Genomic DNA, 72,089 nt, shown 5'->3' on the forward strand with positions numbered 1-72,089 from the left:
TTTTTTTCTGACTGCGGTTTCAAAACCATTCACCAGAATCCACTTCTTTCAACTCAGTAATACATTTTGGATGTGTACCTAGAGTTTAAAGCAGAAAAAAACTGAACTTTTAGAATTTTCATTTTTTGACCAAACGACAGCCCCGGGGGTTATTAACATGTTGATATGGTTGTGATTTTTTTCTGACTGCGGTTTCAAAACCATGCACCAGAATCCACTTCTTTCAACTCAGTAATACATTTTGGATGTGTACCTAGAGTTTAAAGCAGAAAAAACGGAACTTTTAGAATTTTCATTTTTTGACCAAAACGACAGCCCCGGGGGTTAATAAACATGTTGATATGGTTGTGATTTTTTTTCTGACTGCGGTTTCAAAACCATGCACCAGAATCCACTTCTTTCAACTCAGTAATACATTTTGGATGTGTACCTAGAGTTTAAAGCAGAAAAAACTGAACTTTTAGAATTTTCATTTTTTGACCAAAACGACAGCCCCGGGGGTTATGAACATGTTGATATGGTTGTGATTTTTTTTCTGACTGCGGTTTCAAAACCATGCACCAGAATCCACTTCTTTCAACTCAGTAATACATTTTGGATGTGTACCTAGAGTTTAAAGCAGAAAAAACGGAACTTTTAGAATTTTCATTTTTTGACCAAAACGACAGCCCCGGGGGTTATAAACATGTTGATATGGTTGTGATTTTTTTTCTGACTGCGGTTTCAAAACCATGCACCAGAATCCACTTCTTTCAACTCAGTAATACATTTTGGATGTGTACCTAGAGTTTAAAGCAGAAAAAAACTGAACTTTTAGAATTTTCATTTTTTGACCAAACGACAGCCCCGGGGGTTATTAACATGTTGATATGGTTGTGATTTTTTTTCTGACTGCGGTTTCAAAACCATGCACCAGAATCCACTTCTTTCAACTCAGTAATACATTTTGGATGTGTACCTAGAGTTTAAAGCAGAAAAAACGGAACTTTTAGAATTTTCATTTTTTGACCAAAACGACAGCCCCGGGGGTTATAAACATGTTGATATGGTTGTGATTTTTTTTCTGACTGCGGTTTCAAAACCATGCACCAGAATCCACTTCTTTCAACTCAGTAATACATTTTGGATGTGTACCTAGAGTTTAAAGCCGAAAAACATGAACTTTTAGAATTTTCATTTTTTGACCAAAACGACAGCCCCGGGGGTTATAAACATGTTGATATGGATTTGATTTTTTTTCTGACTGCGGTTTCAAAACCATGCACCAGAATCCACTTCTTTCAACTCAGTAATACATTTTTGATGTGTACCTAGAGTTTAAAGCAGAAAAAAACGGAACTTTTAGAATTTTCATTTTTTGACCAAAACGACAGCCCCGGGGGTTATAAACATGTTGATATGGTTGTGATTTTTTTTCTGATTGCGGTTTCAAAACCATTCACCAGAATCCACTTCTTTCAACTCAGTAATACATTTTGGATGTGTACCTAGAGTTTAAAGCAGAAAAAAACGGAACTTTTAGAATTTTCATTTTTTGACCAAAACGACAGCCCCGGGGGATATAAACATGTTGATATGGTTGTGATTTTTTTTCTGACTGCGGTTTCAAAACCATTCACCAGAATCCACTTCTTTCAACTCAGTAATACATTTTGGATGTGTACCTAGAGTTTAAAGCAGAAAAAAACTGAACTTTTAGAATTTTCATTTTTTGACCAAACGACAGCCCCGGGGGTTATTAACATGTTGATATGGTTGTGATTTTTTTCTGACTGCGGTTTCAAAACCATGCACCAGAATCCACTTCTTTCAACTCAGTAATACATTTTGGATGTGTACCTAGAGTTTAAAGCAGAAAAAACGGAACTTTTAGAATTTTCATTTTTTGACCAAAACGACAGCCCCGGGGGTTAATAAACATGTTGATATGGTTGTGATTTTTTTTCTGACTGCGGTTTCAAAACCATGCACCAGAATCCACTTCTTTCAACTCAGTAATACATTTTGGATGTGTACCTAGAGTTTAAAGCAGAAAAAACTGAACTTTTAGAATTTTCATTTTTTGACCAAAACGACAGCCCCGGGGGTTATGAACATGTTGATATGGTTGTGATTTTTTTTCTGACTGCGGTTTCAAAACCATGCACCAGAATCCACTTCTTTCAACTCAGTAATACATTTTGGATGTGTACCTAGAGTTTAAAGCAGAAAAAACGGAACTTTTAGAATTTTCATTTTTTGACCAAAACGACAGCCCCGGGGGTTATAAACATGTTGATATGGTTGTGATTTTTTTTCTGACTGCGGTTTCAAAACCATGCACCAGAATCCACTTCTTTCAACTCAGTAATACATTTTGGATGTGTACCTAGAGTTTAAAGCAGAAAAACATGAACTTTTAGAATTTTCATTTTTTGACCAAAACGACAGCCCCGGGGGTTATAAACATGTTGATATGGTTGTGATTTTTTTTCTGACTGCGGTTTCAAAACCATTCACCAGAATCCACTTCTTTCAACTCAGTAATACATTTTGGATGTGTACCTAGAGTTTAAAGCAGAAAAAAACTGAACTTTTAGAATTTTCATTTTTTGACCAAACGACAGCCCCGGGGGTTATTAACATGTTGATATGGTTGTGATTTTTTTTCTGACTGCGGTTTCAAAACCATGCACCAGAATCCACTTCTTTCAACTCAGTAATACATTTTGGATGTGTACCTAGAGTTTAAAGCAGAAAAAACTGAACTTTTAGAATTTTCATTTTTTGACCAAAACGACAGCCCCGGGGGTTATAAACATGTTGATATGGTTGTGATTTTTTTTCTGACTGCGGTTTCAAAACCATGCACCAGAATCCACTTCTTTCAACTCAGTAATACATTTTGGATGTGTACCTAGAGTTTAAAGCAGAAAAACATGAACTTTTAGAATTTTCATTTTTTGACCAAAACGACAGCCCCGGGGGTTATAAACATGTTGATATGGATGTGATTTTTTTTCTGACTGCGGTTTCAAAACCATGCACCAGAATCCACTTCTTTCAACTCAGTAATACATTTTGGATGTGTACCTAGAGTTTAAAGCAGAAAAAAACTGAACTTTTAGAATTTTCATTTTTTGACCAAACGACAGCCCCGGGGGTTATAAACATGTTGATATGGATGTGATTTTTTTTCTGACTGCGGTTTCAAAACCATGCACCAGAATCCACTTCTTTTAACTCAGTAATACATTTTGGATGTGTACCTAGAGTTTAAAGCAGAAAAAAACTGAACTTTTAGAATTTTCATTTTTTGACCAAACGACAGCCCCGGGGGTTATTAACATGTTGATATGGTTGTGATTTTTTTTCTGACTGCGGTTTCAAAACCATGCACCAGAATCCACTTCTTTCAACTCAGTAATACATTTTGGATGTGTACCTAGAGTTTAAAGCAGAAAAAACGGAACTTTTAGAATTTTCATTTTTTGACCAAAACGACAGCCCCGGGGGTTATAAACATGTTGATATGGTTGTGATTTTTTTTCTGACTGCGGTTTCAAAACCATGCACCAGAATCCACTTCTTTCAACTCAGTAATACATTTTGGATGTGTACCTAGAGTTTAAAGCAGAAAAAACGGAACTTTTAGAATTTTCATTTTTTTACCAAAACGACAGCCCCGGGGGTTATAAAAATGTTGATATGGATGTGATTTTTTTTCTGACTGCGGTTTCAAAACCATGCACCAGAATCCACTTCTTTCAACTCAGTAATACATTTTGGATGTGTACCTAGAGTTTAAAGCAGAAAAAACGGAACTTTTAGAATTTTCATTTTTTGACCAAAACGACAGCCCCGGGGGTTATAAACATGTTGATATGATTGTGATTTTTTTTCTGACTGCGGTTTCAAAACCATGCACCAGAATCCACTTCTTTCAACTCAGTAATACATTTTGGATGTGTACCTAAAGTTTAAAGCAGAAAAAACGGAACTTTTAGAATTTTCATTATTTGACCAAAACGACAGCCCCGGGGTTTATAAACATGTTGATATGGTTGTGATTTTTTTTCTGACTGCGGTTTCAAAACCATGCACCAGAATCCACTTCTTTCAACTCAGTAATACATTTTGGATGTGTACCTAGAGTTTAAAGCAGAAAAAACGGAACTTTTAGAATTTTCATTTTTTGACCAAAACGACAGCCCCGGGGTTTATAAAAATGTTGATATGGTTGTGATTTTTTTTCTGACTGCGGTTTCAAAACCATGCACCAGAATCCACTTCTTTCAACTCAGTAATACATTTTGGATGTGTACCTAGAGTTTAAAGCAGAAAAAACGGAACTTTTAGAATTTTAATTTTTTTACCAAAACGACAGCCCCGGGGGTTATAAAAATGTTGATATGGATGTGATTTTTTTTCTGACTGCGGTTTCAAAACCATGCACCAGAATCCACTTCTTTCAACTCAGTAATACATTTTGGATGTGTACCTAGAGTTTAAAGCAGAAAAAACGGTACTTAAAGAATTTTCATTTTTTGACCAAAACGACAGCCCCGGGGGGTTATAAACATGTTGATATGGTTGTGATTTTTTTTCTGACTGCGGTTTCAAAACCATGCACCAGAATCCACTTCTTTCAACTCAGTAATACATTTTGGATGTGTACCTAGAGTTTAAAGCAGAAAAAACGGAACTCTTAGAATTTTCATTTTTTGACCAAAACGACAGCCCCGGGGGTTATAAACATGTTGATATGGTTGTGATTTTTTTTCTAACTGCGGTTTCAAAACCATGCACCAGAATCCACTTCTTTCAACTCAGTAATACATTTTGGATGTGTACCTAGAGTTTAAAGCCGAAAAACATGAACTTTTAGAATTTTCATTTTTTGACCAAAACGACAGCCCCAGGGGTTATAAACATGTTGATATGGATGTGATTTTTTTTCTGACTGCGGTTTCAAAACCATTCACCAGAATCCACTTCTTTCAACTCAGTAATACATTTTGGATGTGTACCTAGAGTTTAAAGCAGAAAAAAACTGAACTTTTGGAATTTTCATTTTTTGACCAAACGACAGCCCCGGGGGTTATTAACATGTTGATATGGTTGTGATTTTTTTTCTGACTGCGGTTTCAAAACCATGCACCAGAATCCACTTCTTTCAACTCAGTAATACATTTTGGATGTGTACCTAGAGTTTAAAGCCGAAAAACATGAACTTTTAGAATTTTCATTTTTTGACCAAAACGACAGCCCCGGGGGTTATAAACATGTTGATATGGTTGTGATTTTTTTTCTGACTGCGGTTTCAAAACCATGCACCAGAATCCACTTCTTTCAACTCAGTAATACATTTTGGATGTGTACCTAGAGTTTAAAGCAGAAAAAACTGAACTTTTAGAATTTTCATTTTTTGACCAAAACGACAGCCCCGGGGGTTATAAACATGTTGATATGGTTGTGATTTTTTTTCTGACTGCGGTTTCAAAACCATGCACCAAAATCCACTTCTTTCAACTCAGTAATACATTTTGGATGTGTACCTAGAGTTTAAAGCCGAAAAACATGAACTTTTAGAATTTTCATTTTTTGACCAAAACGACAGCCCCGGGGGTTATAAACATGTTGATATGGATGTGATTTTTTTTCTGACTGCGGTTTCAAAACCATGCACCAGAATCCACTTCTTTCAACTCAGTAATACATTTTGGATGTGTACCTAGAGTTTAAAGCAGAAAAAACGGAACTTTTAGAATTTTCATTTTTTGACCAAAACGACAGCCCCGGGGGTTATAAACATGTTGATATGGTTGTGATTTTTTTTCTGACTGCGGTTTCAAAACCATTCACCAGAATCCACTTCTTTCAACTCAGTAATACATTTTGGATGTGTATCTAGAGTTTAAAGCAGAAAAAAACTGAACTTTTAGAATTTTCATTTTTTGACCAAACGACAGCCCCGGGGGTTATAAACATGTTGATATGGATGTGATTTTTTTTCTGACTGCGGTTTCAAAACCATGCACCAGAATCCACTTCTTTCAACTCAGTAATACATTTTGGATGTGTACCTAGAGTTTAAAGCAGAAAAAAACGGAACTTTTAGAATTTTCATTTTTTGACCAAAACGACAGCCCCGGGGGTTATAAACATGTTGATATGGTTGTGATTTTTTTTCTGACTGCGGTTTCAAAACCATTCACCAGAATCCACTTCTTTCAACTCAGTAATACATTTTGGATGTGTACCTAGAGTTTAAAGCAGAAAAAAACTGAACTTTTAGAATTTTCATTTTTTGACCAAACGACAGCACCGGGGGTTATTAACATGTTGATATGGTTGTGATTTTTTTTCTGACTGCGGTTTCAAAACCATGCACCAGAATCCACTTCTTTCAACTCAGTAATACATTTTGGATGTGTACCTAGAGTTTAAAGCAGAAAAAACGGAACTTTTAGAATTTTCATTTTTTGACCAAAACGACAGCCCCGGGGGGTTATAAACATGTTGATATGGTTGTGATTTTTTTTCTGACTGCGGTTTCAAAACCATGCACCAGAATCCACTTCTTTCAACTCAGTAATACATTTTGGATGTGTACCTAGAGTTTAAAGCAGAAAAAACTGAACTTTTAGAATTTTCATTTTTTGACCAAAACGACAGCCCCGGGGGTTATGAACATGTTGATATGGTTGTGATTTTTTTTCTGACTGCGGTTTCAAAACCATGCACCAGAATCCACTTCTTTCAACTCAGTAATACATTTTGGATGTGTACCTAGAGTTTAAAGCAGAAAAAACGGAACTTTTAGAATTTTCATTTTTTGACCAAAACGACAGCCCCGCGGGTTATAAACATGTTGATATGGTTGTGATTTTTTTTCTGACTGCGGTTTCAAAACCATGCACCAGAATCCACTTCTTTCAACTCAGTAATACATTTTGGATGTGTACCTAGAGTTTAAAGCAGAAAAAACGGAACTTTTAGAATTTTAATTTTTTGACCAAAACGACAGCCCCGGGGGTTATAAAAATGTTGATATGGTTGTGATTTTTTTTCTGACTGCGGTTTCAAAACCATGCACCAGAATCCACTTCTTTCAACTCAGTAATACATTTTGGATGTGTACCTAGAGTTTAAAGCCGAAAAACATGAACTTTTAGAATTTTCATTTTTTGACCAAAACGACAGCCCCGGGGGTTATAAACATGTTGATATGGTTGTGATTTTTTTTCTGACTGCGGTTTCAAAACCATGCACCAGAATCCACTTCTTTCAACTCAGTAATACATTTTGGATGTGTACCTAGAGTTTAAAGCAGAAAAAACTGAACTTTTAGAATTTTCATTTTATGACCAAAACGACAGCCCCGGGGGTTATAAACATGTTGATATGGTTGTGATTTTTTTTCTGACTGCGGTTTCAAAACCATTCACCAGAATCCACTTCTTTCAACTCAGTAATACATTTTGGATGTGTACCTAGAGTTTAAAGCAGAAAAAAACTGAACTTTTAGAATTTTCATTTTTTGACCAAACGACAGCCCCGGGGGATATTAACATGTTGATATGGTTGTGATTTTTTTTCTGACTGCGGTTTCAAAACCATGCACCAGAATCCACTTCTTTCAACTCAGTAATACATTTTGGATGTGTACCTAGAGTTTAAAGCAGAAAAAACGGAACTTTTAGAATTTTCATTTTTTTACCAAAACGACAGTCCCGGGTGATATAAAAATGTTGATATGGATGTGATTTTTTTTCTGACTGCGGTTTCAAAACCATGCACCAGAATCCACTTCTTTCAACTCAGTAATACATTTTGGATGTGTACCTAGAGTTTAAAGCAGAAAAAACTGAACTTTTAGAATTTTCATTTTTTGACCAAAACGACAGCCCCGGGGGTTATAAACATGTTGATATGGTTGTGATTTTTTTTCTGACTGCGGTTTCAAAACCATTCACCAGAATCCACTTCTTTCAACTCAGTAATACATTTTGGATGTGTATCTAGAGTTTAAAGCAGAAAAAAACTGAACTTTTAGAATTTTCATTTTTTGACCAAACGACAGCCCCGGGGGTTATAAACATGTTGATATGGATGTGATTTTTTTTCTGACTGCGGTTTCAAAACCATGCACCAGAATCCACTTCTTTCAACTCAGTAATGGATGTGTACCTAGAGTTTAAAGCAGAAAAAAACGGAACTTTTAGAATTTTCATTTTTTGACCAAAACGACAGCCCCGGGGGTTATAAACATGTTGATATGGTTGTGATTTTTTTTCTGACTGCGGTTTCAAAACCATTCACCAGAATCCACTTCTTTCAACTCAGTAATACATTTTGGATGTGTACCTAGAGTTTAAAGCAGAAAAAAACTGAACTTTTAGAATTTTCATTTTTTGACCAAACGACAGCCCCGGGGGTTATTAACATGTTGATATGGTTGTGATTTTTTTTCTGACTGCGGTTTCAAAACCATGCACCAGAATCCACTTCTTTCAACTCAGTAATACATTTTGGATGTGTACCTAGAGTTTAAAGCAGAAAAAACGGAACTTTTAGAATTTTCATTTTTTGACCAAAACGACAGCCCCGGGGGGTTATAAACATGTTGATATGGTTGTGATTTTTTTTCTGACTGCGGTTTCAAAACCATGCACCAGAATCCACTTCTTTCAACTCAGTAATACATTTTGGATGTGTACCTAGAGTTTAAAGCAGAAAAAACTGAACTTTTAGAATTTTCATTTTTTGACCAAAACGACAGCCCCGGGGGTTATGAACATGTTGATATGGTTGTGATTTTTTTTCTGACTGCGGTTTCAAAACCATGCACCAGAATCCACTTCTTTCAACTCAGTAATACATTTTGGATGTGTACCTAGAGTTTAAAGCAGAAAAAACGGAACTTTTAGAATTTTCATTTTTTGACCAAAACGACAGCCCCGCGGGTTATAAACATGTTGATATGGTTGTGATTTTTTTTCTGACTGCGGTTTCAAAACCATGCACCAGAATCCACTTCTTTCAACTCAGTAATACATTTTGGATGTGTACCTAGAGTTTAAAGCAGAAAAAACAGAAATTTTAGAATTTTCATTTTTTGACCAAAACGACAGCCCCGGGGGTTATAAACATGTTGAGATGGTTGTGATTTTTTTTCTGACTGCGGTTTCAAAACCATGCACCAGAATCCACTTCTTTCAACTCAGTAATACATTTTGGATGTGTACCTAGAGTTTAAAGCAGAAAAAAACTGAACTTTTAGAATTTTCATTTTTTGACCAAACGACAGCCCCGGGGGTTATAAACATGTTGATATGGATGTGATTTTTTTTCTGACTGCGGTTTCAAAACCATGCACCAGAATCCACTTCTTTCAACTCAGTAATACATTTTGGATGTGTACCTAGAGTTTAAAGCAGAAAAAAACTGAACTTTTAGAATTTTCATTTTTTGACCAAACGACAGCCCCGGGGGTTATTAACATGTTGATATGGTTGTGATTTTTTTTCTGACTGCGGTTTCAAAACCATGCACCAGAATCCACTTCTTTCAACTCAGTAATACATTTTGGATGTGTACCTAGAGTTTAAAGCAGAAAAAACGGAACTTTTAGAATTTTCATTTTTTGACCAAAACGACAGCCCCGGGGGTTATAAACATGTTGATATGGTTGTGATTTTTTTTCTGACTGCGGTTTCAAAACCATGCACCAGAATCCACTTCTTTCAACTCAGTAATACATTTTGGATGTGTACCTAGAGTTTAAAGCCGAAAAACATGAACTTTTAGAATTTTCATTTTTTGACCAAAACGACAGCCCCGGGGGTTATAAACATGTTGATATGGATTTGATTTTTTTTCTGACTGCGGTTTCAAAACCATGCACCAGAATCCACTTCTTTCAACTCAGTAATACATTTTTGATGTGTACCTAGAGTTTAAAGCAGAAAAAAACGGAACTTTTAGAATTTTCATTTTTTGACCAAAACGACAGCCCCGGGGGTTATAAACATGTTGATATGGTTGTGATTTTTTTTCTGATTGCGGTTTCAAAACCATTCACCAGAATCCACTTCTTTCAACTCAGTAATACATTTTGGATGTGTACCTAGAGTTTAAAGCAGAAAAAAACGGAACTTTTAGAATTTTCATTTTTTGACCAAAACGACAGCCCCGGGGGATATAAACATGTTGATATGGTTGTGATTTTTTTTCTGACTGCGGTTTCAAAACCATTCACCAGAATCCACTTCTTTCAACTCAGTAATACATTTTGGATGTGTACCTAGAGTTTAAAGCAGAAAAAAACTGAACTTTTAGAATTTTCATTTTTTGACCAAACGACAGCCCCGGGGGTTATTAACATGTTGATATGGTTGTGATTTTTTTCTGACTGCGGTTTCAAAACCATGCACCAGAATCCACTTCTTTCAACTCAGTAATACATTTTGGATGTGTACCTAGAGTTTAAAGCAGAAAAAACGGAACTTTTAGAATTTTCATTTTTTGACCAAAACGACAGCCCCGGGGGTTAATAAACATGTTGATATGGTTGTGATTTTTTTTCTGACTGCGGTTTCAAAACCATGCACCAGAATCCACTTCTTTCAACTCAGTAATACATTTTGGATGTGTACCTAGAGTTTAAAGCAGAAAAAACTGAACTTTTAGAATTTTCATTTTTTGACCAAAACGACAGCCCCGGGGGTTATGAACATGTTGATATGGTTGTGATTTTTTTTCTGACTGCGGTTTCAAAACCATGCACCAGAATCCACTTCTTTCAACTCAGTAATACATTTTGGATGTGTACCTAGAGTTTAAAGCAGAAAAAACGGAACTTTTAGAATTTTCATTTTTTGACCAAAACGACAGCCCCGGGGGTTATAAACATGTTGATATGGTTGTGATTTTTTTTCTGACTGCGGTTTCAAAACCATGCACCAGAATCCACTTCTTTCAACTCAGTAATACATTTTGGATGTGTACCTAGAGTTTAAAGCAGAAAAACATGAACTTTTAGAATTTTCATTTTTTGACCAAAACGACAGCCCCGAGGGTTATAAACATGTTGATATGGATGTGATTTTTTTTCTGACTGCGGTTTCAAAACCATGCACCAGAATCCACTTCTTTCAACTCAGTAATACATTTTGGATGTGTACCTAGAGTTTAAAGCAGAAAAAACGGAACTTTTAGAATTTTCATTTTTTGACCAAAACGACAGCCCCGGGGGTTATAAACATGTTGATATAGTTGTGATTTTTTTTCTGATTGCGGTTTCAAAACCATGCACCAGAATCCACTTCTTTCAACTCAGTAATACATTTTGGATGTGTACCTAGAGTTTAAAGCAGAAAAAACGGAACTTTTAGAATTTTAATTTTTTTACCAAAACGACAGCCCCGGGGGTTATAAAAATGTTGATATGGATGTGATTTTTTTTCTGACTGCGGTTTCAAAACCATGCACCAGAATCCACTTCTTTCAACTCAGTAATACATTTTGGATGTGTACCTAGAGTTTAAAGCAGAAAAAACGGTACTTTTAGAATTTTCATTTTTTGACCAAAACGACAGCCCCGGGGGGTTATAAACATGTTGATATGGTTGTGATTTTTTTTTTGACTGCGGTTTCAAAACCATGCACCAGAATCCACTTCTTTCAACTCAGTCATACATTTTGGATGTGTACCTAGAGTTTAAAGCAGAAAAAACGGAACTCTTAGAATTTTCATTTTTTGACCAAAACGACAGCCCCGGGGGTTATAAACATGTTGATATGGTTGTGATTTTTTTTCTGACTGCGGTTTCAAAACCATGCACCAGAATCCACTTCTTTCAACTCAGTAATACATTTTGGATGTGTACCTAGAGTTTAAAGCCGAAAAACATGAACTTTTAGAATTTTCATTTTTTGACCAAAACGACAGCCCCGGGGGTTATAAACATGTTGATATGGATGTGATTTTTTTTCTGACTGCGGTTTCAAAACCATGCACCAGAATCCACTTCTTTCAACTCAGTAATACATTTTGGATGTGTACCTAGAGTTTAAAGCAGAAAAAACGGAACTTTTAGAATTTTCATTTTTTGACCAAAACGACAGCCCCGGGGGTTATAAACATGTTGATATGGTTGTGATTTTTTTTCTGACTGCGGTATCAAAACCATTCACCAGAATCCACTTCTTTCAACTCAGTAATACATTTTGGATGTGTACCTAGAGTTTAAAGCAGAAAAAAACTGAACTTTTAGAATTTTCATTTTTTGACCAAACGACAGCCCCGGGGGTTATTAACATGTTGATATGGTTGTGATTTTTTTTCTGACTGCAGTTTCAAAACCATGCACCAGAATCCACTTCTTTCAACTCAGTAATACATTTTGGATGTGTACCTAGAGTTTAAAGCAGAAAAAACGGAACTTTTAGAATTTTCATTTTTTGACCAAAACGACAGCCCCGGGGGTTCTAAACATGTTGATATGGTTGTGATTTTTTTTCTGACTGCGGTTTCAAAACCATGCACCAGAATCCACTTCTTTCAACTCAGTAATACATTTTGGATGTGTACCTAGAGTTTAAAGCAGAAAAAACTGAACTTTTAGAATTTTCATTTTTTGACCAAAACGACAGCCCCGGGGGTTATAAAAATGTTGATATGGATGTGATTTTTTTTCTGACTGCGGTTTCAAAACCATGCACCAGAATCCACTTCTTTCAACTCAGTAATACATTTTGGATGTGTACCTAGAGTTTAAAGCAGAAAAAACGGTACTTTTAGAATTTTCATTTTTTGACCAAAACGACAGCCCCGGGGGTTCTAAACATGTTGATATGGTTGTGATTTTTTTTCTGACTGCGGTTTCAAAACCATGCACCAGAATCCACTTCTTTCAACTCAGTAATACATTTTGGATGTGTACCTAGAGTTTAAAGCAGAAAAAACGGAACTCTTAGAATTTTCATTTTTTGACCAAAACGACAGCCCCGGGGGTTATAAACATGTTGATATGGTTGTGATTTTTTTTCTGACTGCGGTTTCAAAACCATGCACCAGAATCCACTTCTTTCAACTCAGTAATACATTTTGGATGTGTACCTAGAGTTTAAAGCCGAAAAACATGAACTTTTAGAATTTTCATTTTTTGACCAAAACGACAGCCCCGGGGGTTATAAACATGTTGATATGGATGTGATTTTTTTTCTGACTGCGGTTTCAAAACCATGCACCAGAATCCACTTCTTTCAACTCAGTAATACATTTTGGATGTGTACCTAGAGTTTAAAGCAGAAAAAACGGAACTTTTAGAATTTTCATTTTTTGACCAAAACGACAGCCTCGGGGGTTCTAAACATGTTGATATGGTTGTGATTTTTTTTCTGACTGCGGTTTCAAAACCATGCACCAGAATCCACTTCTTTCAACTCAGTAATACATTTTGGATGTGTACCTAGAGTTTAAAGCAGAAAAAACGGAACTTTTAGAATTTTCATTTTTTGACCAAAACGACAGCCCCGGGGGTTATAAACATGTTGATATGGTTGTGATTTTTTTTTCTGACTGCGGTTTCAAAACCATGCACCAGAATCCACTTCTTTCAACTCAGTAATACATTTTGGATGTGTACCTAGAGTTTAAAGCAGAAAAAACAGAACTTTTAGAATTTTCATTTTTTGACCAAAACGACAGCCCCGGGGGTTATGAACAAGTTGATATGGTTGTGATTTTTTTTCTGACTGCGGTTTCAAAACCATGCACCAGAATCCACTTCTTTCAACTCGGTAATACATTTTGGATGTGTACCTAGAGTTTAAAGCAGAAAAAACGGAACTTTTAGAATTTTCATTTTTTTACCAAAACGACAGCCCCGGGGGTTATAAAAATGTTGATATGGATGTGATTTTTTTTCTGACTGCGGTTTCAAAACCATGCACCAGAATCCACTTCTTTCAACTCAGTAATACATTTTGGATGTGTACCTAGAGTTTAAAGCAGAAAAAACGGAACTTTTAGAATTTTCATTTTTTGACCAAAACGACAGCCCCGGGGGTTATAAAAAATGTTGATATGGATGTGATTTTTTTCTGACTGCGGTTTCAAAACCATGCACCAGAATCCACTACTTTCAACTCAGTAATACATTTTGGATGTGTACCGAGAGTTTAAAGCAGAAAAAACGAAACTTTTAGAATTTTTATTTTTTGACCAAAACGACAGCCCCGGGGGTTATTAACATGTTGATATGTTTGTGATTTTTTTTCTGACTGCGGTTTCAAAACCATGCACCAGAATCCACTTCTTTCAACTCAGTAATACATTTTGTATGTGTACCTAGAGTTTAAAGCAGAAAAACATGAACTTTTAGAATTTTCATTTTTTGACCAAAACGACAGCCCCGGGGGTCATAAACATGTTGATATGGATGTGATTTTTTTTCTTACTGCGGTTTCAAAACCATGCACCAGAATCCACTTCTTTCAACTCAGTAATACATTTTGGATGTGTACCTAGAGTTTAAAGCAGAAAAAACGGAACTTTTATAATTTTCATTTTATGACCAAAACGACAGCCCCGGGGGGTTATAAACATGTTGATATGGTTGTGATTTTTTTTCTGACTGCGGTTTCAAAACCATGCACCAGAATCCACTTCTTTCAACTCAGTAATACATTTTGGATGTGTACCTAGAGTTTAAAGCAGAAAAACATGAACTTTTAGAATTTTCATTTTTTGACCAAAACGACAGCCCCGGGGGTTATAAACATGTTGATATGGATGTGATTTTTTTTCTGACTGCGGATTTAAAACCATGCACCAGAATCCACTTCTTTCAACTCAGTAATACATTTTGGATGTGTACGTAGAGTTTAAAGCAGAAAAAACGGAACTTTTAGAAATTTCATTTTTTGACCAAAACGACAGCCCCGGGGGTTATAAACATGTTGATATGGTTGTGATTTTTTTTCTGACTGCGGTTTCAAAACCATGCACCAGAATCCACTTCTTTCAACTCAGTAATACATTTTGGATGTGTACCTAGAGTTTAAAGCAGACAAAACGGAACTTTTAGAATTTTCATTTTTTGACCAAAACGACAGCCCCGGGGGTTATAAACATGTTGATATGGTTGTGATTTTTTTTCTGACTGCGGTTTCAAAACCATGCACCAGAATCCACTTCTTTCAACTCAGTAATACATTTTGGATGTGTACCTAGAGTTTAAAGCAGAAAAAACGGAACTTTTAGAATTTTCATTTTTTGACCAAAACGACAGCCCCGGGGGTTATAAACATGTTGATATGGTTGTGATTTTTTTTCTGACTGCGGTTTCAAAACCATGCACCAGAATCCACTTCTTTCAACTCAGTAATACATTTTGGATGTGTACCTAGAGTTTAAAGCAGACAAAACGGAACTTTTAGAATTTTCATTTTTTGACCAAAACGACAGCCCCGGGGGTTATAAACATGTTGATATGGTTGTGATTTTTTTTCTGACTGCGGTTTCAAAACCATGCACCAGAATCCACTTCTTTCAACTCAGTAATACATTTTGGATGTGTACCTAGAGTTTAAAGCAGAAAAAACGGAACTTTTAGAATTTTCATTTTTTGACCAAAATGACAGCCCCGGGGGTTATAAACATGTTGATATGGATGTGATTTTTTTTCTGACTGCGGTTTCAAAACCATGCACCAGAATCCACTTCTTTCAACTCAGTAATACATTTTGGATGTGTACCTAGAGTTTAAAGCAGAAAAAAACGGAACTTTTAGAATTTTCATTTTTTGACCAAAACGACAGCCCCGGGGGTTATAAACATGTTGATATGGTTGTGATTTTTTTTCTGATTGCGGTTTCAAAACCATTCACCAGAATTCACTTCTTTCAACTCAGTAATACATTTTGGATGTGTACCTAGAGTTTAAAGCAGAAAAAAACGGAACTTTTAGAATTTTCATTTTTTGACCAAAACGACAGCCCCGGGGCCTATAAACATGTTGATATGGTTGTGATTTTTTTTCTGACTGCGGTTTCAAAACCATTCACCAGAATCCACTTCTTTCAACTCAGTAATACATTTTGGATGTGTACCTAGAGTTTAAAGCAGAAAAAAACTGAACTTTTAGAATTTTCATTTTTTGACCAAACGACAGCCCCGGGGGTTATTAACATGTTGATATGGTTGTGATTTTTTTTCTGACTGCGGTTTCAAAACCATGCACCAGAATCCACTTCTTTCAACTCAGTAATACATTTTGGATGTGTACCTAGAGTTTAAAGCAGAAAAAACGGAACTTTTAGAATTTTCATTTTTTGACCAAAACGACAGCCCCGGGGGTTATAAACATGTTGATATGGTTGTGATTTTTTTTCTGACTGCGGTTTCAAAACCATGCACCAGAATCCACTTCTTTCAACTCAGTAATACATTTTGGATGTGTACCTAGAGTTTAAAGCAGAAAAAACAGAACTTTTAGAATTTTCATTTTTTGACCAAAACGACAGCCCCGGGGGTTATAAACATGTTGATATGGATGTGATTTTTTTTCTGACTGCGGTTTCAAAACCATGCACCAGAATCCACTTCTTTCAACTCAGTAATACATTTTGGATGTGTACCTAGAGTTTAAAGCAGAAAAAACTGAACTTTTAGAATTTTCATTTTTTGACCAAAACGACAGCCCCGGGGGTTATAAACATGTTGATATGGATGTGATTTTTTTTCTGACTGCGGATTTAAAACCATGCACCAGAATCCACTTCTTTCAACTCAGTAATACTTTTTGGATGTGTACCTAGAGTTTAAAGCAGAAAAAACGGAACTTTTAGAAATTTCATTTTTTGACCAAAACGACAGCCCCGGGGGTTATAAACATGTTGATATGGTTGTGATTTTTTTTCTGACTGCGGTTTCAAAACCATGCACCAGAATCCACTTCTTTCAACTCAGTAATACATTTTGGATGTGTACCTAGAGTTTAAAGCAGACAAAACGGAACTTTTAGAATTTTCATTTTTTGACCAAAACGACAGCCCCGGGAGTTATAAACATGTTGATATGGTTGTGATTTTTTTTCTGACTGCGGTTTCAAAACCATGCACCAGAATCCACTTCTTTCAACTCAGTAATACATTTTGGATGTGTACCTAGAGTTTAAAGCAGAAAAAACGGAACTTTTAGAATTTTCATTTTTTGACCAAAACGACACCCCCGGGGGTTATAAACATGTTGATATGTTTGTGATTTTTTTTCTGACTGCGGTTTCAAAACCATGCACCAGAATCCACTTCTTTCAACTCAGTAATACATTTTGGATGTGTACCTAGAGTTTAAAGCAGAAAAACATGAACTTTTAGAATTTTCATTTTTTGACCAAAACGACAGCCCCGGGGGTCATAAACATGTTGATATGGATGTGATTTTTTTTCTGACTGCGGTTTCAAAACCATGCACCAGAATCCACTTCTTTCAACTCAGTAATACATTTTGGATGTGTACCTAGAGTTTAAAGCAGAAAAAACGGAACTTTTATAATTTTCATTTTATGACCAAAACGACAGCCCCGGGGGGTTATAAACATGTTGATATGGTTGTGATTTTTTTTCTGACTGCGGTTTCAAAACCATGCACCAGAATCCACTTCTTTTAACTCAGTAATACATTTTGGATGTGTACCTAGAGTTTAAAGCAGAAAAACATGAACTTTTAGAATTTTCATTTTTTGACCAAAACGACAGCCCCGGGGGTTATAAAAATGTTGATATGGATGTGATTTTTTTTCTGACTGCCGTTTCAAAACCATGCACCAGAATCCACTTCTTTCAACTCAGTAATACATTTTGGATGTGTACCTAGAGTTTAAAGCAGAAAAAACGGAACTTTTAGAATTTTCATTTTTTGACCAAAACGACAGCCCCGGGGGTTATAAACATGTTGATATGGATGTGATTTTTTTTCTGACTGCGGTTTCAAAACCATGCACCAGAATCCACTTCTTTCAACTCAGTAATACATTTTGGATGTGTACCTAGAGTTTAAAGCAGAAAAAACGGAACTTTTAGAAATTTCATTTTTTGACCAAAACGACAGCCCCGGGGGTTATAAACATGTTGATATGGTTGTGATTTTTTTCCTGACTGCGGTTTCAAAACCATGCACCAGAATCCACTTCTTTCAACTCAGTAATACATTTTGGATGTGTACCTAGAGTTTAAAGCAGAAAAAACGGAACTTTTAGAATTTTCATTTTTTGACCAAAACGACAGCCCCGGGGGTTATAAACATGTTGATATGGTTGTGATTTTTTTTCTGACTGCGGTTTCAAAACCATGAACCAGAATCCACTTCTTTCAACTCAGTAATACATTTTGGATGTGTACCTAGAGTTTAAAGCAGAAAAAACGGAACTTTTAGAATTTTCATTTTTTGACCAAAACGACAGCCTCGGGGGTTCTAAACATGTTGATATGGTTGTGATTTTTTTTCTGACTGCGGTTTCAAAACCATGCACCAGAATCCACTTCTTTCAACTCAGTAATACATTTTGGATGTGTACCTAGAGTTTAAAGCAGAAAAAACGGAACTTTTAGAATTTTCATTTTTTGACCAAAACGACAGCCCCGGGGGTTATAAACATGTTGATATGGTTGTGATTTTTTTTTCTGACTGCGGTTTCAAAACCATGCACCAGAATCCACTTCTTTCAACTCAGTAATACATTTTGGATGTGTACCTAGAGTTTAAAGCAGAAAAAACAGAACTTTTAGAATTTTCATTTTTTGACCAAAACGACAGCCCCGGGGGTTATGAACAAGTTGATATGGTTGTGATTTTTTTTCTGACTGCGGTTTCAAAACCATGCACCAGAATCCACTTCTTTCAACTCGGTAATACATTTTGGATGTGTACCTAGAGTTTAAAGCAGAAAAAACGGAACTTTTAGAATTTTCATTTTTTTACCAAAACGACAGCCCCGGGGGTTATAAAAATGTTGATATGGATGTGATTTTTTTTCTGACTGCGGTTTCAAAACCATGCACCAGAATCCACTTCTTTCAACTCAGTAATACATTTTGGATGTGTACCTAGAGTTTAAAGCAGAAAAACATGAACTTTTAGAATTTTCATTTTTTGACCAAAACGACAGCCCCGGGGGTCATAAACATGTTGATATGGATGTGATTTTTTTTCTTACTGCGGTTTCAAAACCATGCACCAGAATCCACTTCTTTCAACTCAGTAATACATTTTGGATGTGTACCTAGAGTTTAAAGCAGAAAAAACGGAACTTTTATAATTTTCATTTTATGACCAAAACGACAGCCCCGGGGGGTTATAAACATGTTGATATGGTTGTGATTTTTTTTCTGACTGCGGTTTCAAAACCATGCACCAGAATCCACTTCTTTCAACTCAGTAATACATTTTGGATGTGTACCTAGAGTTTAAAGCAGAAAAACATGAACTTTTAGAATTTTCATTTTTTGACCAAAACGACAGCCCCGGGGGTTATAAACATGTTGATATGGATGTGATTTTTTTTCTGACTGCGGATTTAAAACCATGCACCAGAATCCACTTCTTTCAACTCAGTAATACATTTTGGATGTGTACGTAGAGTTTAAAGCAGAAAAAACGGAACTTTTAGAAATTTCATTTTTTGACCAAAACGACAGCCCCGGGGGTTATAAACATGTTGATATGGTTGTGATTTTTTTTCTGACTGCGGTTTCAAAACCATGCACCAGAATCCACTTCTTTCAACTCAGTAATACATTTTGGATGTGTACCTAGAGTTTAAAGCAGACAAAACGGAACTTTTAGAATTTTCATTTTTTGACCAAAACGACAGCCCCGGGGGTTATAAACATGTTGATATGGTTGTGATTTTTTTTCTGACTGCGGTTTCAAAACCATGCACCAGAATCCACTTCTTTCAACTCAGTAATACATTTTGGATGTGTACCTAGAGTTTAAAGCAGAAAAAATGGAACTTTTAGAATTTTCATTTTTTGACCAAAACGACAGCCCCGGGGGGTTATAAACATGTTGATATGGTTGTGATTTTTTTTCTGACTGCGGTTTCAAAACCATGCACCAGAATCCACTTCTTTCAACTCAGTAATACATTTTGGATGTGTACCTAGAGTTTAAAGCAGACAAAACGGAACTTTTAGAATTTTCATTTTTTGACCAAAACGACAGCCCCGGGGGTTATAAACATGTTGATATGGTTGTGATTTTTTTTCTGACTGCGGTTTCAAAACCATGCACCAGAATCCACTTCTTTCAACTCAGTAATACATTTTGGATGTGTACCTAGAGTTTAAAGCAGAAAAAACGGAACTTTTAGAATTTTCATTTTTTGACCAAAATGACAGCCCCGGGGGTTATAAACATGTTGATATGGATGTGATTTTTTTTCTGACTGCGGTTTCAAAACCATGCACCAGAATCCACTTCTTTCAACTCAGTAATACATTTTGGATGTGTACCTAGAGTTTAAAGCAGAAAAAAACGGAACTTTTAGAATTTTCATTTTTTGACCAAAACGACAGCCCCGGGGGTTATAAACATGTTGATATGGTTGTGATTTTTTTTCTGATTGCGGTTTCAAAACCATTCACCAGAATCCACTTCTTTCAACTCAGTAATACATTTTGGATGTGTACCTAGAGTTTAAAGCAGAAAAAAACGGAACTTTTAGAATTTTCATTTTTTGACCAAAACGACAGCCCCGGGGCCTATAAACATGTTGATATGGTTGTGATTTTTTTTCTGACTGCGGTTTCAAAACCATTCACCAGAATCCACTTCTTTCAACTCAGTAATACATTTTGGATGTGTACCTAGAGTTTAAAGCAGAAAAAAACTGAACTTTTAGAATTTTCATTTTTTGACCAAACGACAGCCCCGGGGGTTATTAACATGTTGATATGGTTGTGATTTTTTTTCTGACTGCGGTTTCAAAACCATGCACCAGAATCCACTTCTTTCAACTCAGTAATACATTTTGGATGTGTACCTAGAGTTTAAAGCAGAAAAAACGGAACTTTTAGAATTTTCATTTTTTGACCAAAACGACAGCCCCGGGGGTTATAAACATGTTGATATGGTTGTGATTTTTTTTCTGACTGCGGTTTCAAAACCATGCACCAGAATCCACTTCTTTCAACTCAGTAATACATTTTGGATGTGTACCTAGAGTTTAAAGCAGAAAAAACAGAACTTTTAGAATTTTCATTTTTTGACCAAAACGACAGCCCCGGGGGTTATAAACATGTTGATATGGATGTGATTTTTTTTCTGACTGCGGTTTCAAAACCATGCACCAGAATCCACTTCTTTCAACTCAGTAATACATTTTGGATGTGTACCTAGAGTTTAAAGCAGAAAAAACTGAACTTTTAGAATTTTCATTTTTTGACCAAAACGACAGCCCCGGGGGTTATAAACATGTTGATATGGATGTGATTTTTTTTCTGACTGCGGATTTAAAACCATGCACCAGAATCCACTTCTTTCAACTCAGTAATACTTTTTGGATGTGTACCTAGAGTTTAAAGCAGAAAAAACGGAACTTTTAGAAATTTCATTTTTTGACCAAAACGACAGCCCCGGGGGTTATAAACATGTTGATATGGTTGTGATTTTTTTTCTGACTGCGGTTTCAAAACCATGCACCAGAATCCACTTCTTTCAACTCAGTAATACATTTTGGATGTGTACCTAGAGTTTAAAGCAGACAAAACGGAACTTTTAGAATTTTCATTTTTTGACCAAAACGACAGCCCCGGGAGTTATAAACATGTTGATATGGTTGTGATTTTTTTTCTGATTGCGGTTTCAAAACCATTCACCAGAATTCACTTCTTTCAACTCAGTAATACATTTTGGATGTGTACCTAGAGTTTAAAGCAGAAAAAAACGGAACTTTTAGAATTTTCATTTTTTGACCAAAACGACAGCCCCGGGGCCTATAAACATGTTGATATGGTTGTGATTTTTTTTCTGACTGCGGTTTCAAAACCATTCACCAGAATCCACTTCTTTCAACTCAGTAATACATTTTGGATGTGTACCTAGAGTTTAAAGCAGAAAAAAACTGAACTTTTAGAATTTTCATTTTTTGACCAAACGACAGCCCCGGGGGTTATTAACATGTTGATATGGTTGTGATTTTTTTTCTGACTGCGGTTTCAAAACCATGCACCAGAATCCACTTCTTTCAACTCAGTAATACATTTTGGATGTGTACCTAGAGTTTAAAGCAGAAAAAACGGAACTTTTAGAATTTTCATTTTTTGACCAAAACGACAGCCCCGGGGGTTATAAACATGTTGATATGGTTGTGATTTTTTTTCTGACTGCGGTTTCAAAACCATGCACCAGAATCCACTTCTTTCAACTCAGTAATACATTTTGGATGTGTACCTAGAGTTTAAAGCAGAAAAAACAGAACTTTTAGAATTTTCATTTTTTGACCAAAACGACAGCCCCGGGGGTTATAAACATGTTGATATGGATGTGATTTTTTTTCTGACTGCGGTTTCAAAACCATGCACCAGAATCCACTTCTTTCAACTCAGTAATACATTTTGGATGTGTACCTAGAGTTTAAAGCAGAAAAAACTGAACTTTTAGAATTTTCATTTTTTGACCAAAACGACAGCCCCGGGGGTTATAAACATGTTGATATGGATGTGATTTTTTTTCTGACTGCGGATTTAAAACCATGCACCAGAATCCACTTCTTTCAACTCAGTAATACTTTTTGGATGTGTACCTAGAGTTTAAAGCAGAAAAAACGGAACTTTTAGAAATTTCATTTTTTGACCAAAACGACAGCCCCGGGGGTTATAAACATGTTGATATGGTTGTGATTTTTTTTCTGACTGCGGTTTCAAAACCATGCACCAGAATCCACTTCTTTCAACTCAGTAATACATTTTGGATGTGTACCTAGAGTTTAAAGCAGACAAAACGGAACTTTTAGAATTTTCATTTTTTGACCAAAACGACAGCCCCGGGAGTTATAAACATGTTGATATGGTTGTGATTTTTTTTCTGACTGCGGTTTCAAAACCATGCACCAGAATCCACTTCTTTCAACTCAGTAATACATTTTGGATGTGTACCTAGAGTTTAAAGCAGAAAAAACGGAACTTTTAGAATTTTCATTTTTTGACCAAAACGACACCCCCGGGGGTTATAAACATGTTGATATGTTTGTGATTTTTTTTCTGACTGCGGTTTCAAAACCATGCACCAGAATCCACTTCTTTCAACTCAGTAATACATTTTGGATGTGTACCTAGAGTTTAAAGCAGAAAAACATGAACTTTTAGAATTTTCATTTTTTGACCAAAACGACAGCCCCGGGGGTCATAAACATGTTGATATGGATGTGATTTTTTTTCTGACTGCGGTTTCAAAACCATGCACCAGAATCCACTTCTTTCAACTCAGTAATACATTTTGGATGTGTACCTAGAGTTTAAAGCAGAAAAAACGGAACTTTTATAATTTTCATTTTATGACCAAAACGACAGCCCCGGGGGGTTATAAACATGTTGATATGGTTGTGATTTTTTTTCTGACTGCGGTTTCAAAACCATGCACCAGAATCCACTTCTTTTAACTCAGTAATACATTTTGGATGTGTACCTAGAGTTTAAAGCAGAAAAACATGAACTTTTAGAATTTTCATTTTTTGACCAAAACGACAGCCCCGGGGGTTATAAAAATGTTGATATGGATGTGATTTTTTTTCTGACTGCCGTTTCAAAACCATGCACCAGAATCCACTTCTTTCAACTCAGTAATACATTTTGGATGTGTACCTAGAGTTTAAAGCAGAAAAAACGGAACTTTTAGAATTTTCATTTTTTGACCAAAACGACAGCCCCGGGGGTTATAAACATGTTGATATGGATGTGATTTTTTTTCTGACTGCGGTTTCAAAACCATGCACCAGAATCCACTTCTTTCAACTCAGTAATACATTTTGGATGTGTACCTAGAGTTTAAAGCAGAAAAAACGGAACTTTTAGAAATTTCATTTTTTGACCAAAACGACAGCCCCGGGGGTTATAAACATGTTGATATGGTTGTGATTTTTTTCCTGACTGCGGTTTCAAAACCATGCACCAGAATCCACTTCTTTCAACTCAGTAATACATTTTGGATGTGTACCTAGAGTTTAAAGCAGAAAAAACGGAACTTTTAGAATTTTCATTTTTTGACCAAAACGACAGCCCCGGGGGTTATAAACATGTTGATATGGTTGTGATTTTTTTTCTGACTGCGGTTTCAAAACCATGAACCAGAATCCACTTCTTTCAACTCAGTAATACATTTTGGATGTGTACCTAGAGTTTAAAGCAGAAAAAACGGAACTTTTAGAATTTTCATTTTTTGACCAAAACGACAGCCTCGGGGGTTCTAAACATGTTGATATGGTTGTGATTTTTTTTCTGACTGCGGTTTCAAAACCATGCACCAGAATCCACTTCTTTCAACTCAGTAATACATTTTGGATGTGTACCTAGAGTTTAAAGCAGAAAAAACGGAACTTTTAGAATTTTCATTTTTTGACCAAAACGACAGCCCCGGGGGTTATAAACATGTTGATATGGTTGTGATTTTTTTTTCTGACTGCGGTTTCAAAACCATGCACCAGAATCCACTTCTTTCAACTCAGTAATACATTTTGGATGTGTACCTAGAGTTTAAAGCAGAAAAAACAGAACTTTTAGAATTTTCATTTTTTGACCAAAACGACAGCCCCGGGGGTTATGAACAAGTTGATATGGTTGTGATTTTTTTTCTGACTGCGGTTTCAAAACCATGCACCAGAATCCACTTCTTTCAACTCGGTAATACATTTTGGATGTGTACCTAGAGTTTAAAGCAGAAAAAACGGAACTTTTAGAATTTTCATTTTTTTACCAAAACGACAGCCCCGGGGGTTATAAAAATGTTGATATGGATGTGATTTTTTTTCTGACTGCGGTTTCAAAACCATGCACCAGAATCCACTTCTTTCAACTCAGTAATACATTTTGGATGTGTACCTAGAGTTTAAAGCAGAAAAACATGAACTTTTAGAATTTTCATTTTTTGACCAAAACGACAGCCCCGGGGGTCATAAACATGTTGATATGGATGTGATTTTTTTTCTTACTGCGGTTTCAAAACCATGCACCAGAATCCACTTCTTTCAACTCAGTAATACATTTTGGATGTGTACCTAGAGTTTAAAGCAGAAAAAACGGAACTTTTATAATTTTCATTTTATGACCAAAACGACAGCCCCGGGGGGTTATAAACATGTTGATATGGTTGTGATTTTTTTTCTGACTGCGGTTTCAAAACCATGCACCAGAATCCACTTCTTTCAACTCAGTAATACATTTTGGATGTGTACCTAGAGTTTAAAGCAGAAAAACATGAACTTTTAGAATTTTCATTTTTTGACCAAAACGACAGCCCCGGGGGTTATAAACATGTTGATATGGATGTGATTTTTTTTCTGACTGCGGATTTAAAACCATGCACCAGAATCCACTTCTTTCAACTCAGTAATACATTTTGGATGTGTACGTAGAGTTTAAAGCAGAAAAAACGGAACTTTTAGAAATTTCATTTTTTGACCAAAACGACAGCCCCGGGGGTTATAAACATGTTGATATGGTTGTGATTTTTTTTCTGACTGCGGTTTCAAAACCATGCACCAGAATCCACTTCTTTCAACTCAGTAATACATTTTGGATGTGTACCTAGAGTTTAAAGCAGACAAAACGGAACTTTTAGAATTTTCATTTTTTGACCAAAACGACAGCCCCGGGGGTTATAAACATGTTGATATGGTTGTGATTTTTTTTCTGACTGCGGTTTCAAAACCATGCACCAGAATCCACTTCTTTCAACTCAGTAATACATTTTGGATGTGTACCTAGAGTTTAAAGCAGAAAAAATGGAACTTTTAGAATTTTCATTTTTTGACCAAAACGACAGCCCCGGGGGTTATAAACATGTTGATATGGTTGTGATTTTTTTTCTGACTGCGGTTTCAAAACCATGCACCAGAATCCACTTCTTTCAACTCAGTAATACATTTTGGATGTGTACCTAGAGTTTAAAGCAGACAAAACGGAACTTTTAGAATTTTCATTTTTTGACCAAAACGACAGCCCCGGGGGTTATAAACATGTTGATATGGTTGTGATTTTTTTTCTGACTGCGGTTTCAAAACCATGCACCAGAATCCACTTCTTTCAACTCAGTAATACATTTTGGATGTGTACCTAGAGTTTAAAGCAGAAAAAACGGAACTTTTAGAATTTTCATTTTTTGACCAAAATGACAGCCCCGGGGGTTATAAACATGTTGATATGGATGTGATTTTTTTTCTGACTGCGGTTTCAAAACCATGCACCAGAATCCACTTCTTTCAACTCAGTAATACATTTTGGATGTGTACCTAGAGTTTAAAGCAGAAAAAAACGGAACTTTTAGAATTTTCATTTTTTGACCAAAACGACAGCCCCGGGGGTTATAAACATGTTGATATGGTTGTGATTTTTTTTCTGATTGCGGTTTCAAAACCATTCACCAGAATCCACTTCTTTCAACTCAGTAATACATTTTGGATGTGTACCTAGAGTTTAAAGCAGAAAAAAACGGAACTTTTAGAATTTTCATTTTTTGACCAAAACGACAGCCCCGGGGCCTATAAACATGTTGATATGGTTGTGATTTTTTTTCTGACTGCGGTTTCAAAACCATTCACCAGAATCCACTTCTTTCAACTCAGTAATACATTTTGGATGTGTACCTAGAGTTTAAAGCAGAAAAAAACTGAACTTTTAGAATTTTCATTTTTTGACCAAACGACAGCCCCGGGGGTTATTAACATGTTGATATGGTTGTGATTTTTTTTCTGACTGCGGTTTCAAAACCATGCACCAGAATCCACTTCTTTCAACTCAGTAATACATTTTGGATGTGTACCTAGAGTTTAAAGCAGAAAAAACGGAACTTTTAGAATTTTCATTTTTTGACCAAAACGACAGCCCCGGGGGTTATAAACATGTTGATATGGTTGTGATTTTTTTTCTGACTGCGGTTTCAAAACCATGCACCAGAATCCACTTCTTTCAACTCAGTAATACATTTTGGATGTGTACCTAGAGTTTAAAGCAGAAAAAACAGAACTTTTAGAATTTTCATTTTTTGACCAAAACGACAGCCCCGGGGGTTATAAACATGTTGATATGGATGTGATTTTTTTTCTGACTGCGGTTTCAAAACCATGCACCAGAATCCACTTCTTTCAACTCAGTAATACATTTTGGATGTGTACCTAGAGTTTAAAGCAGAAAAAACTGAACTTTTAGAATTTTCATTTTTTGACCAAAACGACAGCCCCGGGGGTTATAAACATGTTGATATGGATGTGATTTTTTTTCTGACTGCGGATTTAAAACCATGCACCAGAATCCACTTCTTTCAACTCAGTAATACTTTTTGGATGTGTACCTAGAGTTTAAAGCAGAAAAAACGGAACTTTTAGAAATTTCATTTTTTGACCAAAACGACAGCCCCGGGGGTTATAAACATGTTGATATGGTTGTGATTTTTTTTCTGACTGCGGTTTCAAAACCATGCACCAGAATCCACTTCTTTCAACTCAGTAATACATTTTGGATGTGTACCTAGAGTTTAAAGCAGACAAAACGGAACTTTTAGAATTTTCATTTTTTGACCAAAACGACAGCCCCGGGAGTTATAAACATGTTGATATGGTTGTGATTTTTTTTCTGACTGCGGTTTCAAAACCATGCACCAGAATCCACTTCTTTCAACTCAGTCATACATTTTGGATGTGTACCTAGAGTTTAAAGCAGAAAAAACGGAACTTTTAGAATTTTCATTTTTTGACCAAAACGACACCCCCGGGGGTTATAAACATGTTGATATGTTTGTGATTTTTTTTCTGACTGCGGTTTCAAAACCATGCACCAGAATCCACTTCTTTCAACTCAGTAATACATTTTGGATGTGTACCTAGAGTTTAAAGCAGAAAAACATGAACTTTTAGAATTTTCATTTTTTGACCAAAACGACAGCCCCGGGGGTCATAAACATGTTGATATGGATGTGATTTTTTTTCTGACTGCGGTTTCAAAACCATGCACCAGAATCCACTTCTTTCAACTCAGTAATACATTTTGGATGTGTACCTAGAGTTTAAAGCAGAAAAAACGGAACTTTTATAATTTTCATTTTATGACCAAAACGACAGCCCCGGGGGGTTATAAACATGTTGATATGGTTGTGATTTTTTTTCTGACTGCGGTTTCAAAACCATGCACCAGAATCCACTTCTTTTAACTCAGTAATACATTTTGGATGTGTACCTAGAGTTTAAAGCAGAAAAACATGAACTTTTAGAATTTTCATTTTTTGACCAAAACGACAGCCCCGGGGGTTATAAAAATGTTGATATGGATGTGATTTTTTTTCTGACTGCCGTTTCAAAACCATGCACCAGAATCCACTTCTTTCAACTCAGTAATACATTTTGGATGTGTACCTAGAGTTTAAAGCAGAAAAAACGGAACTTTTAGAAATTTCATTTTTTGACCAAAACGACAGCCCCGGGGGTTATAAACATGTTGATATGGTTGTGATTTTTTTTCTGACTGCAGTTTCAAAACCATGCACCAGAATTCACTTCTTTCAACTCAGTAATACATTTTGGATGTGTACCTAGAGTTTAAAGCAGAAAAAACGGAACTTTTAGAATTTTCATTTTTTGACCAAAACGACAGCCCCGGGGGTTATAAACATGTTGATATGGATGTGATTTTTTTTCTGACTGCGGATTTAAAACCATGCACCAGAATCCACTTCTTTCAACTCAGTAATACATTTTGGATGTGTACCTAGAGTTTAAAGCAGAAAAAACTGAACTTTTAGAATTTTCATTTTTTGACCAAAACGACAGCCCCGGGGGTTATAAACATGTTGATATGGTTGTGATTTTTTTTCTGACTGCGGTTTCAAAACCATGCACCAGAATCAACTCCTTTCAACTCAGTAATACATTTTGGATGTGTACCTAGAGTTTAAAGCAGACAAAACGGAACTTTTAGAATTTTCATTTTTTGACCAAAACGACAGCCCCGGGGGTTATAAACATGTTGATATGGTTGTGATTTTTTTTCTGACTGCGGTTTCAAAACCATGCACCAGAATCCACTTCTTTCAACTCAGTAATACATTTTGGATGTGTACCTAGAGTTTAAAGCAGAAAAAACTGAACTTTTAGAATTTTCATTTTTTGACCAAAACGACAGCCCCGGGGGTTATAAACATGTTGATATGGTTGTGATTTTTTTTCTGACTGCGGTTTCAAAGCCATTCACCAGAATCCACTTCTTTCAACTCAGTAATACATTTTGGATGTGTACCTAGAGTTTAAAGCAGACAAAACGGAACTTTTAGAATTTTAATTTTTTGACCAAAACGACAGCCCCGGGGGTTATAAACATGTTGATATGGATGTGATTTTTTTTCTGACTGCGGTTTCAAAACCATGCACCAGAATCCACTTCTTTCAACTCAGTAATACATTTTGGATGTGTACCTAGAGTTTAAAGCAGAAAAAACTGAACTTTTAGAATTTTCATTTTTTGACCAAAACGACAGCCCCGGGGCCTATAAACATGTTGATATGGTTGTGATTTTTTTTCTGACTGCGGTTTCAAAACCATTCACCAGAATCCACTTCTTTCAACTCAGTAATACATTTTGGATGTGTACCTAGAGTTTAAAGCAGAAAAAAACTGAACTTTTAGAATTTTCATTTTTTGACCAAACGACAGCCCCGGGGGTTATTAACATGTTGATATGGTTGTGATTTTTTTTCTGACTGCGGTTTCAAAACCATGCACCAGAATCCACTTCTTTCAACTCAGTAATACATTTTGGATGTGTACCTAGAGTTTAAAGCAGAAAAAACGGAACTTTTAGAATTTTCATTTTTTGACCAAAACGACAGCCCCGGGGGTTATAAACATGTTGATATGGTTGTGATTTTTTTTCTGACTGCGGTTTCAAAACCATGCACCAGAATCCACTTCTTTCAACTCAGTAATACATTTTGGATGTGTACCTAGAGTTTAAAGCAGAAAAAACAGAACTTTTAGAATTTTCATTTTTTGACCAAAACGACAGCCCCGGGGGTTATAAACATGTTGATATGGATGTGATTTTTTTTCTGACTGCGGTTTCAAAACCATGCACCAGAATCCACTTCTTTCAACTCAGTAATACATTTTGGATGTGTACCTAGAGTTTAAAGCAGAAAAAACTGAACTTTTAGAATTTTCATTTTTTGACCAAAACGACAGCCCCGGGGGTTATAAACATGTTGATATGGATGTGATTTTTTTTCTGACTGCGGATTTAAAACCATGCACCAGAATCCACTTCTTTCAACTCAGTAATACTTTTTGGATGTGTACCTAGAGTTTAAAGCAGAAAAAACGGAACTTTTAGAAATTTCATTTTTTGACCAAAACGACAGCCCCGGGGGTTATAAACATGTTGATATGGTTGTGATTTTTTTTCTGACTGCGGTTTCAAAACCATGCACCAGAATCCACTTCTTTCAACTCAGTAATACATTTTGGATGTGTACCTAGAGTTTAAAGCAGACAAAACGGAACTTTTAGAATTTTCATTTTTTGACCAAAACGACAGCCCCGGGAGTTATAAACATGTTGATATGGTTGTGATTTTTTTTCTGACTGCGGTTTCAAAACCATGCACCAGAATCCACTTCTTTCAACTCAGTCATACATTTTGGATGTGTACCTAGAGTTTAAAGCAGAAAAAACGGAACTTTTAGAATTTTCATTTTTTGACCAAAACGACACCCCCGGGGGTTATAAACATGTTGATATGTTTGTGATTTTTTTTCTGACTGCGGTTTCAAAACCATGCACCAGAATCCACTTCTTTCAACTCAGTAATACATTTTGGATGTGTACCTAGAGTTTAAAGCAGAAAAACATGAACTTTTAGAATTTTCATTTTTTGACCAAAACGACAGCCCCGGGGGTCATAAACATGTTGATATGGATGTGATTTTTTTTCTGACTGCGGTTTCAAAACCATGCACCAGAATCCACTTCTTTCAACTCAGTAATACATTTTGGATGTGTACCTAGAGTTTAAAGCAGAAAAAACGGAACTTTTATAATTTTCATTTTATGACCAAAACGACAGCCCCGGGGGGTTATAAACATGTTGATATGGTTGTGATTTTTTTTCTGACTGCGGTTTCAAAACCATGCACCAGAATCCACTTCTTTTAACTCAGTAATACATTTTGGATGTGTACCTAGAGTTTAAAGCAGAAAAACATGAACTTTTAGAATTTTCATTTTTTGACCAAAACGACAGCCCCGGGGGTTATAAAAATGTTGATATGGATGTGATTTTTTTTCTGACTGCCGTTTCAAAACCATGCACCAGAATCCACTTCTTTCAACTCAGTAATACATTTTGGATGTGTACCTAGAGTTTAAAGCAGAAAAAACGGAACTTTTAGAAATTTCATTTTTTGACCAAAACGACAGCCCCGGGGGTTATAAACATGTTGATATGGTTGTGATTTTTTTTCTGACTGCAGTTTCAAAACCATGCACCAGAATTCACTTCTTTCAACTCAGTAATACATTTTGGATGTGTACCTAGAGTTTAAAGCAGAAAAAACGGAACTTTTAGAATTTTCATTTTTTGACCAAAACGACAGCCCCGGGGGTTATAAACATGTTGATATGGATGTGATTTTTTTTCTGACTGCGGATTTAAAACCATGCACCAGAATCCACTTCTTTCAACTCAGTAATACATTTTGGATGTGTACCTAGAGTTTAAAGCAGAAAAAACTGAACTTTTAGAATTTTCATTTTTTGACCAAAACGACAGCCCCGGGGGTTATAAACATGTTGATATGGTTGTGATTTTTTTTCTGACTGCGGTTTCAAAACCATGCACCAGAATCAACTCCTTTCAACTCAGTAATACATTTTGGATGTGTACCTAGAGTTTAAAGCAGACAAAACGGAACTTTTAGAATTTTCATTTTTTGACCAAAACGACAGCCCCGGGGGTTATAAACATGTTGATATGGTTGTGATTTTTTTTCTGACTGCGGTTTCAAAACCATGCACCAGAATCCACTTCTTTCAACTCAGTAATACATTTTGGATGTGTACCTAGAGTTTAAAGCAGAAAAAACTGAACTTTTAGAATTTTCATTTTTTGACCAAAACGACAGCCCCGGGGGTTATAAACATGTTGATATGGTTGTGATTTTTTTTCTGACTGCGGTTTCAAAGCCATTCACCAGAATCCACTTCTTTCAACTCAGTAATACATTTTGGATGTGTACCTAGAGTTTAAAGCAGACAAAACGGAACTTTTAGAATTTTAATTTTTTGACCAAAACGACAGCCCCGGGGGTTATAAACATGTTGATATGGATGTGATTTTTTTTCTGACTGCGGTTTCAAAACCATGCACCAGAATCCACTTCTTTCAACTCAGTAATACATTTTGGATGTGTACCTAGAGTTTAAAGCAGAAAAAACTGAACTTTTAGAATTTTCATTTTTTGACCAAAACGACAGCACCGGGGGTTATAAACATGTTGATATGGTTGTGATTTTTTTTCTGACTGCGGTTTCAAAACCATTCACCAGAATCCACTTCTTTCAACTCAGTAATACATATTGGATGTGTACCTAGAGTTTAAAGCAGAAAAAAACTGAACTTTTAGAATTTTCATTTTTTGACCTAACGACAGCCCCGGGGGTTATTAACATGTTGATATGGTTGTGATTTTTTTTCTGACTGCGGTTTCAAAACCATGCACCAGAATCCACTTCTTTCAACTCAGTAATACATTTTGGATGTGTACCTAGAGTTTAAAGCAGAAAAACATGAACTTTTAGAATTTTCATTTTTTGACCAAAACGACAGCCCCGGGGGTCATAAACATGTTGATATGGATGTGATTTTTTTTCTGACTGCGGTTTCAAAACCATGCACCAGAATCCACTTCTTTCAACTCAGTAATACATTTTGGATGTGTACCTAGAGTTTAAAGCAGAAAAAACGGAACTTTTATAATTTTCATTTTATGACCAAAACGACAGCCCCGGGGGGTTATAAACATGTTGATATGGTTGTGATTTTTTTTCTGACCGGTTTCAAAACCATGCACCAGAATCCACTTCTTTCAACTCAGTAATACATTTTGGATGTGTACCTAGAATTTAAAGCAGAAAAACATGAACTTTTAGAATTTTCATTTTTTGACCAAAACGACAGCCCCGGGGGTTATAAACATGTTGATATGGATGTGATTTTTTTTCTGACTGCGGTTTCAAAACCATGCACCAGAATCCACTTCTTTCAACTCAGTAATACATTTTGGATGTGTACCTAGAGTTTAAAGCAGAAAAAACTGAACTTTTAGAATTTTCATTTTTTGACCAAAACGACAGCCCCGGGGGTCATAAACATGTTGATATGGATGTGATTTTTTTTCTGACTGCGGTTTCAAAACCATGCACCAGAATCCACTTCTTTCAACTCAGTAATACATTTTGGATGTGTACCTAGAGTTTAAAGCAGAAAAAAACGGAACTTTTATAATTTTCATTTTATGACCAAAACGACAGCCCCGGGGGGTTATAAACATGTTGATATGGTTGTGATTTTTTTTCTGACTGCGGTTTCAAAACCATGCACCAGAATCCACTTCTTTCAACTCAGTAATACATTTTGGATGTGTACCTAGAGTTTAAAGCAGAAAAAACGGAACTTTTAGAATTTTCATTTTTTGACCAAAACGACAGCCCCGGGGGTTATAAACATGTTGATATGGTTGTGATTTTTTTTCTGACTGCGGTTTCAAAACCATGCACCAGAATCCACTTCTTTCAACTCAGTAATACATTTTGGATGTGTACATAGAGTTTAAAGCAGAAAAAACGGAACTTTTAGAATTTTCATTTTTTGACCAAAACGACAGCCCCGGGGATTATAAACATGTTGATATGGTTGTGATTTTTTTTCTGACTGCGGTTTCAAAACCATGCACCAGAATCCACTTCTTTCAACTCAGTAATACATTTTGGATGTGTACCTAGAGTTTAAAGCCGAAAAACATGAACTTTTAGAATTTTCATTTTTTGACCAAAACGACAGCCCCGGGGGTTATAAACATGTTGATATGGATGTGATTTTTTTTCTGACTGCGGTTTCAAAACCATGCACCAGAATCCACTTCTTTCAACTCAGTAATACATTTTGGATGTGTACCTAGAGTTTAAAGCAGAAAAAACGGAACTTTTAGAATTTTCATTTTTTGACCAAAACGACAGCCCCGGGGGTTATAAACATGTTGATATGGTTGTGATTTTTTTTCTGACTGCGGTTTCAAAACCATTCACCAGAATCCACTTCTTTCAACTCAGTAATACATATTGGATGTGTACCTAGAGTTTAAAGCAGAAAAAAACTGAACTTTTAGAATTTTCATTTTTTGACCAAACGACAGCCCCGGGGGTTATTAACATGTTGATATGGTTGTGATTTTTTTTCTGACTGCGGTTTCAAAACCATGCACCAGAATCCACTTCTTTCAACTCAGTAATACATTTTGGATGTGTACCTAGAGTTTAAAGCAGAAAAAACGGAACTTTTAGAATTTTAATTTTTTGACCAAAACGACAGCCCCGGGGGTTATAAACATGTTGATATGTTTGTGATTTTTTTTCTGACTGCGGTTTCAAAACCATGCACCAGAATCCACTTCTTTCAACTCAGTAATACATTTTGGATGTGTACCTAGAGTTTAAAGCAGAAAAACATGAACTTTTAGAATTTTCATTTTTTGACCAAAACGACAGCCCCGGGGGTCATAAACATGTTGATATGGATGTGATTTTTTTTCTGACTGCGGTTTCAAAACCATGCACCAGAATCCACTTCTTTCAACTCAGTAATACATTTTGGATGTGTACCTAGAGTTTAAAGCAGAAAAAACGGAACTTTTATAATTTTCATTTTATGACCAAAACGACAGCCCCGGGGGTTATAAACATGTTGATATGGTTGTGATTTTTTTTCTGACTGCGGTTTCAAAACCATGCACCAGAATCCACTTCTTTCAACTCAGTAATACATTTTGGATGTGTACCTAGAGTTTAAAGCAGAAAAAACAGAACTTTTAGAATTTTCATTTTTTGACCAAAACGACAGCCCCGGGGGTTATGAACATGTTGATATGGTTGTGATTTTTTTTCTGACTGCGGTTTCAAAACCATGCACCAGAATCCACTTCTTTCAACTCAGTAATACATTTTGGATGTGTACCTAGAGTTTAAAGCAGAAAAAACTGAACTTTTAGAATTTTCATTTTTTGACCAAAACGACAGCCCCGCGGGTTATAAACATGTTGATATGGTTGTGATTTTTTTTCTGACTGCGGTTTCAAAACCATGCACCAGAATCCACTTCTTTCAACTCAGTAATACATTTTGGATGTGTACCTAGAGTTTAAAGCAGAAAAAACGGAACTTTTAGAATTTTCATTTTTTGACCAAAACGACAGCCCCGGGGGTTATTAACATGTTGATATGGTTGTGATTTTTTTTCTGACTGCGGTTTCAAAACCATGCACCAGAATCCACTTCTTTCAACTCAGTAATACATTTTGGATGTGTACCTAGAGTTTAAAGCAGACAAAACGGAACTTTTAGAATTTTCATTTTTTGACCAAAACGACAGCCCCGGGGGTTATAAACATGTTGATATGGTTGTGATTTTTTTTCTGACTGCGGTTTCAAAACCATGCACCAGAATCCACTTCTTTCAACTCAGTAATACATTTTGGATGTGTACCTAGAGTTTAAAGCAGAAAAAACGGAACTTTTCGAATTTTCATTTTTTGACCAAAACGACAGCCCCGGGGGTTATAAACATGTTGATATGGTTGTGATTTTTTTTCTGACTGCGGTTTCAAAACCATGAACCAGAATCCACTTCTTTCAACTCAGTAATACATTTTGGATGTGTACCTAGAGTTTAAAGCAGAAAAAACGGAACTTTTAGAATTTTCATTTTTTGACCAAAACGACAGCCCCGGGGGTTATAAACATGTTGATATGGTTGTGATTTTTTTTCTGACTGCGGTTTCAAAACCATGCACCAGAATCCACTTCTTTCAACTCAGTAATACATTTTGGATGTGTACCTAGAGTTTAAAGCAGAAAAAACGGAACTTTTAGAATTTTCATTTTTTGACCAAAACGACAGCCCCGGGGTTATAAACATGTTGATATGGTTGTGATTTTTTTTTCTGACTGCGGTTTCAAAACCATGCACCAGAATCCACTTCTTTCAACTCAGTAATATATTTTGGATGTGTACCTAGAGTTTAAAGCAGAAAAACAGGAACTTTTAGAATTTTCATTTTTTGACCAAAACGACAGCCCCGGGGGTTATAAACATGTTGATATGGATGTGATTTTTTTTCTGACTGCGGTTTCAAAACCATGCACCAGAATCCACTTCTTTCAACTCAGCAATACATTTTGGATGTGTACCTAGAGTTTAAAGCAGAAAAAACTGAACTTTTAGAATTTTCATTTTTTGACCAAAACGACAGCCCCGGGGGTTATAAACATGTTGATATGGTTGTGATTTTTTTTCTGACTGCGGTTTCAAAACCATGCACCAGAATCCACTTCTTTCAACTCAGTAATACATTTTGGATGTGTACCTAGAGTTTAAAGCAGAAAAAACGGAACTTTTAGAATTTTCATTTTTTGACTAAAACGACAGCCCCAGGGGGTTATTAACATGTTGATATGGTTGTGATTTTTTTTCTGACTGCGGTTTCAAAACCATGCACCAGAATCCACTTCTTTCAACTCAGTAATACATTTTGGATGTGTACCTAGAGTTTAAAGCAGAAAAAACGGAACTTTTAGAATTTTCATTTTTTTACCAAAACGACAGCCCCGGGAGTTATAAACATGTTGATATGGATGTGATTTTTTTTCTGACTGCGGTTTCAAAACCATGCACCAGAATCCACTTCTTTCAACTCAGTAATACATTTTGGATGTGTACCTAGAGTTTAAAGCAGAAAAAACGGAACTTTTAGAATTTTCATTTTTTGACCAAAACGACAGCCCCGGGGGTAATAAACATGTTGATATGGTTGTGATTTTTTTTCTGACTGCGGTTTCAAAACCATGCACCAGAATCCACTTCTTTCAACTCAGTAATACATTTTGGATGTGTACCTAGAGTTTAAAGCCGAAAAACATGAACTTTTAGAATTTTCATTTTTTGACCAAAACGACAGCCCCGGGGGTTATAAACATGTTGATATGGATGTGATTTTTTTTCTGACTGCGGTTTCAAAACCATTCACCAGAATCCACTTCTTTCAACTCAGTAATACATTTTGGATGTGTACCTAGAGTTTAAAGCAGAAAAAAACTGAACTTTTAGAATTTTCATTTTTTGACCAAACGACAGCCCCGGGGGTTATTAACATGTTGATATCGTTGTGATTTTTTTTCTGACTGCGGTTTCAAAACCATGCACCAGAATCCACTTCTTTCAACTCAGTAATACATTTTGGATGTGTACCTAGAGTTTAAAGCCGAAAAACATGAACTTTTAGAATTTTCATTTTTTGACCAAAACGACAGCCCCGGGGGTTATAAACATGTTGATATGGTTGTGATTTTTTTTCTGACTGCGGTTTCAAAACCATGCACCAGAATCCACTTCTTTCAACTCAGTAATACATTTTGGATGTGTACCTAGAGTTTAAAGCAGAAAAAACGAAACTTTTAGAATTTTCATTTTTTGACCAAAACGACAGCCCCGGGGGTTATAAACATGTTGATATGGTTGTGATTTTTTTTCTGACTGCGGTTTCAAAACCATTCACCAGAATCCACTTCTTTCAACTCAGTAATACATTTTGGATGTGTACCTAGAGTTTAAAGCAGAAAAAAACTGAACTTTTAGAATTTTCATTTTTTGACCAAACGACAGCCCCGGGGGTTATTAACATGTTGATATGGTTGTGATTTTTTTTCTGACTGCGGTTTCAAAACCATGCACCAGAATCCACTTCTTTCAACTCAGTAATACATTTTGGATGTGTACCTAGAGTTTAAAGCAGAAAAAACTGAACTTTTAGAATTTTCATTTTTTGACCAAAACGACAGCCCCGGGGGTTATAAACATGTTGATATGGTTGTGATTTTTTTTCTGACTGCGGTTTCAAAACCATGCACCAGAATCCACTTCTTTCAACTCAGTAATACATTTTGGATGTGTACCTAGAGTTTAAAGCAGAAAAAACGGAACTTTTAGAATTTTCATTTTTTTACCAAAACGACAGCCCCGGGTGTTATAAAAATGTTGATATGGATGTGATTTTTTTTCTGACTGCGGTTTCAAAACCATGCACCAGGATCCACTTCTTTCAACTCAGTAATACATTTTGGATGTGTACCTAGAGTTTAAAGCAGAAAAACATGAACTTTTAGAATTTTCATTTTTTGACCAAAACGACAGCCCCGGGGGTTATAAACATGTTGATATGGTTGTGATTTTTTTTCTGACTGCGGTTTCAAAACCATGCACCAGAATCCACTTCTTTCAACTCAGTAATACATTTTGGATGTGTACCTAGAGTTTAAAGCAGAAAAAACGGAACTTTTAGAATTTTCATTTTTTGACCAAAACGACAGCCCCGGGGGTTATAAAAAATGTTGATATGGATGTGATTTTTTTCTGACTGCGGTTTCAAAACCATGCACCAGAATCCACTACTTTCAACTCAGTAATACATTTTGGATGTGTACCTAGAGTTTAAAGCAGAAAAAACGAAACTTTTAGAATTTTCATTTTTTGACCAAAACGACAGCCCCGGGGGTTATAAACATGTTGATATGGTTGTGATTTTTTTACTGACTGCGGTTTCAAAACCATGCACCAGAATCCACTTCTTTCAACTCAGTAATACATTTTGGATGTGTACCTAGAGTTTAAAGCAGAAAAAACTGAACTTTTAGAATTTTCATTTTTTGACCAAAACGACAGCCCCGGGGGTTATAAACATGTTGATATGGTTGTGATTTTTTTTCTGACTGCGGTTTCAAAACCATGCACCAGAATCCACTTCTTTCAACTCAGTAATACATTTTGGATGTGTACCTAGAGTTTAAAGCCGAAAAACATGAACTTTTAGAATTTTCATTTTTTGACCAAAACGACAGCCCCGGGGTTATAAACATGTTGATATGGTTGTGATTTTTTTTTCTGACTGCGGTTTCAAAACCATGCACCAGAATCCACTTCTTTCAACTCAGTAATATATTTTGGATGTGTACCTAGAGTTTAAAGCAGAAAAACAGGAACTTTTAGAATTTTCATTTTTTGACCAAAACGACAGCCCCGGGGGTTATAAACATGTTGATATGGATGTGATTTTTTTTCTGACTGCGGTTTCAAAACCATGCACCAGAATCCACTTCTTTCAACTCAGCAATACATTTTGGATGTGTACCTAGAGTTTAAAGCAGAAAAAACTGAACTTTTAGAATTTTCATTTTTTGACCAAAACGACAGCCCCGGGGGTTATAAACATGTTGATATGGTTGTGATTTTTTTTCTGACTGCGGTTTCAAAACCATGCACCAGAATCCACTTCTTTCAACTCAGTAATACATTTTGGATGTGTACCTAGAGTTTAAAGCAGAAAAAACGGAACTTTTAGAATTTTCATTTTTTGACTAAAACGACAGCCCCAGGGGGTTATTAACATGTTGATATGGTTGTGATTTTTTTTCTGACTGCGGTTTCAAAACCATGCACCAGAATCCACTTCTTTCAACTCAGTAATACATTTTGGATGTGTACCTAGAGTTTAAAGCAGAAAAAACGGAACTTTTAGAATTTTCATTTTTTTACCAAAACGACAGCCCCGGGAGTTATAAACATGTTGATATGGATGTGATTTTTTTTCTGACTGCGGTTTCAAAACCATGCACCAGAATCCACTTCTTTCAACTCAGTAATACATTTTGGATGTGTACCTAGAGTTTAAAGCAGAAAAAACGGAACTTTTAGAATTTTCATTTTTTGACCAAAACGACAGCCCCGGGGGTAATAAACATGTTGATATGGTTGTGATTTTTTTTCTGACTGCGGTTTCAAAACCATGCACCAGAATCCACTTCTTTCAACTCAGTAATACATTTTGGATGTGTACCTAGAGTTTAAAGCCGAAAAACATGAACTTTTAGAATTTTCATTTTTTGACCAAAACGACAGCCCCGGGGGTTATAAACATGTTGATATGGATGTGATTTTTTTTCTGACTGCGGTTTCAAAACCATTCACCAGAATCCACTTCTTTCAACTCAGTAATACATTTTGGATGTGTACCTAGAGTTTAAAGCAGAAAAAAACTGAACTTTTAGAATTTTCATTTTTTGACCAAACGACAGCCCCGGGGGTTATTAACATGTTGATATGGTTGTGATTTTTTTTCTGACTGCGGTTTCAAAACCATGCACCAGAATCCACTTCTTTCAACTCAGTAATACATTTTGGATGTGTACCTAGAGTTTAAAGCAGAAAAAACGGAACTTTTAGAATTTTAATTTTTTGACCAAAACGACAGCCCCGGGGGTTATAAACATGTTGATATGTTTGTGATTTTTTTTCTGACTGCGGTTTCAAAACCATGCACCAGAATCCACTTCTTTCAACTCAGTAATACATTTTGGATGTGTACCTAGAGTTTAAAGCAGAAAAACATGAACTTTTAGAATTTTCATTTTTTGACCAAAACGACAGCCCCGGGGGTCATAAACATGTTGATATGGATGTGATTTTTTTTCTGACTGCGGTTTCAAAACCATGCACCAGAATCCACTTCTTTCAACTCAGTAATACATTTTGGATGTGTACCTAGAGTTTAAAGCAGAAAAAACGGAACTTTTATAATTTTCATTTTATGACCAAAACGACAGCCCCGGGGGTTATAAACATGTTGATATGGTTGTGATTTTTTTTCTGACTGCGGTTTCAAAACCATGCACCAGAATCCACTTCTTTCAACTCAGTAATACATTTTGGATGTGTACCTAGAGTTTAAAGCAGAAAAACATGAACTTTTAGAATTTTCATTTTTTGACCAAAACGACAGCCCCGGGGGTTATAAACATGTTGATATGGATGTGATTTTTTTTCTGACTGCGGTTTCAAAACCATGCACCAGAATCCACTTCTTTCAACTCAGTAATACATTTTGGATGTGTACCTAGAGTTTAAAGCAGAAAAAACTGAACTTTTAGAATTTTCATTTTTTGACCAAAACGACAGCCCCGGGGGTTATAAACATGTTGATATGGATGTGATTTTTTTTCTGACTGCGGATTTAAAACCATGCACCAGAATCCACTTCTTTCAACTCAGTAATACATTTTGGATGTGTACCTAGAGTTTAAAGCAGAAAAAACTGAACTTTTAGAAATTTCATTTTTTGACCAAAACGACAGCCCCGGGGGTTATAAACATGTTGATATGGTTGTGATTTTTTTTCTGACTGCGGTTTCAAAACCATGCACCAGAATCCACTTCTTTCAACTCAGTAATACATTTTGGATGTGTACCTAGAGTTTAAAGCAGACAAAACGGAACTTTTAGAATTTTCATTTTTTGACCAAAACGACAGCCCCGGGGGTTATAAACATGTTGATATGGTTGTGATTTTTTTTCTGACTGCGGTTTCAAAACCATGCACCAGAATCCACTTCTTTCAACTCAGTAATACATTTTGGATGTGTACCTAGAGTTTAAAGCAGAAAAAACAGAACTTTTAGAATTTTCATTTTTTGACCAAAACGACAGCCCCGGGGGTTATGAACATGTTGATATGGTTGTGATTTTTTTTCTGACTGCGGTTTCAAAACCATGCACCAGAATCCACTTCTTTCAACTCAGTAATACATTTTGGATGTGTACCTAGAGTTTAAAGCAGAAAAAACGGAACTTTTAGAATTTTCATTTTTTGACCAAAACGACAGCCCCGCGGGTTATAAACATGTTGATATGGTTGTGATTTTTTTTCTGACTGCGGTTTCAAAACCATGCACCAGAATCCACTTCTTTCAACTCAGTAATACATTTTGGATGTGTACCTAGAGTTTAAAGCAGAAAAAACGGAACTTTTAGAATTTTCATTTTTTGACCAAAACGACAGCCCCGGGGGTTATTAACATGTTGATATGGTTGTGATTTTTTTTCTGACTGCGGTTTCAAAACCATGCACCAGAATCCACTTCTTTCAACTCAGTAATACATTTTGGAGGTGTACCTAGAGTTTAAAGCAGAAAAACATGAACTTTTAGAATTTTCATTTTTTGACCAAAACGACAGCCCCGGGGGTCATAAACATGTTGATATGGATGTGATTTTTTTTCTGACTGCGGTTTCAAAACCATGCACCAGAATCCACTTCTTTCAACTCAGTAATACATTTTGGATGTGTACCTAGAGTTTAAAGCAGAAAAAACGGAACTTTTATAATTTTCATTTTATGACCAAAACGACAGCCCCGGGGGTTATAAACATGTTGATATGGTTGTGATTTTTTTTCTGACTGCGGTTTCAAAACCATGCACCAGAATCCACTTCTTTCAACTCAGTAATACATTTTGGATGTGTACCTAGAGTTTAAAGCAGAAAAACATGAACTTTTAGAATTTTCATTTTTTGACCAAAACGACAGCCCCGGGGGTTATAAACATGTTGATATGGATGTGATTTTTTTTCTGACTGCGGATTTAAAACCATGCACCAGAATCCACTTCTTTCAACTCAGTAATACATTTTGGATGTGTACCGAGAGTTTAAAGCAGAAAAAACGGAACTTTTAGAAATTTCATTTTTTGACCAAAACGACAGCCCCGGGGGTTATAAACATGTTGATATGGTTGTGATTTTTTTTCTGACTGCGGTTTCAAAACCATGCACCAGAATCCACTTCTTTCAACTCAGTAATACATTTTGGATGTGTACCTAGAGTTTAAAGCAGACAAAACGGAACTTTTAGAATTTTCATTTTTTGACCAAAACGACAGCCCCGGGGGTTATAAACATGTTGATATGGTTGTGATTTTTTTTCTGACTGCGGTTTCAAAACCATGCACCAGAATCCACTTCTTTCAACTCAGTAATACATTTTGGATGTGTACCTAGAGTTTAAAGCAGAAAAAACGGAACTTTTAGCATTTTCATTTTTTGACCAAAACGACAGCCCCGGGGGTTATAAACATGTTGATATGGTTGTGATTTTTTTACTGACTGCGGTTTCAAAACCATGCACCAGAATCCACTTCTTTCAACTCAGTAATACATTTTGGATGTGTACCTAGAGTTTAAAGCAGAAAAAACTGAACTTTTAGAATTTTCATTTTTTGACCAAAACGACAGCCCCGGGGGTTATAAACATGTTGATATGGTTGTGATTTTTTTTCTGACTGCGGTTTCAAAACCATGCACCAGAATCCACTTCTTTCAACTCAGTAATACATTTTGGATGTGTACCTAGAGTTTAAAGCTGAAAAACATGAACTTTTAGAATTTTCATTTTTTGACCAAAACGACAGCCCCGGGGGTTATAAACATGTTGATATGGATGTGATTTTTTTTCTGACTGCGGTTTCAAAACCATGCACCAGAATCCACTTCTTTCAACTCAGTAATACATTTTGGATGTGTACCTAGAGTTTAAAGCAGAAAAAACGGAACTTTTAGAATTTTCATTTTTTGACCAAAACGACAGCCCCGGGGGTTATAAACATATTGATATGGTTGTGATTTTTTTTCTGACTGCGGTTTCAAAACCATTCACCAGAATCCACTTCTTTCAACTCAGTAATACATTTTGGATGTGTACCTAGAGTTTAAAGCAGAAAAAACGGAACTTTTAGAATTTTCATTTTTTGACCAAAACGACAGCCCCGGGGGTTATAAACATGTTGAAATGGTTGTGATTTTTTTTCTGACTGCGGTTTCAAAACCATGCACCAGAATCCACTTCTTTCAACTCAGTAATACATTTTGGATGTGTACCTAGAGTTTAAAGCAGAAAAAACTGAACTTTTAGAATTTTCATTTTTTGACCAAAACGTCAGCCCCGGGGGTTATAAACATGTTGATATGGTTGTGATTTTTTTTTCTGACTGCGGTTTCAAAACCATGCACCAGAATCCACTTCTTTCAACTCAGTAATACATTTTGGATGTGTACCTAGAGTTTAAAGCAGAAAAAACGGAACTTTTAGAATTTTCATTTTTTGACCAAAACGACAGCCCCGGGGGTTATAAACATGTTGATATGGATGTGATTTTTTTTCTGACTGCGGATTTAAAACCATGCACCAGAATCCACTTCTTTCAACTCAGTAATACATTTTGGATGTGTACCTAGAGTTTAAAGCAGAAAAAACTGAACTTTTAGAATTTTCATTTTTTGACCAAAACGACAGCCCCGGGGGTTATTAACATGTTGATATGGTTGTGATTTTTTTTCTGACTGCGGTTTCAAAACCATGCACCAGAATCCACTTCTTTCAACTCAGTAATACATTTTGGATGTGTACCTAGAGTTTAAAGCAGACAAAACTGAACTTTTAGAATTTTCATTTTTTGACCAAAACGACAGCCCCGGGGGTCATAAACATGTTGATATGGATGTGATTTTTTTTCTGACTGCGGTTTCAAAACCATGCACCAGAATCCACTTCTTTCAACTCAGTAATACATTTTGGATGTGTACCTAGAGTTTAAAGCAGAAAAAACGGAACTTTTATAATTTTCATTTTATGACCAAAACGACAGCCCCGGGGGGTTATAAACATGTTGATATGTTTGTGATTTTTTTTCTGACTGCGGTTTCAAAACCATGCACCAGAATCCACTTCTTTCAACTCAGTAATACATTTTGGATGTGTACCTAGAGTTTAAAGCAGAAAAACATGAACTTTTAGAATTTTCATTTTTTGACCAAAACGACAGCCCCGGGGGTCATAAACATGTTGATATGGATGTGATTTTTTTTCTGACTGCGGTTTCAAAACCATGCACCAGAATCCACTTCTTTCAACTCAGTAATACATTTTGGATGTGTACCTAGAGTTTAAAGCAGAAAAAACGGAACTTTTAGAATTTTCATTTTTTGACCAAAACGACAGCCCCGGGGGTTATAAAAATGTTGATATGGATGTGATTTTTTTTCAGACTGCTGTTTCAAAACAATGCACCAGAATCCACTTCTTTCATCTCAGTAATACATTTTGGATGTGTACCTAGAGTTTAAAGCAGAAAAACAGGAACTTTTAGAATTTTCATTTTTTGACCAAAACGACAGCCCCGGGGGTTATAAACATGTTGATATGGATGTGATTTTTTTTCTGACTGCGGTTTCAAAACCATGCACCAGAATCCACTTCTTTCAACTCAGTAATACATTTTGGATGTGTACCTAGAGTTTAAAGCCGAAAAAACGGAACTTTTATAATTTTCATTTTATGACCAAAACGACAGCCCCGGGGGGTTATAAACATGTTGATATGGTTGTGATTTTTTTTCTGACTGCGGTTTCAAAACCATGCACCAGAATCCACTTCTTTCAACTCAGTAATACATTTTGGATGTGTACCTAGAGTTTAAAGCAGAAAAACATGAACTTTCAGAATTTTCATTTTTTGACCAAAACGACAGCCCCGGGGGTTATAAAAATGTTGATATGGATGTGATTTTTTTTCTGACTGCCATTTCAAAACCATGCACCAGAATCCACTTCTTTCAACTCAGTAATACATTTTGGATGTGTACCTAGAGTTTAAAGCAGAAAAAACGGAACTTTTAGAAATTTCATTTTTTGACCAAAACGACAGCCCCGGGGGTTATAAACATGTTGATATGGTTGTGATTTTTTTTCTGACTGCGGTTTCAAAACCATGCACCAGAATCCACTTCTTTCAACTCAGTAATACATTTTGGATGTGTACCTAGAGTTTAAAGCAGACAAAACGGAACTTTTAGAATTTTCATTTTTTGACCAAAACGACAGCCCCGGGAGTTATAAACATGTTGATATGGTTGTGATTTTTTTTCTGACTGCGGTTTCAAAACCATGCACCAGAATCCACTTCTTTCAACTCAGTAATACATTTTGGATGTGTACCTAGAGTTTAAAGCAGAAAAAACGCAACTTTTAGAATTTTCATTTTTTGACCAAAACGACAGCCCCGGGGGTTATAAACATGTTGATATGTTTGTGATTTTTTTTCTGACTGCGGTTTCAAAACCATGCACCAGAATCCACTTCTTTCAACTCAGTAATACATTTTGGATGTGTACCTAGAGTTTAAAGCAGAAAAACATGAACTTTTAGAATTTTCATTTTTTGACCAAAACGACAGCCCCGGGGGTCATAAACATGTTGATATGGATGTGATTTTTTTTCTGACTGCGGTTTCAAAACCATGCACCAGAATCCACTTCTTTCAACTCAGTAATACATTTTGGATGTGTACCTAGAGTTTAAAGCAGAAAAAACGGAACTTTTATAATTTTCATTTTATGACCAAAACGACAGCCCCGGGGGGTTATAAACATGTTGATATGGTTGTGATTTTTTTTCTGACTGCGGTTTCAAAACCATGCACCAGAATCCACTTCTTTCAACTCAGTAATACATTTTGGATGTGTACCTAGAGTTTAAAGCAGAAAAACATGAACTTTTAGAATTTTCATTTTTTGACCAAAACGACAGCCCCGGGGGTTATAAAAATGTTGATATGGATGTGATTTTTTTTCTGACTGCCGTTTCAAAACCATGCACCAGAATCCACTTCTTTCAACTCAGTAATACATTTTGGATGTGTACCTAGAGTTTAAAGCAGAAAAAACGGAACTTTTAGAATTTTCATTTTTTGACCAAAACGACAGCCCCGGGGGTTATAAACATGTTGATATGGATGTGATTTTTTTTCTGACTGCGGTTTCAAAACCATGCACCAGAATCCACTTCTTTCAACTCAGTAATATATTTTGGATGTGTACCTAGAGTTTAAAGCAGAAAAAACGGAACTTTTAGAAATTTCATTTTTTGACCAAAACGACAGCCCCGGGGGTTATAAACATGTTGATATGGTTGTGATTTTTTTTCTGACTGCGGTTTCAAAACCATGCACCAGAATCCACTTCTTTCAACTCAGTAATACATTTTGGATGTGTACCTAGAGTTTAAAGCAGACAAAACGGAACTTTTAGAATTTTCATTTTTTGACCAAAACGACAGCCCCGGGGGTTATAAACATGTTGATATGGTTGTGATTTTTTTTCTGACTGCGGTTTCAAAACCATGCACCAGAATCCACTTCTTTCAACTCAGTAATACATTTTGGATGTGTACCTAGAGTTTAAAGCAGAAAAAACGGAACTTTTCGAATTTTCATTTTTTGACCAAAACGACAGCCCCGGGGGTTATAAACATGTTGATATGGTTGTGATTTTTTTTCTGACTGCGGTTTCAAAACCATGAACCAGAATCCACTTCTTTCAACTCAGTAATACATTTTGGATGTGTACCTAGAGTTTAAAGCAGAAAAAACGGAACTTTTAGAATTTTCATTTTTTGACCAAAACGACAGCCCCGGGGGTTATAAACATGTTGATATGGTTGTGATTTTTTTTCTGACTGCGGTTTCAAAACCATGCACCAGAATCCACTTCTTTCAACTCAGTAATACATTTTGGATGTGTACCTAGAGTTTAAAGCAGAAAAAACGGAACTTTTAGAATTTTCATTTTTTGACCAAAACGACAGCCCCGGGGTTATAAACATGTTGATATGGTTGTGATTTTTTTTTCTGACTGCGGTTTCAAAACCATGCACCAGAATCCACTTCTTTCAACTCAGTAATATATTTTGGATGTGTACCTAGAGTTTAAAGCAGAAAAACAGGAACTTTTAGAATTTTCATTTTTTGACCAAAACGACAGCCCCGGGGGTTATAAACATGTTGATATGGATGTGATTTTTTTTCTGACTGCGGTTTCAAAACCATGCACCAGAATCCACTTCTTTCAACTCAGTAATACATTTTGGATGTGTACCTAGAGTTTAAAGCAGAAAAAACGGAACTTTTAGAAATTTCATTTTTTGACCAAAACGACAGCCCCGGGGGTTATAAACATGTTGATATGGTTGTGATTTTTTTTCTGACTGCGGTTTCAAAACCATGCACCAGAATCCACTTCTTTCAACTCAGTAATACATTTTGGATGTGTACCTAGAGTTTAAAGCAGACAAAACGGAACTTTTAGAATTTTCATTTTTTGACCAAAACGACAGCCCCGGGGGTTATAAACATGTTGATATGGTTGTGATTTTTTTTCTGACTGCGGTTTCAAAACCATGCACCAGAATCCACTTCTTTCAACTCAGTAATACATTTTGGATGTGTACCTAGAGTTTAAAGCAGAAAAAACGGAACTTTTCGAATTTTCATTTTTTGACCAAAACGACAGCCCCGGGGGTTATAAACATGTTGATATGGTTGTGATTTTTTTTCTGACTGCGGTTTCAAAACCATGAACCAGAATCCACTTCTTTCAACTCAGTAATACATTTTGGATGTGTACCTAGAGTTTAAAGCAGAAAAAACGGAACTTTTAGAATTTTCATTTTTTGACCAAAACGACAGCCCCGGGGGTTATAAACATGTTGATATGGTTGTGATTTTTTTTCTGACTGCGGTTTCAAAACCATGCACCAGAATCCACTTCTTTCAACTCAGTAATACATTTTGGATGTGTACCTAGAGTTTAAAGCAGAAAAAACGGAACTTTTAGAATTTTCATTTTTTGACCAAAACGACAGCCCCGGGGTTATAAACATGTTGATATGGTTGTGATTTTTTTTTCTGACTGCGGTTTCAAAACCATGCACCAGAATCCACTTCTTTCAACTCAGTAATATATTTTGGATGTGTACCTAGAGTTTAAAGCAGAAAAACAGGAACTTTTAGAATTTTCATTTTTTGACCAAAACGACAGCCCCGGGGGTTATAAACATGTTGATATGGATGTGATTTTTTTTCTGACTGCGGTTTCAAAACCATGCACCAGAATCCACTTCTTTCAACTCAGTAATACATTTTGGATGTGTACCTAGAGTTTAAAGCAGAAAAAACTGAACTTTTAGAATTTTCATTTTTTGACCAAAACGACAGCCCCGGGGGTTATAAACATGTTGATATGGTTGTGATTTTTTTTCTGACTGCGGTTTCAAAACCATGCACCAGAATCCACTTCTTTCAACTCAGTAATACATTTTGGATGTGTACCTAGAGTTTAAAGCAGAAAAAACGGAACTTTTAGAATTTTCATTTTTTGACCAAAACGACAGCCCCAGGGGGTTATTAACATGTTGATATGGTTGTGATTTTTTTTCTGACTGCGGTTTCAAAACCATGCACCAGAATCCACTTCTTTCAACTCAGTAATACATTTTGGATGTGTACCTAGAGTTTAAAGCAGAAAAAACGGAACTTTTAGAATTTTCATTTTTTTACCAAAACGACAGCCCCGGGGGTTATAAAAATGTTGATATGGATGTGATTTTTTTTCTGACTGCGGTTTCAAAACCATGCACCAGAATCCACTTCTTTCAACTCAGTAATACATTTTGGATGTGTACCTAGAGTTTAAAGCAGAAAAAACGGAACTTTTAGAATTTTCATTTTTTGACCAAAACGACAGCCCCGGGGGTTATAAACATGTTGATATGGTTGTGATTTTTTTTCTGACTGCGGTTTCAAAACCATGCACCAGAATCCACTTCTTTAAACTCAGTAATACATTTTGGATGTGTACCTAGAGTTTAAAGCAGAAAAAACGGAACTTTTAGAATTTTCATTTTTTGACCAAAACGACAGCCCCGGGGTTATAAACATGTTGATATGGTTGTGATTTTTTTTTCTGACTGCGGTTTCAAAACCATGCACCAGAATCCACTTCTTTCAACTCAGTAATATATTTTGGATGTGTACCTAGAGTTTAAAGCAGAAAAACAGGAACTTTTAGAATTTTCATTTTTTGACCAAAACGACAGCCCCGGGGGTTATAAACATGTTGATATGGATGTGATTTTTTTTCTGACTGCGGTTTCAAAACCATGCACCAGAATCCACTTCTTTCAACTCAGTAATACATTTTGGATGTGTACCTAGAGTTTAAAGCAGAAAAAAACTGAACTTTTAGAATTTTCATTTTTTGACCAAAACGACAGCCCCGGGGGTTATAAACATGTTGATATGGTTGTGATTTTTTTTCTGACTGCGGTTTCAAAACCATGCACCAGAATCCACTTCTTTCAACTCAGTAATACATTTTGGATGTGTACCTAGAGTTTAAAGCAGAAAAAACGGAACTTTTAGAATTTTCATTTTTTGACCAAAACGACAGCCCCAGGGGGTTATTAACATGTTGATATGGTTGTGATTTTTTTTCTGACTGCGGTTTCAAAACCATGCACCAGAATCCACTTCTTTCAACTCAGTAATACATTTTGGATGTGTACCTAGAGTTTAAAGCAGAAAAAACGGAACTTTTAGAATTTTCATTTTTTTACCAAAACGACAGCCCCGGGGGTTATAAAAATGTTGATATGGATGTGATTTTTTTTCTGACTGCGGTTTCAAAACCATGCACCAGAATCCACTTCTTTCAACTCAGTAATACATTTTGGATGTGTACCTAGAGTTTAAAGCAGAAAAAACGGAACTTTTAGAATTTTCATTTTTTGACCAAAACGACAGCCCCGGGGGTAATAAACATGTTGATATGGTTGTGATTTTTTTTCTGACTGCGGTTTCAAAACCATGCACCAGAATCCACTTCTTTCAACTCAGTAATACATTTTGGATGTGTACCTAGAGTTTAAAGCCGAAAAACATGAACTTTTAGAATTTTCATTTTTTGACCAAAACGACAGCCCCGGGGGTTATAAACATGTTGATATGGATGTGATTTTTTTTCTGACTGCGGTTTCAAAACCATTCACCAGAATCCACTTCTTTCAACTCAGTAATACATTTTGGATGTGTACCTAGAGTTTAAAGCAGAAAAAAACTGAACTTTTAGAATTTTCATTTTTTGACCAAACGACAGCCCCGGGGGTTATTAACATGTTGATATCGTTGTGATTTTTTTTCTGACTGCGGTTTCAAAACCATGCACCAGAATCCACTTCTTTCAACTCAGTAATACATTTTGGATGTGTACCTAGAGTTTAAAGCCGAAAAACATGAACTTTTAGAATTTTCATTTTTTGACCAAAACGACAGCCCCGGGGGTTATAAACATGTTGATATGGTTGTGATTTTTTTTCTGACTGCGGTTTCAAAACCATGCACCAGAATCCACTTCTTTCAACTCAGTAATACATTTTGGATGTGTACCTAGAGTTTAAAGCAGAAAAAACGAAACTTTTAGAATTTTCATTTTTTGACCAAAACGACAGCCCCGGGGGTTATAAACATGTTGATATGGTTGTGATTTTTTTTCTGACTGCGGTTTCAAAACCATTCACCAGAATCCACTTCTTTCAACTCAGTAATACATTTTGGATGTGTACCTAGAGTTTAAAGCAGAAAAAAACTGAACTTTTAGAATTTTCATTTTTTGACCAAACGACAGCCCCGGGGGTTATTAACATGTTGATATGGTTGTGATTTTTTTTCTGACTGCGGTTTCAAAACCATGCACCAGAATCCACTTCTTTCAACTCAGTAATACATTTTGGATGTGTACCTAGAGTTTAAAGCAGAAAAAACTGAACTTTTAGAATTTTCATTTTTTGACCAAAACGACAGCCCCGGGGGTTATAAACATGTTGATATGGTTGTGATTTTTTTTCTGACTGCGGTTTCAAAACCATGCACCAGAATCCACTTCTTTCAACTCAGTAATACATTTTGGATGTGTACCTAGAGTTTAAAGCAGAAAAAACGGAACTTTTAGAATTTTCATTTTTTTACCAAAACGACAGCCCCGGGTGTTATAAAAATGTTGATATGGATGTGATTTTTTTTCTGACTGCGGTTTCAAAACCATGCACCAGGATCCACTTCTTTCAACTCAGTAATACATTTTGGATGTGTACCTAGAGTTTAAAGCAGAAAAACATGAACTTTTAGAATTTTCATTTTTTGACCAAAACGACAGCCCCGGGGGTTATAAACATGTTGATACGGTTGTGATTTTTTTTCTGACTGCGGTTTCAAAACCATGCACCAGAATCCACTTCTTTCAACTCAGTAATACATTTTGGATGTGTACCTAGAGTTTAAAGCAGAAAAAACTGAACTTTTAGAATTTTCATTTTTTGACCAAAACGACAGCCCCGGGGGTTATAAACATGTTGATATGGTTGTGATTTTTTTTCTGACTGCGGTTTCAAAACCATGCACCAGAATCCACTTCTTTCAACTCAGTAATACATTTTGGATGTGTACCTAGAGTTTAAAGCAGAAAAAACGGAACTTTTAGAATTTTCATTTTTTTACCAAAACGACAGCCCCGGGTGTTATAAAAATGTTGATATGGATGTGATTTTTTTTCTGACTGCGGTTTCAAAACCATGCACCAGGATCCACTTCTTTCAACTCAGTAATACATTTTGGATGTGTACCTAGAGTTTAAAGCAGAAAAACATGAACTTTTAGAATTTTCATTTTTTGACCAAAACGACAGCCCCGGGGGTTATAAACATGTTGATACGGTTGTGATTTTTTTTCTGACTGCGGTTTCAAAACCATGCACCAGAATCCACTTCTTTCAACTCAGTAATACATTTTGGATGTGTACCTAGAGTTTAAAGCAGAAAAAACGGAACTTTTAGAATTTTCATTTTTTGACCAAAACGACAGCCCCGGGGGTTATAAAAAATGTTGATATGGATGTGATTTTTTTCTGACTGCGGTTTCAAAACCATGCACCAGAATCCACTACTTTCAACTCAGTAATACATTTTGGATGTGTACCTAGAGTTTAAAGCAGAAAAAACGAAACTTTTAGAATTTTCATTTTTTGACCAAAACGACAGCCCCGGGGGTTATAAACATGTTGATATGGTTGTGATTTTTTTACTGACTGCGGTTTCAAAACCATGCACCAGAATCCACTTCTTTCAACTCAGTAATACATTTTGGATGTGTACCTAGAGTTTAAAGCAGAAAAAACTGAACTTTTAGAATTTTCATTTTTTGACCAAAACGACAGCCCCGGGGGTTATAAACATGTTGATATGGTTGTGATTTTTTTTCTGACTGCGGTTTCAAAACCATGCACCAGAATCCACTTCTTTCAACTCAGTAATACATTTTGGATGTGTACCTAGAGTTTAAAGCCGAAAAACATGAACTTTTAGAATTTTCATTTTTTGACCAAAACGACAGCCCCGGGGGTTATAAACATGTTGATATGGATGTGATTTTTTTTCTGACTGCGGTTTCAAAACCATGCACCAGAATCCACTTCTTTCAACTCAGTAATACATTTTGGATGTGTACCTAGAGTTTAAAGCAGAAAAAACGGAACTTTTAGAATTTTCATTTTTTGACCAAAACGACAGCCCCAGGGGGTTATTAACATGTTGATATGGTTGTGATTTTTTTTCTGACTGCGGTTTCAAAACCATGCACCAGAATCCACTTCTTTCAACTCAGTAATACATTTTGGATGTGTACCTAGAGTTTAAAGCAGAAAAAACGGAACTTTTAGAATTTTCATTTTTTTACCAAAACGACAGCCCCGGGGGTTATAAACATGTTGATATGGTTGTGATTTTTTTTCTGACTGCGGTTTCAAAACCATGCACCAGAATCCACTTCTTTCAACTCAGTAATACATTTTGGATGTGTACCTAGAGTTTAAAGCAGAAAAAACGGAACTTTTAGAATTTTCATTTTTTGACCAAAACGACAGCCCCAGGGGGTTATTAACATGTTGATATGGTTGTGATTTTTTTTCTGACTGCGGTTTCAAAACCATGCACCAGAATCCACTTCTTTCAACTCAGTAATACATTTTGGATGTGTACCTAGAGTTTAAAGCAGAAAAAACGGAACTTTTAGAATTTTCATTTTTTTACCAAAACGACAGCCCCGGGGGTTATAAAAATGTTGATATGGATGTGATTTTTTTTCTGACTGCGGTTTCAAAACCATGCACCAGAATCCACTTCTTTCAACTCAGTAATACATTTTGGATGTGTACCTAGAGTTTAAAGCAGAAAAAACGGAACTTTTAGAATTTTCATTTTTTGACCAAAACGACAGCCCCGGGGGTAATAAACATGTTGATATGGTTGTGATTTTTTTTCTGACTGCGGTTTCAAAACCATGCACCAGAATCCACTTCTTTCAACTCAGTAATACATTTTGGATGTGTACCTAGAGTTTAAAGCCGAAAAACATGAACTTTTAGAATTTTCATTTTTTGACCAAAACGACAGCCCCGGGGGTTATAAACATGTTGATATGGATGTGATTTTTTTTCTGACTGCGGTTTCAAAACCATTCACCAGAATCCACTTCTTTCAACTCAGTAATACATTTTGGATGTGTACCTAGAGTTTAAAGCAGAAAAAAACTGAACTTTTAGAATTTTCATTTTTTGACCAAACGACAGCCCCGGGGGTTATTAACATGTTGATATCGTTGTGATTTTTTTTCTGACTGCGGTTTCAAAACCATGCACCAGAATCCACTTCTTTCAACTCAGTAATACATTTTGGATGTGTACCTAGAGTTTAAAGCCGAAAAACATGAACTTTTAGAATTTTCATTTTTTGACCAAAACGACAGCCCCGGGGGTTATAAACATGTTGATATGGTTGTGATTTTTTTTCTGACTGCGGTTTCAAAACCATGCACCAGAATCCACTTCTTTCAACTCAGTAATACATTTTGGATGTGTACCTAGAGTTTAAAGCAGAAAAAACGAAACTTTTAGAATTTTCATTTTTTGACCAAAACGACAGCCCCGGGGGTTATAAACATGTTGATATGGTTGTGATTTTTTTTCTGACTGCGGTTTCAAAACCATTCACCAGAATCCACTTCTTTCAACTCAGTAATACATTTTGGATGTGTACCTAGAGTTTAAAGCAGAAAAAAACTGAACTTTTAGAATTTTCATTTTTTGACCAAACGACAGCCCCGGGGGTTATTAACATGTTGATATGGTTGTGATTTTTTTTCTGACTGCGGTTTCAAAACCATGCACCAGAATCCACTTCTTTCAACTCAGTAATACATTTTGGATGTGTACCTAGAGTTTAAAGCAGAAAAAACTGAACTTTTAGAATTTTCATTTTTTGACCAAAACGACAGCCCCGGGGGTTATAAACATGTTGATATGGTTGTGATTTTTTTTCTGACTGCGGTTTCAAAACCATGCACCAGAATCCACTTCTTTCAACTCAGTAATACATTTTGGATGTGTACCTAGAGTTTAAAGCAGAAAAAACGGAACTTTTAGAATTTTCATTTTTTTACCAAAACGACAGCCCCGGGTGTTATAAAAATGTTGATATGGATGTGATTTTTTTTCTGACTGCGGTTTCAAAACCATGCACCAGGATCCACTTCTTTCAACTCAGTAATACATTTTGGATGTGTACCTAGAGTTTAAAGCAGAAAAACATGAACTTTTAGAATTTTCATTTTTTGACCAAAACGACAGCCCCGGGGGTTATAAACATGTTGATACGGTTGTGATTTTTTTTCTGACTGCGGTTTCAAAACCATGCACCAGAATCCACTTCTTTCAACTCAGTAATACATTTTGGATGTGTACCTAGAGTTTAAAGCAGAAAAAACGGAACTTTTAGAATTTTCATTTTTTGACCAAAACGACAGCCCCGGGGGTTATAAAAAATGTTGATATGGATGTGATTTTTTTCTGACTGCGGTTTCAAAACCATGCACCAGAATCCACTACTTTCAACTCAGTAATACATTTTGGATGTGTACCTAGAGTTTAAAGCAGAAAAAACGAAACTTTTAGAATTTTCATTTTTTGACCAAAACGACAGCCCCGGGGGTTATAAACATGTTGATATGGTTGTGATTTTTTTACTGACTGCGGTTTCAAAACCATGCACCAGAATCCACTTCTTTCAACTCAGTAATACATTTTGGATGTGTACCTAGAGTTTAAAGCAGAAAAAACTGAACTTTTAGAATTTTCATTTTTTGACCAAAACGACAGCCCCGGGGGTTATAAACATGTTGATATGGTTGTGATTTTTTTTCTGACTGCGGTTTCAAAACCATGCACCAGAATCCACTTCTTTCAACTCAGTAATACATTTTGGATGTGTACCTAGAGTTTAAAGCCGAAAAACATGAACTTTTAGAATTTTCATTTTTTGACCAAAACGACAGCCCCGGGGGTTATAAACATGTTGATATGGATGTGATTTTTTTTCTGACTGCGGTTTCAAAACCATGCACCAGAATCCACTTCTTTCAACTCAGTAATACATTTTGGATGTGTACCTAGAGTTTAAAGCAGAAAAAACGGAACTTTTAGAATTTTCATTTTTTGACCAAAACGACAGCCCCGGGGGTTATAAACATGTTGATATGGTTGTGATTTTTTTTCTGACTGCGGTTTCAAAACCATTCACCAGAATCCACTTCTTTCAACTCAGTAATACATTTTGGATGTGTACCTAGAGTTTAAAGCAGAAAAAACGGAACTTTTAGAATTTTCATTTTTTGACCAAAACGACAGCCCCGGGGGTTATAAACATGTTGATATGGTTGTGATTTTTTTTCTGACTGCGGTTTCAAAACCATGCACCAGAATCCACTTCTTTCAACTCAGTAATACATTTTGGATGTGTACCTAGAGTTTAAAGCAGAAAAAACTGAACTTTTAGAATTTTCATTTTTTGACCAAAACGACAGCCCCGGGGGTAATAAACATGTTGATATGGTTGTGATTTTTTTTTCTGACTGCAGTTTCAAAACCATGCACCAGAATTCACTTCTTTCAACTCAGTAATACATTTTGGATGTGTACCTAGAGTTTAAAGCAGAAAAAACGGAACTTTTAGAATTTTCATTTTTTGACCAAAACGACAGCCCCGGGGGTTATAAACATGTTGATATGGATGTGATTTTTTTTCTGACTGCGGATTTAAAACCATGCACCAGAATCCACTTCTTTCAACTCAGTAATACATTTTGGATGTGTACCTAGAGTTTAAAGCCGAAAAACATGAACTTTTAGAATTTTCATTTTTTGACCAAAACGACAGCCCCGGGGGTTATAAACATGTTGATATGGATGTGATTTTTTTTCTGACTGCGGTTTCAAAACCATGCACCAGAATCCACTTCTTTCAACTCAGTAATACATTTTGGATGTGTACCTAGAGTTTAAAGCAGAAAAAACGGAACTTTTAGAATTTTCATTTTTTGACCAAAACGACAGCCCCGGGGGTTATAAACATGTTGATATGGTTGTGATTTTTTTTCTGACTGCGGTTTCAAAACCATTCACCAGAATCCACTTCTTTCAACTCAGTAATACATTTTGGATGTGTACCTAGAGTTTAAAGCAGAAAAAACGGAACTTTTAGAATTTTCATTTTTTGACCAAAACGACAGCCCCGGGGGTTATAAACATGTTGATATGGTTGTGATTTTTTTTCTGACTGCGGTTTCAAAACCATGCACCAGAATCCACTTCTTTCAACTCAGTAATACATTTTGGATGTGTACCTAGAGTTTAAAGCAGAAAAAACTGAACTTTTAGAATTTTCATTTTTTGACCAAAACGACAGCCCCGGGGGTAATAAACATGTTGATATGGTTGTGATTTTTTTTTCTGACTGCAGTTTCAAAACCATGCACCAGAATTCACTTCTTTCAACTCAGTAATACATTTTGGATGTGTACCTAGAGTTTAAAGCAGAAAAAACGGAACTTTTAGAATTTTCATTTTTTGACCAAAACGACAGCCCCGGGGGTTATAAACATGTTGATATGGATGTGATTTTTTTTCTGACTGCGGATTTAAAACCATGCACCAGAATCCACTTCTTTCAACTCAGTAATACATTTTGGATGTGTACCTAGAGTTTAAAGCAGAAAAAACTGAACTTTTAGAATTTTCATTTTTTGACCAAAACGACAGCCCCGGGGGTTATAAACATGTTGATATGGTTGTGATTTTTTTTCTGACTGCGGTTTCAAAACCATGCACCAGAATCCACTTCTTTCAACTCAGTAATACATTTTGGATGTGTACCTAGAGTTTAAAGCAGACAAAACGGAACTTTTAGAATTTTCATTTTTTGACCAAAACGACAGCCCCGGGGGTTATAAACATGTTGATATGGTTGTGATTTTTTTTCTGACTGCGGTTTCAAAACCATGCACCAGAATCCACTTCTTTCAACTCAGTAATACATTTTGGATGTGTACCTAGAGTTTAAAGCAGAAAAAACTGAACTTTTAGAATTTTCATTTTTTGACCAAAACGACAGCCCCGGGGGTTATAAACATGTTGATATGGTTGTGATTTTTTTTCTGACTGCGGTTTCAAAGCCATTCACCAGAATCCACTTCTTTCAACTCAGTAATACATTTTGGATGTGTACCTAGAGTTTAAAGCAGACAAAACGGAACTTTTAGAATTTTAATTTTTTGACCAAAACGACAGCCCCGGGGGTTATAAACATGTTGATATGGATGTGATTTTTTTTCTGACTGCGGTTTCAAAACCATGCACCAGAATCCACTTCTTTCAACTCAGTAATACATTTTGGATGTGTACCTAGAGTTTAAAGCAGAAAAAACTGAACTTTTAGAATTTTCATTTTTTGACCAAAACGACAGCCCCGGGGGTTATAAACATGTTGATATGGTTGTGATTTTTTTTCTGACTGCGGTTTCAAAACCATTCACCAGAATCCACTTCTTTCAACTCAGTAATACATATTGGATGTGTACCTAGAGTTTAAAGCAGAAAAAAACTGAACTTTTAGAATTTTCATTTTTTGACCTAACGACAGCCCCGGGGGTTATTAACATGTTGATATGGTTGTGATTTTTTTTCTGACTGCGGTTTCAAAACCATGCACCAGAATCCACTTCTTTCAACTCAGTAATACATTTTGGATGTGTACCTAGAGTTTAAAGCAGAAAAACATGAACTTTTAGAATTTTCATTTTTTGACCAAAACGACAGCCCCGGGGGTCATAAACATGTTGATATGGATGTGATTTTTTTTCTGACTGCGGTTTCAAAACCATGCACCAGAATCCACTTCTTTCAACTCAGTAATACATTTTGGATGTGTACCTAGAGTTTAAAGCAGAAAAAACGGAACTTTTATAATTTTCATTTTATGACCAAAACGACAGCCCCGGGGGGTTATAAACATGTTGATATGGTTGTGATTTTTTTTCTGACTGCGGTTTCAAAACCATGCACCAGAATCCACTTCTTTCAACTCAGTAATACATTTTGGATGTGTACCTAGAATTTAAAGCAGAAAAACATGAACTTTTAGAATTTTCATTTTTTGACCAAAACGACAGCCCCGGGGGTTATAAACATGTTGATATGGATGTGATTTTTTTTCTGACTGCGGTTTCAAAACCATGCACCAGAATCCACTTCTTTCAACTCAGTAATACATTTTGGATGTGTACCTAGAGTTTAAAGCAGAAAAAACTGAACTTTTAGAATTTTCATTTTTTGACCAAAACGACAGCCCCGGGGGTCATAAACATGTTGATATGGATGTGATTTTTTTTCTGACTGCGGTTTCAAAACCATGCACCAGAATCCACTTCTTTCAACTCAGTAATACATTTTGGATGTGTACCTAGAGTTTAAAGCAGAAAAAAACGGAACTTTTATAATTTTCATTTTATGACCAAAACGACAGCCCCGGGGGGTTATAAACATGTTGATATGGTTGTGATTTTTTTTCTGACTGCGGTTTCAAAACCATGCACCAGAATCCACTTCTTTCAACTCAGTAATACATTTTGGATGTGTACCTAGAGTTTAAAGCAGAAAAACATGAACTTTTAGAATTTTCATTTTTTGACCAAAACGACAGCCCCGGGGGTTATAAACATGTTGATATGGTTGTGATTTTTTTTCTGACTGCGGTTTCAAAACCATGCACCAGAATCCACTTCTTTCAACTCAGTAATACATTTTGGATGTGTACCTAGAGTTTAAAGCAGAAAAAACGGAACTTTTAGAATTTTCATTTTTTGACCAAAACGACAGCCCCGGGGGTTATAAACATGTTGATATGGTTGTGATTTTTTTTCTGACTGCGGTTTCAAAACCATGCACCAGAATCCACTTCTTTCAACTCAGTAATACATTTTGGATGTGTACATAGAGTTTAAAGCAGAAAAAACAGAACTTTTAGAATTTTCATTTTTTGACCAAAACGACAGCCCCGGGGGTTATAAACATGTTGATATGGTTGTGATTTTTTTTCTGACTGCGGTTTCAAAACCATGCACCAGAATCCACTTCTTTCAACTCAGTAATACATTTTGGATGTGTACCTAGAGTTTAAAGCCGAAAAACATGAACTTTTAGAATTTTCATTTTTTGACCAAAACGACAGCCCCGGGGGTTATAAACATGTTGATATGGATGTGATTTTTTTTCTGACTGCGGTTTCAAAACCATGCACCAGAATCCACTTCTTTCAACTCAGTAATACATTTTGGATGTGTACCTAGAGTTTAAAGCAGAAAAAACGGAACTTTTAGAATTTTCATTTTTTGACCAAAACGACAGCCCCGGGGGTTATAAACATGTTGATATGGTTGTGATTTTTTTTCTGACTGCGGTTTCAAAACCATTCACCAGAATCCACTTCTTTCAACTCAGTAATACATATTGGATGTGTACCTAGAGTTTAAAGCAGAAAAAAACTGAACTTTTAGAATTTTCATTTTTTGACCAAACGACAGCCCCGGGGGTTATTAACATGTTGATATGGTTGTGATTTTTTTTCTGACTGCGGTTTCAAAACCATGCACCAGAATCCACTTCTTTCAACTCAGTAATACATTTTGGATGTGTACCTAGAGTTTAAAGCAGAAAAAACGGAACTTTTAGAATTTTAATTTTTTGACCAAAACGACAGCCCCGGGGGTTATAAACATGTTGATATGTTTGTGATTTTTTTTCTGACTGCGGTTTCAAAACCATGCACCAGAATCCACTTCTTTCAACTCAGTAATACATTTTGGATGTGTACCTAGAGTTTAAAGCAGAAAAACATGAACTTTTAGAATTTTCATTTTTTGACCAAAACGACAGCCCCGGGGGTCATAAACATGTTGATATGGATGTGATTTTTTTTCTGACTGCGGTTTCAAAACCATGCACCAGAATCCACTTCTTTCAACTCAGTAATACATTTTGGATGTGTACCTAGAGTTTAAAGCAGAAAAAACGGAACTTTTATAATTTTCATTTTATGACCAAAACGACAGCCCCGGGGGTTATAAACATGTTGATATGGTTGTGATTTTTTTTCTGACTGCGGTTTCAAAACCATGCACCAGAATCCACTTCTTTCAACTCAGTAATACATTTTGGATGTGTACCTAGAGTTTAAAGCAGAAAAAACAGAACTTTTAGAATTTTCATTTTTTGACCAAAACGACAGCCCCGGGGGTTATGAACATGTTGATATGGTTGTGATTTTTTTTCTGACTGCGGTTTCAAAACCATGCACCAGAATCCACTTCTTTCAACTCAGTAATACATTTTGGATGTGTACCTAGAGTTTAAAGCAGAAAAAACTGAACTTTTAGAATTTTCATTTTTTGACCAAAACGACAGCCCCGCGGGTTATAAACATGTTGATATGGTTGTGATTTTTTTTCTGACTGCGGTTTCAAAACCATGCACCAGAATCCACTTCTTTCAACTCAGTAATACATTTTGGATGTGTACCTAGAGTTTAAAGCAGAAAAAACGGAACTTTTAGAATTTTCATTTTTTGACCAAAACGACAGCCCCGGGGGTTATTAACATGTTGATATGGTTGTGATTTTTTTTCTGACTGCGGTTTCAAAACCATGCACCAGAATCCACTTCTTTCAACTCAGTAATACATTTTGGATGTGTACCTAGAGTTTAAAGCAGACAAAACGGAACTTTTAGAATTTTCATTTTTTGACCAAAACGACAGCCCCGGGGGTTATAAACATGTTGATATGGTTGTGATTTTTTTTCTGACTGCGGTTTCAAAACCATGCACCAGAATCCACTTCTTTCAACTCAGTAATACATTTTGGATGTGTACCTAGAGTTTAAAGCAGAAAAAACGGAACTTTTCGAATTTTCATTTTTTGACCAAAACGACAGCCCCGGGGGTTATAAACATGTTGATATGGTTGTGATTTTTTTTCTGACTGCGGTTTCAAAACCATGAACCAGAATCCACTTCTTTCAACTCAGTAATACATTTTGGATGTGTACCTAGAGTTTAAAGCAGAAAAAACGGAACTTTTAGAATTTTCATTTTTTGACCAAAACGACAGCCCCGGGGGTTATAAACATGTTGATATGGTTGTGATTTTTTTTCTGACTGCGGTTTCAAAACCATGCACCAGAATCCACTTCTTTCAACTCAGTAATACATTTTGGATGTGTACCTAGAGTTTAAAGCAGAAAAAACGGAACTTTTAGAATTTTCATTTTTTGACCAAAACGACAGCCCCGGGGTTATAAACATGTTGATATGGTTGTGATTTTTTTTTCTGACTGCGGTTTCAAAACCATGCACCAGAATCCACTTCTTTCAACTCAGTAATATATTTTGGATGTGTACCTAGAGTTTAAAGCAGAAAAACAGGAACTTTTAGAATTTTCATTTTTTGACCAAAACGACAGCCCCGGGGGTTATAAACATGTTGATATGGATGTGATTTTTTTTCTGACTGCGGTTTCAAAACCATGCACCAGAATCCACTTCTTTCAACTCAGTAATACATTTTGGATGTGTACCTAGAGTTTAAAGCAGAAAAAACTGAACTTTTAGAATTTTCATTTTTTGACCAAAACGACAGCCCCGGGGGTTATAAACATGTTGATATGGTTGTGATTTTTTTTCTGACTGCGGTTTCAAAACCATGCACCAGAATCCACTTCTTTCAACTCAGTAATACATTTTGGATGTGTACCTAGAGTTTAAAGCAGAAAAAACGGAACTTTTAGAATTTTCATTTTTTGACTAAAACGACAGCCCCAGGGGGTTATTAACATGTTGATATGGTTGTGATTTTTTTTCTGACTGCGGTTTCAAAACCATGCACCAGAATCCACTTCTTTCAACTCAGTAATACATTTTGGATGTGTACCTAGAGTTTAAAGCAGAAAAAACGGAACTTTTAGAATTTTCATTTTTTTACCAAAACGACAGCCCCGGGGGTTATAAAAATGTTGATATGGATGTGATTTTTTTTCTGACTGCGGTTTCAAAACCATGCACCAGAATCCACTTCTTTCAACTCAGTAATACATTTTGGATGTGTACCTAGAGTTTAAAGCAGAAAAAACTGAACTTTTAGAATTTTCATTTTTTGACCAAAACGACAGCCCCGGGGGTAATAAACATGTTGATATGGTTGTGATTTTTTTTCTGACTGCGGTTTCAAAACCATGCACCAGAATCCACTTCTTTCAACTCAGTAATACATTTTGGATGTGTACCTAGAGTTTAAAGCCGAAAAACATGAACTTTTAGAATTTTCATTTTTTGACCAAAACGACAGCCCCGGGGGTTATAAACATGTTGATATGGATGTGATTTTTTTTCTGACTGCGGTTTCAAAACCATTCACCAGAATCCACTTCTTTCAACTCAGTAATACATTTTGGATGTGTACCTAGAGTTTAAAGCAGAAAAAAACTGAACTTTTAGAATTTTCATTTTTTGACCAAACGACAGCCCCGGGGGTTATTAACATGTTGATATCGTTGTGATTTTTTTTCTGACTGCGGTTTCAAAACCATGCACCAGAATCCACTTCTTTCAACTCAGTAATACATTTTGGATGTGTACCTAGAGTTTAAAGCCGAAAAACATGAACTTTTAGAATTTTCATTTTTTGACCAAAACGACAGCCCCGGGGGTTATAAACATGTTGATATGGTTGTGATTTTTTTTCTGACTGCGGTTTCAAAACCATGCACCAGAATCCACTTCTTTCAACTCAGTAATACATTTTGGATGTGTACCTAGAGTTTAAAGCAGAAAAAACGAAACTTTTAGAATTTTCATTTTTTGACCAAAACGACAGCCCCGGGGGTTATAAACATGTTGATATGGTTGTGATTTTTTTTCTGACTGCGGTTTCAAAACCATTCACCAGAATCCACTTCTTTCAACTCAGTAATACATTTTGGATGTGTACCTAGAGTTTAAAGCAGAAAAAAACTGAACTTTTAGAATTTTCATTTTTTGACCAAACGACAGCCCCGGGGGTTATTAACATGTTGATATGGTTGTGATTTTTTTTCTGACTGCGGTTTCAAAACCATGCACCAGAATCCACTTCTTTCAACTCAGTAATACATTTTGGATGTGTACCTAGAGTTTAAAGCAGAAAAAACTGAACTTTTAGAATTTTCATTTTTTGACCAAAACGACAGCCCCGGGGGTTATAAACATGTTGATATGGTTGTGATTTTTTTTCTGACTGCGGTTTCAAAACCATGCACCAGAATCCACTTCTTTCAACTCAGTAATACATTTTGGATGTGTACCTAGAGTTTAAAGCAGAAAAAACGGAACTTTTAGAATTTTCATTTTTTTACCAAAACGACAGCCCCGGGTGTTATAAAAATGTTGATATGGATGTGATTTTTTTTCTGACTGCGGTTTCAAAACCATGCACCAGGATCCACTTCTTTCAACTCAGTAATACATTTTGGATGTGTACCTAGAGTTTAAAGCAGAAAAACATGAACTTTTAGAATTTTCATTTTTTGACCAAAACGACAGCCCCGGGGGTTATAAACATGTTGATATGGTTGTGATTTTTTTTCTGACTGCGGTTTCAAAACCATGCACCAGAATCCACTTCTTTCAACTCAGTAATACATTTTGGATGTGTACCTAGAGTTTAAAGCAGAAAAAACGGAACTTTTAGAATTTTCATTTTTTGACCAAAACGACAGCCCCGGGGGTTATAAAAAATGTTGATATGGATGTGATTTTTTTCTGACTGCGGTTTCAAAACCATGCACCAGAATCCACTACTTTCAACTCAGTAATACATTTTGGATGTGTACCTAGAGTTTAAAGCAGAAAAAACGAAACTTTTAGAATTTTCATTTTTTGACCAAAACGACAGCCCCGGGGGTTATAAACATGTTGATATGGTTGTGATTTTTTTACTGACTGCGGTTTCAAAACCATGCACCAGAATCCACTTCTTTCAACTCAGTAATACATTTTGGATGTGTACCTAGAGTTTAAAGCAGAAAAAACTGAACTTTTAGAATTTTCATTTTTTGACCAAAACGACAGCCCCGGGGGTTATAAACATGTTGATATGGTTGTGATTTTTTTTCTGACTGCGGTTTCAAAACCATGCACCAGAATCCACTTCTTTCAACTCAGTAATACATTTTGGATGTGTACCTAGAGTTTAAAGCCGAAAAACATGAACTTTTAGAATTTTCATTTTTTGACCAAAACGACAGCCCCGGGGGTTATAAACATGTTGATATGGATGTGATTTTTTTTCTGACTGCGGTTTCAAAACCATGCACCAGAATCCACTTCTTTCAACTCAGTAATACATTTTGGATGTGTACCTAGAGTTTAAAGCAGAAAAAACGGAACTTTTAGAATTTTCATTTTTTGACCAAAACGACAGCCCCGGGGGTTATAAACATGTTGATATGGTTGTGATTTTTTTTCTGACTGCGGTTTCAAAACCATTCACCAGAATCCACTTCTTTCAACTCAGTAATACATTTTGGATGTGTACCTAGAGTTTAAAGCAGAAAAAACGGAACTTTTAGAATTTTCATTTTTTGACCAAAACGACAGCCCCGGGGGTTATAAACATGTTGATATGGTTGTGATTTTTTTTCTGACTGCGGTTTCAAAACCATGCACCAGAATCCACTTCTTTCAACTCAGTAATACATTTTGGATGTGTACCTAGAGTTTAAAGCAGAAAAAACGGAACTTTTAGAATTTTCATTTTTTGACCAAAACGACAGCCCCGGGGGTTATAAACATGTTGATATGGATGTGATTTTTTTTCTGACTGCGGATTTAAAACCATGCACCAGAATCCACTTCTTTCAACTCAGTAATACATTTTGGATGTGTACCTAGAGTTTAAAGCAGAAAAAACTGAACTTTTAGAATTTTCATTTTTTGACCAAAACGACAGCCCCGGGGGTTATAAACATGTTGATATGGTTGTGATTTTTTTTCTGACTGCGGTTTCAAAACCATGCACCAGAATCCACTTCTTTCAACTCAGTAATACATTTTGGATGTGTACCTAGAGTTTAAAGCAGACAAAACGGAACTTTTAGAATTTTCATTTTTTGACCAAAACGACAGCCCCGGGGGTTATAAACATGTTGATATGGTTGTGATTTTTTTTCTGACTGCGGTTTCAAAACCATGCACCAGAATCCACTTCTTTCAACTCAGTAATACATTTTGGATGTGTACCTAGAGTTTAAAGCAGAAAAAACTGAACTTTTAGAATTTTCATTTTTTGACCAAAACGACAGCCCCGGGGGTTATAAACATGTTGATATGGTTGTGATTTTTTTTCTGACTGCGGTTTCAAAGCCATTCACCAGAATCCACTTCTTTCAACTCAGTAATACATTTTGGATGTGTACCTAGAGTTTAAAGCAGACAAAACGGAACTTTTAGAATTTTAATTTTTTGACCAAAACGACAGCCCCGGGGGTTATAAACATGTTGATATGGATGTGATTTTTTTTCTGACTGCGGTTTCAAAACCATGCACCAGAATCCACTTCTTTCAACTCAGTAATACATTTTGGATGTGTACCTAGAGTTTAAAGCAGAAAAAACGGAACTTTTAGAATTTTCATTTTTTGACCAAAACGACAGCCCCGGGGGTTATAAACATGTTGATATGGTTGTGATTTTTTTTCTGACTGCGGTTTCAAAACCATTCACCAGAATCCACTTCTTTCAACTCAGTAATACATATTGGATGTGTACCTAGAGTTTAAAGCAGAAAAAAACTGAACTTTTAGAATTTTCATTTTTTGACCTAACGACAGCCCCGGGGGTTATTAACATGTTGATATGGTTGTGATTTTTTTTCTGACTGCGGTTTCAAAACCATGCACCAGAATCCACTTCTTTCAACTCAGTAATACATTTTGGATGTGTACCTAGAGTTTAAAGCAGAAAAACATGAACTTTTAGAATTTTCATTTTTTGACCAAAACGACAGCCCCGGGGGTCATAAACATGTTGATATGGATGTGATTTTTTTTCTGACTGCGGTTTCAAAACCATGCACCAGAATCCACTTCTTTCAACTCAGTAATACATTTTGGATGTGTACCTAGAGTTTAAAGCAGAAAAAACGGAACTTTTATAATTTTCATTTTATGACCAAAACGACAGCCCCGGGGGGTTATAAACATGTTGATATGGTTGTGATTTTTTTTCTGACTGCGGTTTCAAAACCATGCACCAGAATCCACTTCTTTCAACTCAGTAATACATTTTGGATGTGTACCTAGAGTTTAAAGCAGAAAAACATGAACTTTTAGAATTTTCATTTTTTGACCAAAACGACAGCCCCGGGGGTTATAAACATGTTGATATGGATGTGATTTTTTTTCTGACTGCGGTTTCAAAACCATGCACCAGAATCCACTTCTTTCAACTCAGTAATACATTTTGGATGTGTACCTAGAGTTTAAAGCAGAAAAAACTGAACTTTTAGAATTTTCATTTTTTGACCAAAACGACAGCCCCGGGGGTCATAAACATGTTGATATGGATGTGATTTTTTTTCTGACTGCGGTTTCAAAACCATGCACCAGAATCCACTTCTTTCAACTCAGTAATACATTTTGGATGTGTACCTAGAGTTTAAATCAGAAAAAAACGGAACTTTTATAATTTTCATTTTATGACCAAAACGACAGCCCCGGGGGGTTATAAACATGTTGATATGGTTGTGATTTTTTTTCTGACTGCGGTTTCAAAACCATGCACCAGAATCCACTTCTTTCAACTCAGTAATACATTTTGGATGTGTACCTAGAGTTTAAAGCAGAAAAACATGAACTTTTAGAATTTTCATTTTTTGACCAAAACGACAGCCCCGGGGGTTATAAACATGTTGATATGGTTGTGATTTTTTTTCTGACTGCGGTTTCAAAACCATGCACCAGAATCCACTTCTTTCAACTCAGTAATACATTTTGGATGTGTACCTAGAGTTTAAAGCAGAAAAAACGGAACTTTTAGAATTTTCATTTTTTGACCAAAACGACAGCCCCGGGGGTTATAAACATGTTGATATGGTTGTGATTTTTTTTCTGACTGCGGTTTCAAAACCATGCACCAGAATCCACTTCTTTCAACTCAGTAATACATTTTGGATGTGTACATAGAGTTTAAAGCAGAAAAAACGGAACTTTTAGAATTTTCATTTTTTGACCAAAACGACAGCCCCGGGGGTTATAAACATGTTGATATGGTTGTGATTTTTTTTCTGACTGCGGTTTCAAAACCATGCACCAGAATCCACTTCTTTCAACTCAGTAATACATTTTGGATGTGTACCTAGAGTTTAAAGCCGAAAAACATGAACTTTTAGAATTTTCATTTTTTGACCAAAACGACAGCCCCGGGGGTTATAAACATGTTGATATGGATGTGATTTTTTTTCTGACTGCGGTTTCAAAACCATGCACCAGAATCCACTTCTTTCAACTCAGTAATACATTTTGGATGTGTACCTAGAGTTTAAAGCAGAAAAAACGGAACTTTTAGAATTTTCATTTTTTGACCAAAACGACAGCCCCGGGGGTTATAAACATGTTGATATGGTTGTGATTTTTTTTCTGACTGCGGTTTCAAAACCATTCACCAGAATCCACTTCTTTCAACTCAGTAATACATATTGGATGTGTACCTAGAGTTTAAAGCAGAAAAAAACTGAACTTTTAGAATTTTCATTTTTTGACCAAACGACAGCCCCGGGGGTTATTAACATGTTGATATGGTTGTGATTTTTTTTCTGACTGCGGTTTCAAAACCATGCACCAGAATCCACTTCTTTCAACTCAGTAATACATTTTGGATGTGTACCTAGAGTTTAAAGCAGAAAAAACGGAACTTTTAGAATTTTAATTTTTTGACCAAAACGACAGCCCCGGGGGTTATAAACATGTTGATATGTTTGTGATTTTTTTTCTGACTGCGGTTTCAAAACCATGCACCAGAATCCACTTCTTTCAACTCAGTAATACATTTTGGATGTGTACCTAGAGTTTAAAGCAGAAAAACATGAACTTTTAGAATTTTCATTTTTTGACCAAAACGACAGCCCCGGGGGTCATAAACATGTTGATATGGATGTGATTTTTTTTCTGACTGCGGTTTCAAAACCATGCACCAGAATCCACTTCTTTCAACTCAGTAATACATTTTGGATGTGTACCTAGAGTTTAAAGCAGAAAAAACGGAACTTTTATAATTTTCATTTTATGACCAAAACGACAGCCCCGGGGGTTATAAACATGTTGATATGGTTGTGATTTTTTTTCTGACTGCGGTTTCAAAACCATGCACCAGAATCCACTTCTTTCAACTCAGTAATACATTTTGGATGTGTACCTAGAGTTTAAAGCAGAAAAAACAGAACTTTTAGAATTTTCATTTTTTGACCAAAACGACAGCCCCGGGGGTTATGAACATGTTGATATGGTTGTGATTTTTTTTCTGACTGCGGTTTCAAAACCATGCACCAGAATCCACTTCTTTCAACTCAGTAATACATTTTGGATGTGTACCTAGAGTTTAAAGCAGAAAAAACGGAACTTTTAGAATTTTCATTTTTTGACCAAAACGACAGCCCCGCGGGTTATAAACATGTTGATATGGTTGTGATTTTTTTTCTGACTGCGGTTTCAAAACCATGCACCAGAATCCACTTCTTTCAACTCAGTAATACATTTTGGATGTGTACCTAGAGTTTAAAGCAGAAAAAACGGAACTTTTAGAATTTTCATTTTTTGACCAAAACGACAGCCCCGGGGGTTATTAACATGTTGATATGGTTGTGATTTTTTTTCTGATTGCGGTTTCAAAACCATGCACCAGAATCCACTTCTTTCAACTCAGTAATACATTTTGGATGTGTACCTAGAGTTTAAAGCAGAAAAACATGAACTTTTAGAATTTTCATTTTTTGACCAAAACGACAGCCCCGGGGGTCATAAACATGTTGATATGGATGTGATTTTTTTTCTGACTGCGGTTTCAAAACCATGCACCAGAATCCACTTCTTTCAACTCAGTAATACATTTTGGATGTGTACCTAGAGTTTAAAGCAGAAAAAACGGAACTTTTATAATTTTCATTTTATGACCAAAACGACAGCCCCGGGGGTTATAAACATGTTGATATGGTTGTGATTTTTTTTCTGACTGCGGTTTCAAAACCATGCACCAGAATCCACTTCTTTCAACTCAGTAATACATTTTGGATGTGTATCTAGAGTTTAAAGCAGAAAAACATGAACTTTTAGAATTTTCATTTTTTGACCAAAACGACAGCCCCGGGGGTTATAAACATGTTGATATGGATGTGATTTTTTTTCTGACTGCGGATTTAAAACCATGCACCAGAATCCACTTCTTTCAACTCAGTAATACATTTTGGATGTGTACCTAGAGTTTAAAGCAGAAAAAACGGAACTTTTAGAAATTTCATTTTTTGACCAAAACGACAGCCCCGGGGGTTATAAACATGTTGATATGGTTGTGATTTTTTTTCTGACTGCGGTTTCAAAACCATGCACCAGAATCCACTTCTTTCAACTCAGTAATACATTTTGGATGTGTACCTAGAGTTTAAAGCAGACAAAACGGAACTTTTAGAATTTTCATTTTTTGACCAAAACGACAGCCCCGGGGGTTATAAACATGTTGATATGGTTGTGATTTTTTTTCTGACTGCGGTTTCAAAACCATGCACCAGAATCCACTTCTTTCAACTCAGTAATACATTTTGGATGTGTACCTAGAGTTTAAAGCAGAAAAAACGGAACTTTTAGCATTTTCATTTTTTGACCAAAACGACAGCCCCGGGGGTTATAAACATGTTGATATGGTTGTGATTTTTTTACTGACTGCGGTTTCAAAACCATGCACCAGAATCCACTTCTTTCAACTCAGTAATACATTTTGGATGTGTACCTAGAGTTTAAAGCAGAAAAAACTGAACTTTTAGAATTTTCATTTTTTGACCAAAACGACAGCCCCGGGGGTTAAAAACATGTTGATATGGTTGTGATTTTTTTTCTGACTGCGGTTTCAAAACCATGCACCAGAATCCACTTCTTTCAACTCAGTAATACATTTTGGATGTGTACCTAGAGTTTAAAGCAGAAAAAACTGAACTTTTAGAATTTTCATTTTTTGACCAAAACGACAGCCCCGGGGGTTAAAAACATGTTGATATGGTTGTGATTTTTTTTCTGACTGCGGTTTCAAAACCATGCACCAGAATCCACTTCTTTCAACTCAGTAATAC

Source organism: Crinia signifera, chromosome 6, assembly GCF_055691185.1.
Source record: "Crinia signifera chromosome 6, ASM5569118v1, whole genome shotgun sequence".
Taxonomy (NCBI): domain Eukaryota; kingdom Metazoa; phylum Chordata; class Amphibia; order Anura; family Myobatrachidae; genus Crinia; species Crinia signifera.